The sequence below is a fragment of the Leptidea sinapis genome, chromosome 9 (genome assembly GCF_905404315.1).
Source record: "Leptidea sinapis chromosome 9, ilLepSina1.1, whole genome shotgun sequence".
Lineage (NCBI taxonomy): Eukaryota > Metazoa > Arthropoda > Insecta > Lepidoptera > Pieridae > Leptidea > Leptidea sinapis.
Window position 1 is genome coordinate 9446734 of NC_066273.1, and position 72089 is coordinate 9518822.

Consider the following 72089-nt stretch of genomic DNA (forward strand, 5'->3'; position numbering starts at 1 on the left):
TAGTCGTGGGTCAACTGTGTGTTAATGTACAATTAAGTGTGCTATAAAAAATTATTAATAATACGTTAACGACGCAATAAAAGATGGTGTGACTTATCACCGTCAAAGTTTACTTTATTTCTATAAGATTGGTATGCAAAAAGCGTAAATACATTGTAAAACGAATATTTTTTCATTAAATATGGTACAATTATTGACAAGTATTCACATCCCTTTCTCTCCCGCTTGTCAGAATGAGACAGATGAAAGGACGCGACCAGCGCACAGTCAGAAATGAAAACTATAGTCGCTGTTTTTTAAAGGCCCAGTGAACAATGATAAGAAATATTATATTTTGTGTATTGAAAGTCATTGCCGGTGAATGTCAACGGCTTACAAGAACGTGAACAATTAAAAACTAGTGCTACGAGGGTGGCACTGAAAATTTCGGGAATCAAGGACGTGACACAACATTACTATTTAAAAATGTATTTATTGCGTTTCGAAGTATTCTCCGCGACATTTGACACATTTTTCCATACGATGGAAACAATCATTGAAGCAACCATTCCATTCTGAAGTTGGGGTCACCAAAATAGCCGTTTTGTAGGCGTCCACAGCTTCTTCGGGTGATGAAAATCTCTGACAATGCAATTTATTCTTTATTTTAGGGAAAGTATAGAAATCATTAGGGCTTAGGTCGGGGCTGTACGGCGGATGGTCTAATAATTCTGTTTTCTTGTTCTAAAAACTCTTTTGTTCTGTGCGCGGTGTGAGAACTCGCATTGTCATGATGGAGGATTCTCTTTACGGAGTTCAGAAACGACCTGTGGCAAACAAATGCTAGCATACCATTCTGCATTAACCGTTCTTTGTCCCTCAAGAGGAATAGTCGCAACATGGCCGGTTTTGGAGACAAACGTGGCTACCATTTTTTTTTGCAACACTCCGTGACCGAGAAATTTTTGTTGGTTTTAAATCATTTTCGAATACCCAAACTCGTGACTGGTATTTTGTTTCGGGTTCTTACGCATATATCCAGGATTCGTCACCTGATATGATGATGTAGACAGCATTTGAGGATCCTGCATGGAATCTTTCGAGAGTTCTGACGCACCAAGTAACGTGAGCCGCTTTTTGCTCTACATAGAGCAAATGCGGTATCCATCGGGAAAACAACTTTTTTACACCTAATTGCTCATGCAAGATTATTTGTATTTGACTCATACCAATGTCTAAAGTTGCCTGAATTTCGCGGTATGTAATATGTCGATCTTCCTCAATCAACTTACGCACAGCATCAACGTTTTCTTTGGTGACTGCAGATTTTGGACGACCTTGACGGGGATCATCACTGAGCTTGACACGTCCACGTTGAAATTCAACAAACCAGCGATAAATTGTGGTTTTGGATGGGGCTTCATCACCAAATGCAGAAATCATCCGGTCAACACACTGTTTTTGTGTTAAACCACTTCGAAAGTCATGATAAATCATCGTTCTAGAATTTTCTCGAGTCAATTCCATTTTCTCAACGACTAAACAAGTTTGACAAGACCTTGTGTCAAGACCGACAATCTTTTTTTAAATAAATAAATGGTATTCGATTTTTAAAACCAAGGAGTTTTCAATTAAAAAGATTTTAATATGACAGGAACAGTGGAAATACTCCATTCCCGATACTTTTAGTGCAGCCTATGTATTTACACGGTATACAGAAGTACTTTTCCGCAAATCTATATAAGCTAATATTTTTCAACTTTCCCATACACGATATAATGAAAGAATTGGCGCCAGTTTAAAAAAATAAGTAGAGTGTCATTAGCTCGAACCATTTCCTCGTGGCTTATTTATATCTCACCACTAAAGTATTTTAGCGTTTAAAAATTCATGCTCTCATATAGTATGATAAAACTTTTTTAACATTAAAAGTATTGAAATCTTCTTCAAATGTAAATATGTTTAGTCCAATTCACGCACACGCACAAGTTCAATTTAGCCACATTTATAATTTGACAAAAGCTGTCATACAAAGATTGATGATGGTTGATGTTCGCTTACACTACATACAAAAAAGATGTCTAAGTGTAAAAGACAAATTTTATTTAATTTAGAGAACATTAATTAACATTAACATTTTAATAACCAGTTTACCGAATTATTATTATGTACCTAATATTATATTTTAGTGTTTGTTTCCCTTATTATATACATTACCTTAACATATTAGATCCAAATCCATTTAGAGCGTTAAGGAGCGTTAACACACAAACCAATAAATAAACATACCTTTATAACATGAGTGTGATTTTTGATTAAAACGTTAAAACCTCCGGCTGAACAGCTCCTTGATCAGAAATGCCAAACTGCTACTCTACTGATATCACTGACCAAATCGGGTTCTAAATTCAAAATACGCAGCTTGAACTAAAAAAAATATTATATTGCTTAATATTAGCAATAATATTTTAAACAACTGGAGTAAACGCAAAAATTATAGATATGGCAGTCGAAGTTTTCTATGACTTAATTTGTGGCATGTGCCATTTTTCGGCTTTGATTTTGTTTGACGTGAATTGTCTATCGCACGAAACGCCACAAATTAGGATATCATCCCCACCATCTGGATCCTCCACAGTGCGGTTTGCAAAGAACTTTCTTCCACGTACTTACGAAGCTGTGGAAACGCTCCTGTGATGCCTCTGGTATTGCAAGAGAAAGTAGGCGGCGATGATCACTTAACGCCAGGTGACCCGTACGTTCGCTTGTCCTCCTTTTCCATTAAAAAAATGTGGTACTAGTGTCCGGTGATGGTCTAGGACCTAAACTTCTGTTAATATTTGTGTTAATAGGGGTGAACTGGAGGACTGGACATTTATCCATTTCTAACACCTACAGAGAAAGTTTATAAAGAAACTAAATTTATGAATATATTACAGTTACCTATACAAATACACAACCTGCATACTAATTGGAAAAATAATAGACAAACAGAAATATTCAGAATAACCATTTACAAGAAAGAAAAAAATACAAAATAGACGCAATAATGACCACTTCATACTACCAAAGCCAAGGACCAATTATGGACTGAAAACAATTACATATGAAGGTGCTAATCTGTACAATGGACTATCGTCGGATATCAAAGGTGTAGGCACTCTTATTTATTCAAGCTTGCGCGACTAGCGAAATGTATTACAGATTATATATTTTACTTGTCTAGTGTACACACTTATATTTAGTTTTATACCTGTTTATCATAGGGACGATTCATAGATTATTATTTATAAATATTGATTTCATGTAAGTGATAGTTTGTAATGTTTTAATGAGAATAAATGATCTTTAAACCGAATAGGGATGTTAAGTCAAGTCACTGCCCGAACTACCTTTGTTTTGTTTTTGTATTCATAAAAAACACATGTTTTTAAGATACCTAGGCTACAGGAGATTATAATCACCTCAATAGAAATACTGACTATTTCATATTTAAATATGAAACATACATTACAATATGTATCAGTCAAAGCGCTCAGTCAGTGCGTTCTGGTCGCTCGCCAAGGCTGTCCAAGGAAACTTCTGCCACCCAGCCATTCTTCCAATGCACAGGGACGATGGCTCGCTGGCCCATGTCGCGAAAGAAAAGCTGATCTCCTGGGCTCCTTCTTCTCGTACAACTCGACTCTGGATGACCAAGGTGCATGCCGGAGGTGCAAATCCGGCATGGCGCCGTGCTTAAGGCGCTTCTCACCTTGGACATATATAAATCGAGCGGGCCCGATGGCATTCCCCCGATAGTGCTGCGGACATGTGCCTCGGAACTGGCGCCGGTCCTTACCCGTCTTTTCCGGCTCTCCTACTCATCAGGTGTAGTCCCGAAATTATGGAAGGCGGCTTTAGTGCACCCAACTCCTAAGAAAGATGTAGGCTCGGATCCGTCCACGTACCGCCCCATTGCTATTACCTCCATTTTCTCCAAAGAAATGGAGTCGATCATCCTCTAGGTATCCCAAGAGTCAGCTCTTGCTGCAGCAGCACTAACTGATCAGCGACTCCCAGTACGGTTTCCGTCAGCGTCACTCAGCTGGTGATCTTCTTACATACCTCACCCATAAATGGGCGCAAGCGGTTGAGTCGAAGGGAGAGGCGTTAGCGGTGAGTTTGGACATAGCGAAAGCCTTCAATCAGGTGTGGCATAAAGCGCGCATAGCGAAACTGCCATCCTATGGGCTTCCCGAGAGTTTGTGCAAATGGGTCACTAGATTTTTGGCCGATCGGAGCTTCAAGGTTGTTATCAACGGTGCATGCTCCGACTTAGAACCCATAAACGCGTGTGTCCCGCAAGGATGCGTGCTGTCCCCTGTACTGTTTCTTCTGCATATCAAAGATATGCTGCAAATTAGCAGTATTCATTGCAATACAGACGACAGCATAGGGTTTGCTTCCTACACCGACCAATAGGTCCCGGGAAAGCGTCGACGAGAACCGGAGCGAACTTGTGTCTGAAATCAAGTCTGCTTTGCAATGTCTAGAAAGCTAAAAAGCTTGGTGTACTCAGTAAGACAAAACAGTACTTCAATATAAGCCACCGCCTGCAACAACATAAGGCGCAAATTCGGCCTCACATGGAGTACTGTTCTCAGCTCTGGGTGGGTGCTCCCCAGTACCAGCTTCTTCCATTTGACCGCATACAACGAGGAGCGGCTCGAATCATCGACGAAAAAGTCAATTCCAATCGGCTCGATTCTTTGGCGTTGCGTAGAATGTGGTTTCTCTCTGCATCTTCTACCGCATTTATCACGGGGAGTGCTCAAAGGAGCCGTTCGGAATTATTCCAGCGGCCGAATTCCACCACCCGCATCACGTTTACATCGTGCATTCCACAACCGCGCGTTTTGTAAGAGATTTCTTGCCTCGCACAGGCACTTTGTGGAATCAATTGCCAGCTACTGTTTTCCGAGCCGATTCGACTTAGGGACCTTCAAGAAAAGAGCATTATTCCACCTTAAAGGCTGGCAACTCATCTCTTGACACCTGATATTGCGGATTTCAATGGGCGGTTGCCTCACCTCTCCTCATCCCATGAGCCTCTTGCCCGTTTGTCCCCTCTTATATAAAAAAAGTGTGCGCACCCGGCACTGCCTGCTTACAGTATAAACGAAAAAGAAGTTTTATACGAGAACCTTATCAGTTACCATGTCCGTCGTCCTCAATACCTGTCCCAAAATATCTACAGCAACGGGATCATATCATATGATAAAGTCCTCCAACAAAATGGCATGTATACTTACTTAAAAACTAGAGACTGTTTTTCCCAGATCAACTTGTTTGTATGACGAAATTATAAAATGTAAGTCTAATAAATATCTATAAAAGGTATATATTTTGGGGGATTGATCAAGACTGATATTATGATAACGATCAAATTAGATTGATCCGTTAAGAGGTGGAATTTATAAATTACCTCCATAATCGGATTATAAATATAAATAAGTAAACACTCACGAGAATGATACTACAAAATATACATAAAAAATAAAATGACTTGCAATCGGCGAATTAGACGACAAAAATAAGTATTTATCTGAAAACAAAACGATCAGATAAGCTACTTATGAGTTTCAGTTTCGTAAACAGATAAGCATTTCGATAAAGCTGAGAATGACAATTGCAAATCCCAAAGTCAAAATATTGTGACATACTTAGATTAACGATTGGTATCCGCTGTGCTTAAGCTAGATACCGCAGGCATAGCCGCAAAGTGCGGCAACTAATACTACGCCGACCTGGGCGTACTCCAGCCAGTGTTGGACAATATGTGGCGTTGACGTGCCACATGGCCTGTTAAATTTGCTAATAATTTAAACTAAAATGCCGCGTTGCATAGTAAAACAATGTAAAAATAATACTACAAGAAATAAGAAAGACACTGGGATCATCCTATCCCCATTCCCTAAGTGTGCTCCATAAAGAATAAGGAGCCTTCCCTTGAGACCCATCGCAAAGGTTAGGCTTGATTTTTTTTAACCGTCTTCAAAAAAGGAGGGGGTTCTCAATTCGTCGGTATTTTTTTTTATGTTTGTTACCTCAAAACTTTCGACTGGGTGAACCGATTTTGATAATTCTTTTTTTATTTGAAAGCTGGTACTGCCCGAGATGTCTCATTTGGTCCAGATAAGACAGTGGAATCCATGAGAAAACCATAAAAGTATTAAATTTTGCTATACATACGTATATGATGCAATTCAAAAATAACAATAATCGTAACTAGAATTAGATTAATTAATTAGATTGTATAAAAATACGCAATTATTTTTATACTTTTTAGTGCACATTATATGTATTGTTTTGGAATAGTGTTTCTGAAGGCGGTTGTTTTTTTTTACATTGAAAAACGGTTTTGCAGTGATATTAAAAGAGGTTGACCTCTGACTCCGAAACTAGTTAAAACTGTATCTTCGGGGTCAGTGATTCCTCGACAAATAATAATAAACAATTCCCGAAACAATTAATAATAAATAAAAATTGAATGTGTGTGTGTGTGTATGTAATTCTTAGTGAGTAGGTTACAGTAGACTCTAGTCCCTTTCTGAATATGATAGTTGTTTAAGATAGGCGGTGGTTTTCTTTTTTACCTCAAAATTGCTTAGTGTGTAGATAAGTCTTCTCATGAATCTTATTGTAAAGCTTAGAGGAGAGAGCATCATATTAACGTTTCGCGAAGGCCGTTTTACATGTTTCGAGAAGGCCATTATTATGGGACATATTTGGGTGCGGCGTCGTTCAAGAACAGACATGTTGAGGGGTAGGGTCGCATGTTTTCTTAATATACTTCGAAGAATATATAGTTGCCGGACCGTTAAGACTTGGCATTCTGAGTAAAGAAGGTTGGTAGAGTATCGGATAGGTTCATAAAGCATTCTTTAGAAGCAAAGCTATCTTTAGAATAGCTCTTTGCGCTCTTTCCAGACTTAACATAATAGTTACGCGGGCTCCACCCCAAACAGGGATACAATAGGTCAAAAGTGATTGGCATAAGGCAAGGTTTATAGTTTTCGCCGTACTGGGATCAGTCAAGTGTCGTAACGTCTTAAATATGTATATTAATTTCCGCAGCCTCACTTTTAACGCTTCTATTTATGTATGCCATTTTAGATTAGAATCTATGTGCATGCCGAGGTACTTTACGCTAGAGACAATATTGAGAGAGGGGCAGTTACAGGTGGGTGTTATTGAAAGACAAGTATATATGATGATATTGAGTTTTCAGGTGGAACAGATGTTAAGGAAAAAGGAAGAATTAGTGTTTTACAGATATTTATACTAGCGGCACGCTATGATTGAGGTAAAACATTCAGTAAACTTTTCTCCATTCATTTCTTCATGATAGTCTCCAGTGGTTTTTGACGCAAAAGCCATCAGAGAACCGTTGATGGTTCCGGCGTAACAAATTATAAGTCGCGATCCTGTTCCAACAGGAACTTTGGACGTAGATGCTGCAGTGTCATCGGTACAAGAACGGTTTACAGTATGGTTAGCATTAAGCCATGTTTCATGCAAAAACACAACATTTAGCAATTTTCAATTTCTTTCACTTGCCGTAAAAAACTATATCTTGCCATAACGATATCAAATCTTTCCATCAATATTTTACGTTTGTTACATTGTTTGTATCGAAATCCAACGGTCTTCAAAATCTTCGTTAAAGAACTTTCCCCACCAAAGAATAATCCAGCTTTCTTCAGTGATTGCACCTTTTTGCTTGTTGACCTCCTTGTATACTCTTGTTGTACTACTCGTTATACTCCTTCCGTAAATACTAGCCGTACACATATTATCATGTCTTCGGGTGGCATCGGCATCTAAGCTATCGATGCCTACGACTGGTTCTTCTCGTTTTCTCTTTTTTGGTGTGTGAAGTTTATTTACTTCTGCGCCAGTCTCGCCATATTTTTCTTTAGTTATTCGTCTAACAGTTCGATGTCCAATATTAAGCTTTTTTACTAAGCTACGCGTTCAACCACTGATGTTATAGGTAAAATTAGCCCTCCATTTTGAGATTCGAAATAGTTACAAAGGCGTATAACGAACTCAAGTGTCTGACTGTTTAGAATAGTTCTCTGCGTACGTTCGGCCATATTGACGAAATCCACAACAAGAGGCGTAAACAGAGTCCATTTAACGAGCAAGTGTCAACAGTAACGCAGTATCAATATCCGAAATCCAAAGCCAGGTCAAAACTATGTCACAAGCGCAGGGCACTCACAATTTGTACTTTTCGAAGCAACGTCAAGTCGAAACTGCTTTGTTTTGCATTGAGCATTGATGCGAGTTTGCCGGAGGTTGTAGTTGTGCTGGCCAGCGATCCTATGTGACGATCGAATTACATTTTTAAAAATTTTTAATTTCGAAAAACAAATGCCGTCTTTTGTGGTAAATAAGTACACCAATAATTAGAATCTTATAAAAATAAAAACTAAACGTTCGCGGGACCCTAATATAGTTTAGATATCAATGTAATAAATAAATTTTGTGTCCTAAAATTATACATTCGATAAATTTTTATGACTAAATGCACGTCACTATTGACAATAAAGAACAGTAATTTGCTCTATCTATTTTTGCGCCGAGACGAAATACTACCCCCTTATTCATAATAGTCTGCTAACTTAAAGCATTGTTAATTCGCACTCTGTCTTCTTCTATTGACCTAAGTCAGAATGAGAAAAAACACTCCTTAGCGGCTGTTTAAAGTTAGCGGACCATTATGAATAAGGGGGTAAGCCTATAAGTGCGCCGCGAACTGAGAAAGTGTGAATAGAAAGAAACGAAGATTATTGACTTGATTATTTGTTTGGAAGAAGTCCTCCTTCATGTAAAGGCGTCCTCCACGGCCACTGACAGGATTATTCTCTGGATTTAGCTATCTGGTACCAATTATGTACTCCCAGCAGTCTGAATAATTTCATCCTCCTGTCTAGAAAAGGGTCTTCCCTTTTTACGAACCGCTTATACCTAGTTCTTTCTAAGTGATCAACTTTTTTACCAGTGGGAGGCTCCTTTACATAGGATATTAAAACTCGGTGTGCACGGTGATCTGTATAGATAGCTGAAGTCTTACATTAGCAGTCGTTCTCAGGCTGTAACTTTAAAAGGAGTCGCCTCAGGGTTTAGTTACGCGACTTCTGGTATCCCACAAAGATGAAATTTGGGTCCCACACTTTTCACCTTGTGTGACATGGTTAAGGTTTTTACAAAATTCTGAACATCTTTTATACGCTGATGATACTAAAGTATTTGAAAAGATAACTGATGTCCGAGACTGTTTGACTTTGCAGTCGGATCTAGATAAATTTTATTGTTACTGCGAAGAAAATCAATTGATCCTGAACACTGACAAATGTTATAATATTTGATTACCGCCTAAACACTCTACAGTGTCGCATATTTACACTTTGGGTGGAAAATGTATAAATTGCTAAGACCATATCCGTGATCTTGGTATATTCTTAGACTACAAATTAAACTTCAACTTCAAGCACATCTCAACTGTAACCAAAGAGTGTATGTAATAGTACAAACTACGTATGTAGTTACCTCCTCCTTTTTTTGAAGTCGGTTAAAAATACCTGAAAAGAAAACATTCATAAATAATAATAAAAAAACTACTTTTGTCTTATTTTGTTTTAGGATGTATTATAACATAGTACGAATACAAATACATATTGTGTGAAGGATCACTTTTTTGCAATCTCTTTTAAAATTACGTGCCCATGGACGGTAGTTATTAGTTTTACTATTTGCATAAACACAATTCGCTTTATAAGTCTGTTTATTATATTTCATCAAATAGAATTAAAGAAGAACTATTTTTTGAGGAAATAAAATATTTTTTACTAATACTAATACTGATGGTCAGTGAAAAGCTCATCACAAAAGAAATATATTTACGGCTACAATAAATTTAAATAAAAACATTATTATACATAATCATTTCTTTATTGAAACATCTTTAGTTTTCCTCTTAATATTTTTAACTAGTAAATCTATTTCAGCATCCTGTTTTGATTTCTTAGGAACAGTTAGATTTAGTGTGTCTGCAGGTCTCCGTTTTAACTTCTCCTGAATAAGCTTTTCCATGTTTTTAGTTTTCTTGAAATTGGGATCTGTTGGATCAATATTGTACAGATGTGACTCGTACAAAGCTGAAAATCTATTATCATTCAAATTTATTTCGAAATCTTGTACAGTCTCTTTTTGTTCTTTCATTTTTTCTTTCAATTTTTTCCTTCGTTTTGATTTCTTTGACCCATTCTCCGCTTCTTGGATCTTTTTCAGACTAAAATGTTGTTTGCCATCATCTTCGTCTAGCAATAGTTCCAACTCAGCTTTATTTCTCTCGTCTTCTGAGTTACTATCATTTTGGTCCTTATGTTTTTTATTTTTTGCTTTTGTCTTAAACTCTGGTTTATTAAATTCTTCTGCAAAGTATGGATCATTAAGATCCACGTCAGAAGGTACGTCATCAGAGTTATCATTCTCCGAATTATCTTCTGAACTATCAACCTTTTCTTGAAGTTTTTGTTGTAATTTTCGCAACTTTTTCTTCTCCTTTCTCTTTTGCAACAATTTCTCAAATGGTGTAGCGGTTTCGTTCTCTGAAAATTTTATAAACCTTTTTAGTAAATTGCTGTTGTTAATGTAGTTGCGTTTTTATTTTGTTCATGAATTTAAAGGGCGTAGAAGATTATATGACTCAACCACAAACTAAATATTACGTATAATTACAATCTCATACATTATGGACTATCAATACTATCATTATTAACCTTTCGGTCATTAAAATATGAAGGAGAGAAGAGTGGATTATTAAGTATGTTTTACCTTTACTCATTTTCTTTTTTACCAACTCTTCTGCTTTATCTTTAATACCCAAACCCCATGTGATTTCCATTTCCATATCTTTGTTCTGTTTTTTTTCTTCCTTTTTCTCAATATCTTCTAAAAGCATTTTATATTTTTGAATAGGGTCATCATTTTCATCTTCAGGTTGTTCTTCAACTTCATCCTTTTCACTGCATTCATCTAAAACACCCCAAATTTGAGTCCAAATTAATAACACAAAAAATCATAGTCAGTGAGATAATTTTAAACAAACAAAAATAGAGCGAGAAAAGTGGGTGTTGCAAATTGTTACTTAACAAATAACGTGTGAAAAATTTCAATTTAATAATACTCCTGTCATTTTGATAATACACATAATAGTTCCCTGGCACATTAAAATAAATAAATAGATCATTACATGGCGTCTCATTCTCTCATCGGAGTAATCCAAAACGAATCTCAAGAGGCAATTACGAAAAGGTCTAAGGCGTAGGGCAATGCGACACATTTTTGAACATATCGCTATGCGCCTGAGACTTAAAACGGAAAATGCAGTATCCACAACCTTCAAACTAAACAAAGTTCTCAAATACAACAGAAATAGGCAGTTCAATGTTATAGGAATACAATTTAATTCGCAAAATTAGTACCTTCACTGCTAGAAGCCAGGTATTCCTTAAGGTCCAAATCATCAATCTTCCCATCAAGAGCACCCTTAATGACCTCTGTTCTGTTGGGATTGGTAGAGTCCCATGTGAGGTCAACTTTTGCTTGCTGTAACGCTGTTGTAGTAAACAAGCGTGGCTTATATTTTGTTAGGTCTGGTAATTTTGTGCAGACTTCTCGTGGTTCCTACAATAAATATGAATTTCATTAAAATAAACTTTTAAAGTGCACAGATTAATTGGTGTTTAAATTTGCCTACAACTAAAGTGATCCCTCAAACGAAAGTTGAAACGGCAAATATTTTTAAAATTTCTACTTTCACACCAACACAATATAAATATTTAAAAAATATACAACAAAATACTTGACAATGCCTATCAGCTGTTGAGTTAGAGCCTTCGAACGTAAAACTATTACTGTACAATGATAAAATACAATTCAGGAAGTATTTATAAATAATTTTCTTTTACCTGTATCGTGGAGGAGTTAACCTACTCTTAACCGGATCGTAGAAGCTTGTCCGTGGCTCCAACTTCTAAGGATAACCAAAAACGTAAATAGACACGCCGGATTCGCATGTTTGGACTAGACCCTATTCAAGTCATATATTTTTACAAGGATAATATTTAAATAAGATCAAATTAGGTACACCTCTATTCCAGCAAGAATTTCAAACTAATCAAAGGCATTGCGCAAAAAAGAACAAACCGGTTGAAAGAAACATGGAGTATCAATTTAAATTTGGAGCTACTAGATACTATTATTTGCTTTCAACATAATGTAATCTGTTGATAAGAACACAAACGTATATTTAATGTTATAATACGTTATAATAGCCTTTTAATCAGATTACCAAAAATAAACTTTAATGTAATCTAGAATCTGTTTCTTGCTATTTTCCTGTTTCCTGGATTATATTAATAGTGTGTGATTTTTAATTAATTGGTTCTTGACGACACGAACCTTAGGCCTCCCTCACCTCGTGTGACATAATTTAGGGCTAAGCGTCGACGCATTTCATGCAGGGTTGAAAAGAGTAGATCTTGTTACGAATTATTAGTGGAGATCAGAGGTATGGAGAACAATCGCATGTGAGGGAACAGTTGCAAATGTCAAGCAGTAAAGAACAGGTTCAAATCCCTCCAGAATGGCGCTAGAGTAGCAAAAGTGTTTAAAACGAATTTAGCCGTTGTAAGACTGAACGGCGTTGGCAATAAAAATTATAATATGATTGTAACAATTGAGTGTAAAAGAGAATCACAAAAAAAAGTTTTATAGTAATAAAGGCATAAAAGGCATTTATTTTCTCAAAATTGATTGCTTTAGAATTCTTTTTGAATTTTTACCGCTTCGGAAATAAATGGCGCTCTGAGAGAGAAGAAGCGGCGCAAGAAACTCTCCCAGCATTCTTTTTTTGCGCTCTTTTCAATAAAAACATATAATATTGTACAGTCATTTCTATCGCTATATCGCTATAAAATAATCATAATCTAGTCCCAGGCTGTCCGATCACTTAGATATTCAGCTGTGGAGTAATAGGATTTACGACACAGCCATTTTTTATAAAATATTTAAATTTATTTATAGATAATGCCTGAACAGTGGCTGGGACTTTATTATAAAAGTGTATACATTTACCCTTAAAGCTACTATGTATCTTATGAAGCCTACTAGAATTAGTTACAAGCAATCCTTTATTTCTAGTGTTATAATAACAGTAGTGCTATAAATACATCTATTACTTAGCTGTGCCCGCTACTTTGTCAGTGTTGACATAAATCTCTCTATGCATTTTTATATAAGATTAAATTCATGTCTGTTATTGTCAATTAGTATACAATTTAAATAATTTCGTTTTTTGGTTATCTAAAATAGGACCTCTCTGAATTTCTTTGTTATTTGCACAGTGTATGAGAGCCCGAAGAGCAACTCACAATAAATTCAAAATAAGTCCTTGTGGCTCGAAATAGTTATTTTCATTATTAGGTATTACACTAGAAATAAAAGATTGCCTATACCTAATTCGAGTAGGCTTCATAGATACATAACAGCTTTAAAGGGTAAATTTATAGCAATAACAATGACAGTACAATGTGGTATATTTTATTAAAAAGGGCGCAAAAAAGAATGCTGGGAGAGCTTCTTGCGCCGCTTCTTTTCTCTAAGAGCGCCATTTATTTGAGAAGCGGTGGTAGAGTTAGTAGTGACATCAAAAAGAATTTTATAGGAATCAATTTTGAGAAAATAAATGCCTTTTATGCCTTGTGCTTTTTTATGGATAGTGCGAACACAAAACTCGTTGAGAACAATGTACGTTTTTAATTAAATGTAAATTATAAATTTGTGCTGTGATGTATACTTTCAAAATCTCTGTTCAATCTAACCGTTATATACCTTCAAACTTTCAATTCTCCCAACTAAAAGGCCAGCATCGCATCTCTTGACCTCTGGTGTTGCCAACCGCCCATGGATACCCATGGGTGGTTGTATCACAACCATGAAATGATGAAATAGTGGAAACTACCCAACTCATTGAAAATTCAACTACTGTTAGTTCTACTTGTGTAGTTAGTTTTTTTCTTTTATATATATATAAGAGGGGGCAAACGGGCAAGAGGCTCACGGGACGCGGAGACGGGACATGGACATCTGCAACAACAGGTGTCAAGAGCCTTTAAGGTGGGGGTATGCTTTATTTGGAGGCCCCGAAGTCGTATCTGTTCGGGAAGACCGCAGCCGGTAATTGATTCCACAAAGTGGCTATGCGTGGCAAGAAATTTCTAACAAAACGTGCGGTTTTGGAATGCCAGACGTATACGTGATGCGGGTGGTACTTTGCACGTAATGTCCGGTGGTGGAATTCGGCAGCTGGAATCAACCCGAACAGCTCCTCTGAGCACTCCCCATGATAAATGCGGTAGAAGATGCAGAGAGAACCCATATCTCTACGCAATGCCAAAGAATCAAGCCGATCGGAGATCACTTGATCGTCGATGATTCGAAACGCTCTTCGTTGTATGTGGTCAAATGGAAGAAGCTGGTACTGGGGAGCACCCGCCCAGAGGTAAGACCAATACTCCATGTGGCCAAATTTGCGCATTATAAAGTTGCAGGCGGTGGTTTTTAGTGGATTACTGTCTCGCCTTACTGAGTACGCCAAGCTTTTTAGAGGCCAGTTTGGCCTTCTCTTCCAAGTGACCACGGAATTGAACGTCGTTCGATATATCGACGCCAAGTATGCCAATACAGGCAGTGGCAGTTAGAGGAGTGATCTCGAATCGAGGGGATAAACCAAAGGGAGACTTTTTAGTGGTGAACGCACAAACTTGTGTCTTCTTGGGGTTGAATTGGATTAAATTTTGTCGGCCCCATTCCGAGACTTTGCAAAGCATTGTCTCGATTTTAGACACAAGTTTGTTCCGGTTCTCGTCGACGCTGTGCTGTCGTCTGCATAGCAATAAAAGTAATAGTTTTAAACTCCTTGCAGAAATTACGCAATGTTTGATTAAATATGTGCATATAGTTATGAATCTGCATGAAATAGTACCTACCTTCAGCTCTAGCTCGGACGTGAAGGTATGTCATAGTTTATAATTTAGCTAGCCACAAACTTTAAGGCTTTTACGGTTTCTGTTCTGTACTGCATCAAATGTGTCTCAGCAAGATGTTATATCCTAAGAGTAGATCAAGCTCATGGTCGCTCAGAAGGCAATGGAGCGAGCTATGCTCGGAGTTCCAATGCGATCTCGCAGGGGAACTCCGAGAGCTCGGATCGCTCGATCGTCGGAGATCCAAAGTCACCGATAAAGTCCGGATGATTGCGAAACTAAAGTGGCAAGGCACATATCACGACGGTTAGATGCCTGTTGGAGCAGTACAGTCCTCAAATGGCGACCACGTCCTGGAAGACGGAGTGCCGGTAGAGCCCCGACAAGATGGACCGATGATCTGGTGACGATCGCCGGAATTTTATGATGATGGAAGGTCATCATCGTGGAAATCTTTGCAGGAGGCGTTTGCATTCCAGCAGTATAATTATTTCAGCTGAAGTGATATCTTTATAGTTACCTGATCAAACTGCACGTCATCGGGTATAAATCTACAATCGAGCCGCGTGGCGCTGCTTTCGTACTCGATACCGTCACACTCGTGGTACAGCTTATCGGCCGTTGACACAGAGTCACACTCAACCACAGCGTAGTAATACTTCAGCCTATTGAGCTGGTATCGACGCAACTTCTCCATGTGGTATGATGAACCTATAGCAATTTCATCGGGTTAAATTTACACGAAGAATGGTACCATGGTACGGCAATAGCGGCCCTGTCAAAATTTAACAAACTATTGCGGTTTATGGGACTACTGTAGAGTTCATACTATTTTGTGGTATAATAGGGCAATCAAGCAACCGCTTTGCTTGATGGAAAGTGATCACTGCTGTCCATACTCGGTTGCAACAGCAAAGGACTCCACAATTCAAATCGAAATCACTTTATTGATGTAGGTCAAGGAAATGACACTTATTAATGTCAAGTTTTCTTTTCTTATTAAATTAACCGCCACTTCGCAAAATGTTGGGCTTTGAGAAGAAGTGGCAAGAAACTCACTCTTTTAAATCAACATTTACAGCTTCTTCGTTTTATAAAGCATTTCAACTACAATATATGTAAAGTGACTCAACAAAAATACTTTAAAGTAATGCCCTAAGTCTTAGTCTAAAAAGGGAAATGTAAATTAATACGTAAAAACTAGAGTTATCAATAACTCTATCTATCTAGTACTTGAGTACAGTAGATGCATAAATCTACACACACCTTAAATAAATAAAGGTTATTTATCGCACATGTCATATCATAAGACTGCACAGCGTGTAGTATTTATTACCAGTGGGAGGCCCCTTTGCACAGGATGCCGGCTGGATTATGGGTACCACAACGGCGCCTATTACTGCCGTGAAGCAGTATTGTATAAACATTACTGTGTTTCGGTCTGAAGGGCGCCGTAGCTAGTGAAATTACTAGGCAAATGAGACTTAATGTTAAGACTCAAGAAAATTTGGGTTTTTCAAGAATTCTGAGGTGCATTGTATTGTAATGGGCAGGGAGTATCAATAACCATCAGCTAAACGTGCTGCTCGTCTCGTCCCTTATTTTCATAAAAGAAATTCTTTGAAACTGCACCGTGGAGACCAAATGGAGAGGATAGTGTGTGGTTAGATGGCGTAGTTCCACAGCAGGAATCAGGTCAAAAATGTCTTCAGAACACATCCTGATAAATGCAATAGACATACAATCAATTAATATTTCTTATCAAAGACAAATGAAAAACCTGTCCATAGAATTATGGATCACCTATGCTTCGAGTAATAATATTTGCTTAAAATATAATAGGAATGTAAGAGACACACCTTCTTCATTACCACCATCGTCAGACAAACCATCATCAATCTTTGTGTTCTCAGTCAGCTCAATGGGGCCACGGACTTCTTCCTCTTGCATCCTTTTTAGTCCATACTCCGACGGATATACCTTTAATATATAAAAAAGAAATAATAGTGTTTTACGATTGGAGAGTTTAAAGAAACAGAGACTTAAAAAAATTAAAACTCCTATATAAATTATAAATATACATAAACAAGGTACACTGACATTACAATTATGAAAATTTTTGTATGTCTGTCTCCATGTTCTTTTATAATTAAGAACGAATTGAATGATCTTGATGATTAAATTCAATTTGTACAAAAAAAAACAGAACTTGGACCTACAACCTCTCCCGCATCGTTCATTAATTTTGTTTACAAATTGAATTTAATTAATCCCAGAAGTGAGGGGTATCACTTTAAAAATAACAAAACAAAATTGTTTAGATCCTGATGATATTTGGCATGAAGTAATAATATATGATTGCGTAAATGATAGGCTTTAAAATATCATATTTAATTTCTTAAGTTTACCGTAAGTCCATTCCAACACTGGACATCATGTTAAAAAACAAAATCTTTCATTTTTTTATGATAATAAGGGACAAGACGATCAGGGCGTTCATCTGATGTAAATTGATACGCCCTGCCCATTACAACGCAGTGCCACTCTGAATTCTTGAAAAACCAAAAAATTCTGAGCGGCACTATAATGCGTCCAAATCTGCGTGTTTCGGCACATTTAAATCACATATTGAACGTAAATAATATATGAAAAGCATCCACCTATTCACATATTTACTTAGACCTGAGAAGAACAGGCACATAAAAATTAGCAGGCTCCTTTTTTAAATTAAATAGCCTGGGTGTTCGCTCCATTCCCAGTATGTGGTATCATTAAGAAAGTCATTTATGTTATAGTAACCTTTACCACATAAACATCTTTTAACAATGCTGTTGACTTTCTTAACACATTAGTTTTGAACATTTTCTGGGATCATTTTGTATAAGCACATGTAAAACTTTCTAACTTAACTGAGCAGTAGAGATAAAGTTAATTTCTTTAAATCTTTATCTTAATGATTCATCAGTATATAATATAATTTATTTTATTATATAAATTTCTTTCTGCAGTTTCTGCTATATTATAAAAACATTCTTACTGTAACACTGTGAATGATGCCACCAGCCGGAAGAAATGAACTTAATAGCACCATGAGGTCTGAAGCTTTTATATTATCCCAGTCCATATTACAAATTGCTAATCTGAAATTTTAAGATGAAAGATTTTTAATAGGCTAGTTAAATTAATATTATATTTGGTTAAGTTAACTCTGTTTTTATCTATATCTTTGTTTGAAATTTTTTGTTTGAATAAAATAAAATATTTGTAGTTTAAAGTTCTTTCTTTTAACTCTTAAGAAGTTGATTTATAGATCTTGAAATTTTTAGACTTTTAAATTGGGACGCGCCTCTAACAAACCACAACCATTCCGTCAATAGTGTATCAACAGAGAAGGTTTTGGCCACTAACAAAGGAGTCTTGGTATCATTGGATGATGGACGAAATATCTCTGGAGATTATTATATGTTTGGGTGTTTAAAAACGATAGTCTGGTACACATAACACTACCTACCGTCACACCGTGAGTGGTGATGGGGGACTGACAAAGTAGAGTGTGGGTTGTGCCCCGCCGCAGGCAAGCCATGCCCAAAGGTACTTTGGTGTTTCAAACTGCCATAACTTACCGTTATCTTTAAGCATTTATGCTTCGTAAAATATAAAAATATCTTTCGACATTAAACTTCTCATTTATGTGAAAGAAAAATCAATTAAAATTGTCACATACATGTATGTATTAGAAGGAATAAAACACTAATTTCCTCAAATTGATTAGTTTGTAGTTAAAAAAAAATATTTTGAAACCTTTATGCAAATTTAGGCATAACTACACTTACAACACCACACCACAGGTTGCAGAATTGAGAAATTAATTCAATAAAAATTTGGTAAATTTATAAAATCAAAAAGTTTATAAGTACCTCTTTGTCGACTCATCTGTTGTGTCAGCATCTGCATCCAGCTCTCCCCATTCATGTTCCACCTCACTATCCTCTTCTACTTCAGTACTCTCTTCATCACTTGAACTATCAGTAAGTAGCACCCCTGAAAGATATCATTCAGATAAGTAAAATGCAAACTTGATTTTTCTTAATAATACAATAAAGAATTAGACACATAATCATGCTCGAAAATTGTCTGAAGCAAAACTCTACCAATATGTCTATTAGGCAGAGTTTTCTTTCGGTTGTGTTTCGACCACTCTTATAATATATGGAATGCAAGAGACATCAGTCTCTTTTAAAGGGTGATTGGTAGCCTAGTAGATTGTTTATTGTTTGTTTGTGAATTTTTTTTTAATTTAGCATATTGAAAAACGGACTTCTAAATGATCTCATAAGATTGGTGACCTTGAGGACCATAGACTGTAGTGAACCCGACACACTCCATAGTTTAGTAGTCTTTAATTAAGGAATTAATCTATTTGGATTCATTTGAAACAAGGTTGTGATATGGTATAGGGGCCTCTGTTTCCGCCATTAAGCCACTAGGTTGGGTCCATTTTGCATGCAGTATTGAAAGTTACTCCAACCAGCCCAGGTCCTTCCAGAAGTTCGGAACATTCCTGGGGTGTTCACAGACTTCTTGAAGCAACCTCATATCAGTTAAGGTTTTTGCCAGTTTGTCGGCTACCCCCACACATTCCAGGATTACTGAGTGACGATTTTGTCCTCGGATAGACAGTCTCTGCACTTAGGACTGTCTGTTACGCCGATTGTGAAAAGAAGCTTGTCTAGTGAAGTGTGATCCGTTAGGCTGCCCACCATTATATGGATGTCTTGTCTGTTAAGGCTGATAAGTCTTTGAGTCAGTTTGGGCCATAGTGCAGGTCCATCTCTTCTTTTGACTATCTACAGCTTGAGACATTCATCCATCGGGTGTTGTGTAGGTTGTTGGTGAAGTGGAAGTGTGGCAAAAGTGGGTTGCGGACTCCCACCTTGCAAGTTCATCAGCATCATAACCCAATCAACTGCTAAGTCCCTTGATTCATTGCAGAGTTACCTGGCAACTTGCTCCAGGATTCAGTGACATTCATAAATTCGCTCTGAGTTATATGTGATACTGTGTTGGCAGCTTCCTTGATGGCTATACACTTTGGAAGATGGAGCTGTGTGTGCCCAAGTGTATAGAAGTATGGAGGTTTAGTTAGAGAACATTTGGGCCCCAGTTCCAGCAGCCATTTTGGAGCCATTTGTGTAAATTATTAATTCATTTACAGCTGACTGGTCAGCATCCTCCTCACATAGTTGTGTGTGGTAGTTCTTTTGAAAACCATGTGTTTTAGGTATCTTATCACATGGTGCCTCACAGAGTGGATAAGACTTTGTTACTCTAATCCAGAGATTAGCTGCTAGGCAGTCTTCATTCTTCCATACACCCAACAGCTATAGAAGATTGCCAATGTTGCTTCATGTTGAAAGTGTATGTCAAGTGGTGTTAGCCTTAGAATGGTTTCAAGACATAGGTGTAGTGTGCATGCATCCTGTTATGGCTGTGCAAGCCAGCTGCTTGCAAAAATGTAAACATTGAAAAAATATATAATATGCAAAATATTGACTATATCACTGACAACACTGTCAATACAATGATAATTGTGAAGATTTCCAAATGTTGAGTAGCCTTGCAAATAAACAGAAATGTTACATGTACAAAAAAACCAATCACAATCATCCCTAACACAGGTTCTGCGAACTTAAAAGGGAAGTTCTTCAAATTCTATCTACTAAAATTTTGAATATTCTTGGTTTATTCTCAGATTTTCATTATATTTTTAAATTTATGATAATACATAATGCAGTATACCTTCCCCACGAGCATAATCAATTTCAAGATCTAGCAATCTATTTTTTGTCTTTTTATCTAACTTTCCACCAACTAATTTATCATTCTTGAATGTTTCAATTGTTTTATCATTTTCTTCAACAGCAGGTCTCCTAACAAATCTTCCTTCGTTTTGTTTACCCTCAGTATCTTCTTCCGCAGACTCCGAATCACTATCCGAACTTCCTGTTTCATCTAAGTCGTAATATTTACGCAAATTCTCAGTAGACGTGTCGTTGATAGGTCTTCCCCGTTTATCCACAGTGTATTTAACTTTAAATTTATCATCACTAAACATGGACTGAAATCGCTTATCAATTTTAACTTTCCTTTCATGTTTAGGTATCTGACGGTATTTAGGGTCATTTAAATATTTTGCAAAACGATTATCTTTTAAAATATCACCCATATTAATTTTATCTCACACAAATTAACAATTAGGAACACTATTTATTTTTATGTAGAGAACGGAAGAAAACAACCTATTTCTGCACAATTCAAGTGACAATTCAACAATCAGCATTTCAGCATGGGACTGACATTGACAAAAAATTATAACCTTTAGGGCTATATTAATCAAAATTTTTTTTTTTTGAGTTTGTGGCCTGGTATCTTGTACTTTAGGCCAATATATATATATATCAATCAAAAAATATCCTATACCAATCATCAATCAAAGTATGGATCTGATGTAACTGTGAAATGTTTTCGTAACAAAAATATGGATGCCTTGCTTAGCAATATGTCAAGACTTTTAGATCTATTGTTTTTAATTTAATTTTTTTATGTTCTGAGCAATTCAACTCTGTTTATACAGTAAGAATAAAAAATAGCGAGATGCACCCTGGGAGTACCGGCATAAGTGAAAATTTTAATAACATTAACGTTGTGCATTTTTGAATATTGGAATGGTTAGGGAATAATTTCGCAAGAATTGCTTTATTTACCAGTATAAAAGTACTAGCATTTATGTGGTTTAATACAATATTCATTCATTTATTGCGCTATCGTACACAATATTGACAATTTATGTGACATAAAAAATTTAACACTTCAGAAAAAGTCTAAGCAACATGTACTTACTAATTTAAATTTTAGGATGGTTTTCCACATTATAACGTTGTATTTTTTTTAAATAATATTTTTAGAGTCCTTTGATGTGTAAATAACAGCTGTTGTCTTTATAAGTTCTTTCAAATAACAGAAATTAACAATTTTTGAATATACTGTAGAATATAGGACCGGCAGCACGGCTATCGACATGGTCGGTCGACTGGCGATCTTCTGGTTTACCTAACACATAGATGGGTGGCGGCTATTGAAAGCAATGGGGAAAGTTAACCAACTACAATTGTTACTTTAAAAATATTTACAAGTTTAGAAATTACACACCAATACTAAAGCTTACATCATGTCCAATAGTTAAGCGTTTAATTCAATTACAATTGAGAATCATACAATGTGTTCTATCTCGCTCTAAAACTAATGCTATCGCAGTAAGCCGTCCAGCGAGCGTGCAGAACTCGCGTCGATGCTCGATCGGTGGATGCCAATGAGCACTCACTCCTGTTGCTCATTGATTAAAATTGAATGAATTGTAATAAGTAATCTACGCGCTTTAGTAGAGTACGTTCGGCCTTGCTGTGAGGTTGTGTAACGCGGAGCATATGACTGGTCACGTGAGTATATCTGCGGTCTTCGAGTGTACGTGACTATGCTTGTACTTCGATGTGATGACTACTGGTGATCTGCATGATTCTATGACTTGTGTAGCATTATGAAATGGTTATTATCAGAGCTAATATAAAATAACTAGCTGACCCAGCAAACGTTGTATTGCCGATATTAAAATCGCGGTACAAAAGTAACTGTTGATCGTAGATGGGTGAAAATTTGATTTTGTATGTATTTTTAATGCGTCAGCAATTTTTTTTTTTTAATTTTTTGACATTTTTTTTTAAATTTGTTTGATTATGAGTCATTATAATAAAATTTGGCGTGGACCACCTTAACATTTCGGGGAAGAAAAAAAGATGTTGTCCGATTCTCAGACCTACCCAATATGCACTCAAAATTTCATGAGAATCGGTCAAGCCGTTTCGAAGGAGTTTAACTACAAACACCGCGACATGAGAATTTTATATATAGAATATGTTCTTTTAAGAACGAATCTTTCGGCATACGCTTATTACAGTTAATATGATACGATCTATAATGCTACGAAGGTATTATGTTGAATGTTAGATATTAGACATTTATATTAATTGATGTTATTGGTTGTACAGCTACACAAAAATTGTTACAAGTCCGTAAACCGTCAACAACTCTGCTCTTGGGTCGAATGACAGTTCTATGAATTATAGTTAGCAAGAAAATGTCAACAAAAGCGGCTTAAATCAAGTAGGCCAGTAAAAAAGAATTTACCTTCGCAGTCGATTTCCGATCCAATTTTATTTTGTTAGGCACTGAGCATGAAATAACAAAATGCTGCCTCTTCAAAAATGTTTTGGCAGATATCTCGGAAACTATGCACATTAAGGCAAAAAATATTGAGACCATTACTTTAGGAAATAAAATTTCGCATCTTTTATTTCCTGTAAACCTGTACTGTTTACGATTTTTAGCGCATTTAAAACGCCAGTTTTTCTATCTCGGCCGATAACTTTATCCTCTACAACTTTTGCTTAAAACTTTTTTCTAATGTCCATCCTTTTTGAGTTAAAGGCCTACCAGACGTGAAGTCGAAAATTTCAAGGTACAATGTTATGTTTCAAATTAAACAAATAAATATTTAAAAAAAAACCATTAAATAGGTCATTAAAAATGAATAGTTCATTTCCTTTCCTGTAATAATGCACTTTTATATTTTATTATATTTCGTATAACTAAAAAATATGTAGTAATAATTATTAATTATGCGATTACGTTTTAATTAATTGCTTAATATTTTTGTTTTCGCTACATTCATAGAGAGGCCTACATTTGCACTTTAATCTGATAATTGTTGTAGCATTGTTTCCAGGGTATTTTGGACAGTCAGAGGAGGAGAAATTTCTCTTCGTTCACGGTAATTCCGATTGTATCCCAGTCTATTCTCCTAAAGATCGTCTCCAACACAGCTGAGAATAATTTCGGCGATATAGGGTCACCTTGACGGACGCCTCTTTCAATTGGACACTCGTCGCATGTATTTTTCAGTTTTATTTGTGCTGTGCTGTCCTGGAAAAATAGGTGTGCACTGTACAACAATTAATTTGAAATTAAATTATGTTTATAAGTTAGTTTCAGTTAACTTTCTAATAGATAATTTAATAGAAATAATAAAAGATAGAATAGAATTATACTTCGTTAGTAACTGAGTGGTGTCAGGAGCAGGAGGATGAGTAACTAAAATAACAATAACAAATATATATGAGCAAGCTCTACGAGCATAGACACAAGAGAAAGTCATAAACAACAACAGGTGTCAGTTGTCAGATGTCAGAACTCAAACCGGGGCTCACGCACCACGGTAAATATTAACCAAAATAATCAAATGGTAAATGGTAATATTCAGACAAAATATCTGCTCTCACGTGTAGTGTGTACTGTGTACATAACATAAAATACATAGCACATTATTTACGACGACTAACGTGACGAGACGAGACTCACAGTGGGCCTAATATGAATAGTATCGGCGAGGAGTGTACTGACCTGAAAAAAAAGTATGATGATTGCTTCAATACGTGGTTTTCAGAGCGTTTCTTAAAAGGTGACCACGACGATTCCATGTGTGCGGGAATTTTTAAAATTTATCAAGAATGTGTGAAGGTAAATAAAGCGATAACTTTATAAAACCCAAGTTCTGTTATTATGTTGTGTACAAACTAATATGAACATTTTATTACAGAAAGCAATGAAGCAACAAAATATTGATTTTAAGGATCTAGATAAGGATGTTTTGGGCACAGAAAGCGAGTTCAAAACCCCACCAGAAGGCACCAGCTGACAAGAATTTCAAACAAGTGCTAGAGAATTTATCATTTGCATTTATTTTGTATATACATTTGATTATTGTAGTACTGTGATGATAGATAATAAGTAGTAATTGTTTTACTTTGAGTTTTTCTTATTTTGCCACTTATTTACAAATACATTCAGACTAGTAAAAATCATAGTGATATTGTATTCTTATAATATAAAAAGCTTAAGATGCAGAATCAGTGACAAGAAAAGGCCTCATACAATCATCCACATAAATGAGCTTATTATACCTTACAATTTAATAGTTCCAACAGTAACATGCTGCATTTGGAATATCTTGTTTAAAAATAATTTAAATCACACATCTAGGGTAAAAAAAAGGTTGGCCAGGTTAGATAGTCAGTCTCTTCTAATATTGTAAACTCTTGCTGTTTAAATTGTTTTTGTTATAATAATACAGTATTTTGTTAATATTATATTATTTTATATTCAATATTAACAAGCTGAAAGATGTACTGATAAAATACAATATGCTATTGGATTTTGTTCTTATAGGTGCCATGTGATCGAAGTTTGAAGTCTTAAGGCATGTTATTCCTTATCCCAAACTGATTTCAATTCAAAGACAATAATGATTATTTTATACATTATAATATTGGAAACTGGATTGTTTGAATGTTGTGTATTCAAAAAAATAGATTTTTTTTTTCAAATCACATTATTAATTCCACAAAGAATTTCATTAATACTATCTTAAAAAGCTTAAAGGACATGAGATTTGATCTTACATTACATCATCTCTATCCATCCAGGTATAACAAATGCAGCAAAATAAAGCTAAGACACAGAAGACAAAACAGTGTGGCAAGAAAAGCAAGAGTAGTCTTTGGGAGAAAAGGAGACTTGTTGCTTGCTTTTGTTCACTTTGTTAAAAAGCATTATTATTATTATTGAATGAATTTCAAAGTGTCTGAACCTGTAGACTTCATCTATATGCATTTATGTCTAGATATTTAATTCTATATATATTTCTTTTTAACAAAGATCACTGATATTGATTAAAGATTCCCTGAGTTCTTAATTTTATACTGATTTAGTTATCAATATTAAATTAAAATTAGCTGATCAGTCAGAACATTTTTATTTCAATTTTTTTCCAAATATTTTGAGCAATACTAGTTGCTTGACTAAAATTTATACATGTGGACCTGTTTTTAAATTCAAAGGAATATCCTGATTGCAAATTCACACTATGGTCAGACAAAGTAATAATCTGTCATTCACTGAAATATAATTATTTATTTTATCATCTTTACATTAATAACTTATTCAATATTGTTATCGCTGACTGGTGTCTCTAGATCTGTAAACAATTCCTCTACTTTTCATTTCTCTTATTACTCCAGCTGGAAGCCGTCCTGATACTGATATTGCATAAACCCCCTTACAGAATCTACCTGCAATATTGACATATTAGATTTAAATTCATAATAATTTTATTGAACAAGAATGTAGAAAAATGATGCAAGTGCAGAGTGTGCGTTCCATATTATAGACAATGCCTACCTTAATAAAAACCTAAATTACTATATTATTATTAGAGTTAAAGTTAATTAAATTTTCGTTAAACACCCACACAGTAAGTTTTAGCTTACCTAGCAAATACCTTTGGTAGGTACAATTGATAGCTATAAAACTGACTTTTCTAACCCAATCCAGTTTCATACAATATAGTTGTACTACCACAGAAAGAGGTAGGCTAGATAAATGTGTAATATTTGAAAAAATGTCTCTGCAATAAACAGTGATAATAATCTTGCCTAATCTAGCATATTTTTCGCAAGGTAAACCAACATCCCTTGACCCCATAATCTATCTTACTTGCTCTCATATGATTATGACCAGATTCAACTTTTAGTTCCGATGTAGTTCACCCGCCCAAGCACAGAGCAAGTCCTAGGTATACACTGATTGTTTCGTTTTTTGTGAAAAAATTTAAATTAGATGGTGGTGTGTGATGTGTTAAAAAGAGATACTAAGAAATTGAAATATTATAGAAAAATTAGGTTGTGCTAATTGTGGTGCACAGTTTTCATTTGTATGCAAAATAAAAGTTGTTTCTTTGAATAGACGAACATTGAATATTTACGAGTCATGTATAATATTCCAGCATTATTGAGATATATACAAGATACAGCCCAAAGAAAAATAAAAAAGGGGGAAAGCAAATATATTAATATGTCCTTATTACCTATTATTTATTAGGTAGGTATGTAGAAAAAGTAAATAATAATTTTAAAATTATAAGTGGAAGATTGTCATTGCTGTGCTATTATGAGGCCAAAGTTTTAAACATCATAAAATAAGAAAGTATTTATATAACTCTTTCTTCTATTGTTTGGATTAATTAACATAATTTAAAAAAAATATCACAGAACAAAGAATTAAGCCAACCTAAATGAACAAATCTAGTCTTAGCAGGCTTATAAATAAAATTAAAATTTTGTTAAAATTCTTAATAATAAATATACCCTTTCACACACAAGTGAGTTATAATTAACAAGTATATGTAATAATTGCAATAGTTACTTACTTATTCTTTGCCATTTACACACCCAACTATCTTCAGGGCTCATTACAGCAATCATACTAAAACAAAAACGGGATCAACACTAAAAATAAAAAATTTGAAGTTGATCCAATAAGTACTATTTTCTTTGATAGGCCATTAATCAACTTACCCATCAAAATTATTACTTGTACAGTCGTACACATTGTCTTTATTACTTTTCATACGGAGAAATTCATCGCAATTGTCGCAACCATAATATTCAAATTGGTCAAATGTCTGAAAATGTATCAAATGTGAATGAGTTAGAAATAACTTCTACGTAATGGAAATTGGAAAACCATAAGATGAATAGTATATTTTAATGCAGAGTGCAGACCTTAATTAATGAGCAAACTAAGCATGCACGGAGACCTCTTAAGTCTTTAGGAACTGTTTCTAAAGACATTGCCGATTCAAGTATTGTTTTTGCACAGCCAATGTAATGGTCTCAATCGTTGTCAACTATCTTTATCAAACAAATTTAAAACATTCTATCCAATTAAAAATCATAGAAATCGCATTGAATTCATAACAGATTCGACTGAGAAATAATTTTTTTTTTTTTTCTTCTTTTGGCAATAGCGTTTACTTTTTGCCAATAACGTAAATTAAAAGATTGGGAAACTAATTTAAAAAAGGATACGGAACACGGGAAAGGATCAGATAAGTAGAAAGAGGATTGAAACGGATATTAAAAATTTCATAAATATACATATATACTTGCTACTTACACAACATTACAAATATTTAAACTTTAATATGATTCTGAAGAATGAAAGATAACAATATTTTATAAAATTTACATGGATACATAATTAGACAGGATATACAGGTAGGAAAAGGAACATTAAGAGATATTAGATCATTCAGGAATGAGGAGCGGTCGTATAGAGAACATGAAAAGAAAATGTGATCTAGATCACATTTATCGGATTCACATTCACACATGTCAGTAGATACAATGCCTAATCTATTAAGACGAACAGGAGTGCAAACATGACCCAAACGCATTCTTATGATAGAAGAACATACTAACTTATTGCATTTGGCACGGAAAAACCATGGTTTAAATGAAATAAGTGGCTGAAGGTTAAAATATTTCCTGCCTTTTGATTGACCAGTTTCAGTCCAAAGCCTATTCCAACAATCCTGAAGGTGAACTATAGGAAGAGCACCTAGATCCTGGCAAAAAACTTTATAAGGGAAAATGTCGCCATCGACCACGGCTTCATTAGCTAGTTGGTCTGCTTTTATATTACCAGGAATGTCGCTATGGCTGGGGATCCATACAAACAACACAGAAAGACCAAAGTGATTGCATTTATTTAATAGATTTCTTAATTCTATGATAACAGAAGAAATGTTTTTTGATTTAAATGGGAACCTATTGAGAGACTGTAAGGCACTTTTTGAATCAGAGAAAATTATTGTGTTTGGAAGTTTAAATAGAATAATATATTCAATAGCCTTAAAAATACCATAACATTCCCCAGTAAACACCGATGTTTCCGGAGGTAGTTTAATTTTCTGTGATATTTTAAATTGAGCGTGATAGACACCTACACCAACGGGATCTGATAACCCTCATAAAATATAGAAATAGGAGGAGGAGTTCTTGATCTCGTGAATAAAACTATTGTACTTTTTTCAGGTGATAGATCAAGGCCATTTAAGTCCAACCAAGTTTTTAAATTTATCAGCGGTTGTGTTATAGAAGAACTAGCTTTTTCAATAGAAATATCACGACAGTAAATTAATAGATCATCAGCATACTGAAGAACATTTACACTATTAAGTGATGATTTTAAATCGTGTGTATAAATATTATACAATATTGGGCTAAGTACTGATCCCTGGGGGAGGCCCTTTGAAACAAGTCGAGTAATTGACTTCCTGTCATCTAGTTTCAGGATTATGTATCTTTCGGAAAGCATGTTTATGATAAAATTTGTTAATAGCAGAGGTATATTAAGTTGTAAAAGCTTACTCTTTAAAATACTTATTACGACATTATAATAGGCACAATTTATATCTAAGAACGCAGCTATTACTGATTTATTATTTGAAAATGATAATTGAATATCAGAAATGAATATACTTAAGCTATCAATAGTACTTTTCCCACGCCTGAAACCGAATTGGGATTCACATAATAGACCGTTATGCTCAACAAACCATTCTAAACGATTTTTTATAAAATGTTCTGTAATTTTCATCAAAACAGAAGAAAGTGCGATTGGGCGATAGGCAGAATGGTCTGAAGAACACCTATTAGGTTTCAGTACGGGAATTATTTCTTGACGTTTCCACGTGGAGGGGATGTTACCAGATGTCACTATGGAATTTATAAGAGATAAATAATAAAATAAAGCATTATCATCTAAATGAGAGATAAAGGAATACGGAATACCATCCAGTCCAGGAGCAGAATCCTTAACATGAGACAATACACCTTTTAGTTCAGTGAGAGAAAATATACTGTTTAAACCAAAACAGTTATCATTATTTATATTTATTACAGGGTAACCAATTATTAAGTCTTCAGGAACGAAAGGTGGAGCCAATTTATCTAAAAAGCTATTAACTAAATGAAAAGGGATTGATTTTGGAGATGAATCTTTGTATGCAGATCTAAACCTTCTTATATTTTGCCATACAAGAGATGGTTTGACATCAGGTGATATTGAATAGCAGAAATTTTTCCAGCCATCAAATTTCTTTTTCTTTAGAAATTTTGAAGTTTCTGACATACTCTTTGTAAGAATTTCAAAATTCTCATCAGTGGAACATTGACAGTATGTGATATGACATATTTAATTTCAGCATATTTTCTTCTCTTTACTGCCTCAGTACATTCGTTATCCCACCAAGGAGGAGAAGGAATAAAACCCAAAGAGCTATTTTTACTTGGAAATATCTCATTGGCAACCTCAATAAAGATTCTTGCTAAAGAATCTGCACACTGAGATTCTGTACCTGGATTAATTTTTGGAAGTGTAATAATTTTGTTTTTTATTAGATCTTTATATAAATCCCAATCAACATCATTAAGCTTATATTTTAAACGAGGAGAATGAGTATTATGTAATACTTTATTGTTATTATTGCAGGTTGGAAATGATAATAATAGTGGGAAGTGATCACTACCAAAAGTAGATCGTAATGGATCCCAGGACAAAGAGGAAGCAAGATTAGGTGTAGTGACTGTTAAATCTGGAGCACTTGGGCCCTCGTCAGGATGAGAACGTCGTGTAGGACGACCATCATTTAATATACACAAATTCACTGAATCAAATATATCTATTAATGTGTTACCATAACTATTAGAAGATAAGTAACCCCAGGATTCATGGCGACAGTTAAAATCACCAAGGATCATAAAAGGCTTCGGAAGAATGGAAATAATATCTTTAATTTCATTTAAGATTGCAGAAGAAGGATGAGGTATATAAATAGATACATAACAGATATTTTCAACTAAAGCAGCAATAATAGAAAAATCATTACTGTGAGAAGGAATAGAGAAGAGAGAAAAGGAAAGAGGGTGTTTCACAAGCATGGCTACTCCGCCATGCCCATCCACACGATCTTCTCTGAGACATGAATAACCACGAATCTTAAATAAAGATCCTGGTTTCAACCATGTCTCTTGAAGAGCACAGATATAAGGTTTATATTTATTTAATAAATAAATAAGATCACTTTTTTTAGGAGTGATGCTTTGACAATTCCATTGAAGAACTTTGTCCATTATTTGGTTTATAAATTTGAGTAATTGCAGAAACTAATAAGGCAGCGTTGGACGGTAAAAATTCATTCGATTGACTAAGAGATTTTATAAGAGAAATAATTAAATCAATTACTGAGGATTCCAAAGGATTTTCATTTTCTTTGTTAATTAATGCACATCCATTAGAGGGTTGGGGAATATTAAAATCCCTTAAAATTTCTTGGTGAGCAGATTTGTCATATCCTTTGCTAAGTGTAGGTGGAGGCTTTGGTTTAACAAAAACAGTTTTTTTATATGAAGTATTGTTTATAGCTTTAGGTGTTGAATGTTGATGCTGGGTTGGAAAAGTATTAGGAGTGATGTTAGGTGATGAGAGTAATGTATCTGCATATGAAATTCGAGCGACAGATGGATGTATCTTTGAAGCTTCTGAATAGGAAATACAGTTTTTAGCCATTGATTCCTTTATAGCTCTTTGTCTTTCATATTCTAAACATTTTTTATCAGTTGCAATATGGGAACCTTTACATAAACAACAAGATATAAAATCATCTTGAACAGAGCAGTTATCACCACTATGTCCTTGACCACATCTAAAACATCTTGGTTTAGATCTGCATTGAGATTTCACATGACCAAACCGACAACAATTGTAGCATTGAATAGTAGGATATATATACAAGTCTACAGTAAGAGAAGTGTAGCACATATATACTCGTTTAGGCAAAAACTGTCCATCAAAAGTAAATACCACAGACTCAGTACATTTAAGATGGTTTTGTCCATCAATCATCATCTTTCGTTTTATTCTCCTAATTTTTATGATTGGACCACAGCCAATAGGAACAGAAACATTATCTTTTATTTCCTCTTCAGACCACTCAGCTGGTACTCCTCTGACTATTCCTATTCTACTCACAGAAAATGATGGAATAAAAGCCTTATATTTTTCATTTTCTAAATTTTTGTTTTCAACAAAGTCATTTGCATCTTGGTACTTAGAAAAAGAAATAGATAACCTATTCCGGCCTATCCTTTTTAAACTTCCAATCACAATATTTTTAATAGAATTTCTTTTGAGAAAACGACCAAATGTAACTGGATGTAAAGTAACATTATCATCGGAAGATGAATACTGTTTCTGAATGTGTACAACAAAAGGAGCAGCATCTAATGAGTTATATAACAGCCTTGCAACAGGGGGCTGTGGCTGTTGTGGAGTGTCTGTGTTATTTTTTTGTATTGTCTCTACTACTATAGAAGAATTATTGCAGGAATCGACTTTGGAAAGAATTTGTTTGTCAGTAATGTCTACACATTTGCAATCACTTTCCTTAATATCTTTCTTATCACCACGGTGTTTTCGTCGTCTTTTATTACAGTGTCTGCATATTCTGGGTCGAGCTGACACTCTTTTACGGCCACTAGATGTCTGAGACACAGAACCATCTGTATCCATAGTGCTACCTTCGTCATTATTAGAAATTGTCACTACATGACCTATATCAGGGGCTGTCCCCCCAGGATCATCCGGGGGGTCCATCATATTATAGAAAAGTGAAGAAAAGAAGACTTACCAATAGGATGAAATTTACACAAATTAACACTTTAATAAAAACTAACTACTAAAATATATACAAACTACAACTTATCTGATCAAAATATCTAAATATTTACATGAAATTTAAAAATAAAATGAAAAATTATTAAAATTACGTGCGACCGATCTTAAGTTTCCCGCCCTTTTTCAGAAATAATAATAAAATTGATAAATATTTTATGTAGGTAATACTTTTGAAATGTCAAAACCGAGTCGTTAGCTCCCTAGAGTAAATAATAAATATGTTCCTTGGTCGTTAGAGTAAAAGTTAGTATATTAGTTAGTAGAAGTAGCTCTAAATAATTCTAATCCAGTAATCTCTCTGAATTCTATTATTTAAATATGGGATTAGAAGATCTAGCGCAGATTATTTTATACCATAGTGACATAGCTTCCTGACCAGCTGTGAATGTTGAAAACAATTGAAAGGCTTAGATAAATCACACAAGATACCAAATGCATTCTGTGATTCCTCCCACCCCTCAAAAATATTCTTGATGAGTTCAACACGTGCATCCGTAGTCGGGCATCCTCTCGTAAAGCCAAATTGGTTTATATGAAGTAACTTATAAGTAATAAAGTGAGTAAGCATTTGGATTAAAAATTATTTATTCAAAAATTTTACTAAGGGTTGGCTACACCGAAACAGGACGGTAGTTATTCGGCTCAGAAGTGTGTCCCGAATTAAATATTGGTGAAATTTTACCATATTTCAGAAGGTCAGGAAACACACCATGTTCAATACAACTAATAGTAGTATAGGGTAGTTTGAGTATGTTCTAGTAATAGTAATTATCTAGTATAAGTAGGTATAGATTGTTCGTAGTATCACTAAGATTTATGTTGATATTAATTTAAATCTCTATCGCAATAGGTCACTCTGTAAGGATAATAATATTGGTTAAATAATGACATAAATAATTAACTATTGCTAGGTTATGTAACATGTATGACGTCAATTACCGAACTTATTATTTTTACAGATATATGAGCAGTTTCTTTTTCATGTTAAAAGATTTGATTTGAAATTTTGTTTACACTTTTAAACATTTTCCAAAAAGAAGTGTCTCAGGAAAGTAAGGGAGGAGACAAGAGAGCTTGTGCTGTAGTTGGAATGTTAGAAAAAAAATTCTCAAATGCAGGAGCTACTACACGATATACTACAAGAAAGGTAATTTAACAGACTATAAAAGAAACTTTTTTAAATTTTAAAACTATCTGTGTAAAATACGACAAACTGTCAAAATGCGGTCAGCCGTCAAAATTATCTGTAGCAGTCGATTTAAAAATTCTTTTTTCTCATCTATCATGTTTTAGTAACTATTCTATTACTAATTCGTAACTTTGAAGAATTAATTAGTTATAAAAAATTACTACATTCATTAGTAATAATCGAAATGTAATCTAAAAAAATCATAAAGAAAGCATGATAGAGAAAGTAGGGCACTTTATCCGAAATTTGTTCGCGGTTTGGCAGCCGCAGCGCAGCTTCTTCTTCTTCTTCGTGGTTTATTGGCTCTGCGCGTTAAGCGATTGAGCCATTGTCAAGTTTTTCTTTATTTCTTTTTAAAACGGAGGAAACTTATTTACTTATAAAAAAATAGAAAATAACAAACGAAATTTTTGATAGGATCAGGAAAGGATAGAAAATAATATATAATGGAATACTTATTACTTATACTACTTATTTACAGTTTAATATCATTTAATAGGATAAATGAGGAAAGAAGTTTATATACACAAGGTTTATCAGAGGATAAGAGGATGTCAACAGAAGTAGGAAGTGGGATATGACACTGAATAAGACCCGGGTATAACGATTCCCGGTTATATTTTGGTCATGATAAAAATATATGGTTCAGGTCACCCAACTCACCACATTCACACAGATCACTATTCACAATTCCAAATTTCGCCAGTTGAACAGGAGAGCAAACATGGCCCAAACGCATACGCGTCAAGATACACGTCACTCTCCTGCTCAACACCAATCCTGAGAACCATGGCTTTGACGGAATACAGTTTTGAATTCTAGCAAATGTTCTAACCTTTAACTTGCTAGAGATCAACCATGCCACTCTCCAAGATTCCTGAAGGGAATGTTTTGGCAATGTACACATATCATGGGCATTGTTATAATAATCTGCCATATCTCCTCATGAAATAGATTCGTTGGCAAGCTGGTCAGATCGTTCGTTTCCAAAAATGCCAGAATGCCACACTTTATAGCCTTTTTCATTACATGTCACTAGCAGGTTTCGAATTTTTAAAATAACATGGTTAATTGGGGCAGACTTGAATGGAAACCTAGATAGAGCTTGTAAGGCAATCATACAGTCTGTAAATATAGTGGATTTCTTAAGCTTAGCAAGAAGTATATATTCAATAGATTTAAACAGACCAAGACATTCTCCAGTAAATACAGATGATTCAGGTGGAAGTTTTGTTTTCTGGACAATATTATACTGAAAATGGAAAACTCCAACCCCAACTATGCCATCTGGTGAGTGCTTAGAAGCATCACTATATATATAATGAAAGTCCGTAAACTCATTTTCTTTTAATATGTTTACATATTGAGGAGCTTCCAATTGATTTCTTGGAATATCTGGATTGATCCTAACATCCGGAGAGATTATTAGTACCTTATATTTAGTATCAAAAGTAGGGTAACAGTATGTGCAAAACATCGGCGCTTGTATGGAGCAAAATGTTTGATAGCTTTTGACAAGGCCCGGGGGAGATTTATGGGACCAGTATGAACAAGTATCTATAAATTCTAAAAGGAGCTGAAGTTTATCACGCAGCGCAGCTTAGCCACTGACGGTCCTACCAAGTCATAAAACTCCAAAAAATTTAAAAAAGTATACGCGTAATGTTTATTATTTTGGTGTAATATTTTATGTTTTTCAAAAACAATTTTTATAGAAAATAAAACGATCCTATAAATGAACTATCATGTATTTACTTAGAAAATGTCGTATAATAATTTCACAAAGATTTTTGTCAACGCAAATTTATCCTGATATCGATACAAATTACTATTGTAATTCAAAAAACGTTATTGAAATAAAACAGAATATATCTCGAAGAAAAGGCGTGGGCAATATTGATAGAGTTCTCGACTTATTTCAATCATTACAAAAACCTCACAATGACAAATCGTATAAATTACTGAATGAGAACCTTTGCAAGGAGTTGATGCTATTACCAAATAAAACACATCCTGTTGTACAGAATTATCAGGAAGACCCTCATATTTTACATTACATTAACCAGAAAAAAGATTTCGGATCACATAAGCCTTTAGAATTCAGTGAAATTTGCCAAGTTTTAAACTTAATTAGAACTGATAAACTTGGTTACACTTGCGGCAATAAAAGCTATTATTATTTAGGAGATTTAGCAGAATATGAAGAGGCTCTTATTAAGTATACTGTTGCTTATTTATTAAGAAAAGGCTTTCAATTAATATCTGTACCAGATATTATATCTGGTGATGTTATTCGCAACTGTGGTATGGTACTAGATAATCAACACACACAGGTATGACCTATGTACTATAGTAGTAGTAGTAAAAATACTTTGGGTTTGATATTATATAGATTCTGAATATTGAATTATTAAATGTATGTTACTTTACACTCATAGTAGCAAGTGATATTATAAATATACATGGACATTTCACATTGAATGAAATATTTAAATAATGTGGTAACAAAAATTATTATTAGTCATAGCAGCATCACAATCTCACAACAAAGGGTTTTATTTTAATTTAAAACTTTAATAGGTTAGGTAATAAATACAACAATAAAATCGCTAATACTGAAGACTACAATTCCTGTACAGATATATTTCAGAATTTTTTCATTATCACATTAACACTTTATTTTCCTTTTGTAGATTTACTCACTTGATCCTGTTCTTCATTCACCAGATTTATACCTATGTGGCACTGCAGAACTTCCCCTCGCAGGCTTGTTAGCTGATACTACACACTGCATTACAGAGTTACCTCTGAAATTAGCAGCTGTAAGTAGATGCTACAGGGCTGAAACTTCTAACGTAGTCGAAGAAAGAGGAACTTACAGGTTTGCAATTTTTTTTAATGATATTTAGTTTACCGGGTAGAAATTCTTCTATTAACATCAGATATAATATAAAGTCTAAGATCTCAGAAATCTCTAAGTTTGGAATAATATTCTACAAAATATATATAAAAATCAGAACGCTCTGTAATTTGTAAAAAGAAGAAAATGTAAATGTTGAATTAAAAGAGTGGCAATGAGTTTCTTGCCACTTCTTCTCATTAGCTCAACCCTTTGCGAAGTGGCGGTAAATTCAATAATGAAAAATATTATTTTTTGACATTCATAATAAAGTGATTTGATTTGATTTACGTAATTAATAGACGCCAAATCCTTAACAAAAAATATTCTGCGACTTGGCGTCTGTTGTGTTTTACGAAACTGTAGTCGAGTAGAGTATTATAAATTGCCACGCCGGCCCATTGCAACATACCTTTGAATGCCAAAAAAAGAAGAAGAAGATGAAAAAGGCATAAACGGCATTTATTTTCTCAAAATTGATTCCTTTAGAATTCTTTTTGATGTCATTTCTAATATTCTAGACACTACTACCGCTTCGGAAACAAATGGCGCTCTGAGGCGCCTATTTCTGCCGTGAAGCAGTAATGTGTGAGCATTACTATTTCTGCCGTGAAGCAGTAATGTGTAAGCATTACTGTGTTTCGGTCTGAAGGGTGCTGTAGCTAGTGTAACTACTGGGCAAATGAGACTTAACATCTTATGTCTCAAGGTGACGAGCGCAATTGTAGTGCCGCTCAGTTTTTGGGATTTTCAAGAATCCTGAAAGGCACTGCATTGTAATGGGCAGGGCGTATCAATTACCATCAGTTGAGCGTCCTGCTCGTCTCGTTCGTATTGGCATAAAAAAAAAAAAAAAATAAGAGAAAAAACGGCGCAAGAAACTCTCCCAGCATTTTTTTTGCGCTCTTTTTAATCAAATATACAATATTGTATTGTCATTGCTATTGCTATAAGAAAATTAGGAGAATTCACGAGCGTAAGGGTCAGCTGATGGGAAGTGATCACCGTCGCACATACTTTCTTGCAACAGCAGAGGAATCACAGGAGCGTTTCGGTACTTTTAAGAAAGTGCACCTCTTTTTTTTGAGGGTACTAATATCGTATCAAATTCGGTAAAGTAATTGTCGTAGTAAAATCGCGGCAAAGTTGGTTAGAGGCTGCAATAAACAGAACTGAATGGAATTCTTTCAAGAAGGCTTTCAATCAAATGGGTAAACCAAATCATATTCATATGACAACCATAATTTAAACACTAGAAATAATATTTTTAGAAAATTTATTGAAGTAGGCGTTACTTTGCAGAAATCCATAATTATACAAATGATTTGAGTTTTTTGTAGTGTTAATTCCGCCAATATTTGTCTTTAAACAATTCGACACGTGTTTCGCCTCTACACGAGGTATCCTCAGGACGTGTTGTCTCGCCAAAATCTGGCACGAGACTGAATCAAATGAGTTTTTTTTTTGCGCCCAAACAAGGGCTACCCTCCGGGATAACGACGGGAGGGAGGTGGTGAATGCTCATGCATACCAAAGCAGCCTAAGTCTGCGTTGGTTATGTGGGACGCACGTGAAAACCTAGGTGCCTACCCACTAAACACCACCTGCAGTTGGCTTTGGGCATGTGCCCTCTAAGCCTTCATCGAAGGCGAATCAAATGAGCCGGAAGCCGCTCTTTTATACCCTCGTCCCATGAAATGCCGCGCTGTGGTTGGTCGGCTGTTGTGATCTAATACTATATACTAGAAATAATTACAAGCTTATAGTGACCCCTACTAGGCTCTGTAAAATAAACAATTCTTTTGCATGCAATAGTATTAAATTTTACAATAAATGGCCAAAAAATTTAAATCTTTTATTAAGCGCAAACTTATGTCGAAGTTTACAGTTTACAGTATTGAAGATTACGTAAACGATAGTACAATTTGGAATTGAATCGTATTGTAGTAGTTTTTTTTAATGGATTTTATGGTTCATGCTTGTATTGTTTAAGTGGATAGCATTATTTTAAAAATATGTATATGTTTAAACTATTGTGTACAACTAGATTGCATTTTTTGTGATTGACGTTGACGAGCAATCTTTTGATTTTATGTCAATAAAATATTTTTGACTTAGATAATAATATAGAAGTAAGATAAATTTATTGTAAAGTATTTTGTATGGAATTAAATGAAGCTTTATTATAATTATAATATCATATCGTCCTGGCAACACCGAATGCAAACATGCTGGTGGTAAAGGTGGTCATTTGTGTGAAGGTTTACTGGCGATTTTTTCTTCACCGTCAAAGTAATATAATGGGTATTGTAGAATATACTATGTTTTTTTGTGACGATAAGGGACGAGACGAATAGGACGTTAAGCTGATGGATATTGATACGCCCTGCCCATTATTATTATTATTCTTGAGAAACCCAAAAATTCTGAGCGGCACTACAACTGCGCTCGTCACCTTGAGACTTAAGATGTTAAGTCTCATTTGCCCAGTAATTTCACTAGCTACGGCGCCCTTCAGAATGAAACACAATAATGCTTACACTCTACTGCTTCACGTATTATATATACATACACATATGTAACTAGTATTTAAGCTTTCAAAGCACAATAAACTTTAATCGCAGTCAGACTAACAATATAATCCCAATATGAATTCTGTAAACGCATTGGTTTATGGTTTTGATCAAGCCGGCGCTACACGAATGACAGTCTAAGCTTTTGCATCACAGACTTTACCAGTGCGAGGCTCCATTGCACCGGATGCCGGCTAGATAATGGGTACTACAACGGCGCCTATTTCTGCCGTGAAGCAGTAATGTGTAAGCATTACTGTGTTTCGGTCTGAAGGGCGTCGTAGCTAGTGAAATTACTTGGCAAATGAGACTTGACAACTTATGTCTCACGGTGACGAGCGCAGTTGTAGTGTCGCTCATATTTTTTTTGTATTTCAATAATCCTGAGCTGCATTGCATTGTAATTGGCAGGGCGAATCAATTGCCATCAGTTAAACGCACTGCTCGTCTCGTCGCTTACTGTCATAAAAAAAAACCTCGGACCTGTTTCTTACTTAATGTATTTGTTTTGCAGAGTGCATCAATTTACAAAGGTTGAAATGTTTGCTGTTTCCGAGGCAGACAAGTCGGATGAAATGCTAGAATATATAAGGGAAACCCAAGAAGAATTGTATAGACCACTCGGTTTGCACATGAAAGTATTAGACATGCCTCCACATGAGCTCGGAGCACCAGCATATAGGTATTATTAATCTAATATATAAAATTGCGCGTGTTTGTAGTTAAACTACTTCGAAACGGCTTGATCGATTCTCATGAAATTTTGAGTGCATATTGGGTAGGTCTGAGAATCGGACAACATCTATTTTTCACCCCCTTAAATGTTAAGGGTGGTCCACGCGATTTTTTTTTTATTTTTTTTTAAATATGTTTGATTATGAGTCAGCATTAAAAAATACATACAACTTCAAATTTTCACCTACCCACAATCAACAGTTACTTTTGTATCGCGATTTTAATATCGGCAATACAACGTTTGCTGGGTCAGCTAGTATTTTATATTATAATTAAATTATTATTTAACATGGCTTAGCATAAAAAAATTTGAACACTAAATTTTATGAACGATGCGGGACTCGAAACCACGACCTCTCGCGTTCCGTGCGAGTGCTCTCCCAACTGAGCTAACCGTTCGAGTGGCGTACCGTCACAAAATCTTGTATGCTTTGTTCAACTCTCAGGTTGTGGCTTCATCTACAGGATCTACTTTACAGTTGATAACCTGCTCAACCCCAATATTTGCATATTAGGAAATTGACTTGAGAAGTCGCTCTTGCAATTAATCTTAACAATTTGTTATGTTTTTAAAAGTGATAACCCTCACTTTTGGGATTTTGTTTTCAAATTTTATTTGTGTATTAATCCCAGAAGTGAGGGTTGTCACTTCAAAAAACATAACAAAATGATTTAGCATCTTGCATCCACAAGATGATAATTAATTAAGAACCCAATCAGACTGTGTTATTAAATTAAGTATCAAGGTATAATAAAAACTATTATTAAGGTACAGCGGCGTTACTGCCATATAATAAAACTAGCTGACCCGGCAAACGTTGTTTTGCCATATAAAGTATAATTCACGCGATAGTTTTATAAGTAATAAAATATTAATATAATATAGCCTGTACATCATTTTGTTCTATTGTCAATAGTTTTTGCAGCGCACGCAAAAATAGGTTTCCGATTTTACACCTTGTGTTACAAAATAGCAATTTTATTACGGATCCCTAATTTTGAAAAAAAAAACATAGCCTATAGCCTTCCTCGATAAATGGACTACCCAACACTGAAAGAATCATTCAAATCAGACCAGTAGTACCAGAGATTAGCGCGTTCAAACAAACAAACAAACACTGCAGCTTTATAATATTAGTATTAGTATAGATAAGCACGGCTTGCATTATTTTCAATCTAGAATATAACCAAACTATACAACTACCTATTTAAAACTTCGCGTGTAAGTCATTTGTATAGTTCATTGGCCACTTCACTAAAATGGCCGCGTCAAACCACCAAATCTTACTAGCAATATATCAAGCTGACCGATGGATGGGTATCTCGCTCACACACGTTGTATTGGCGCTATGATACCACTCATTACATTTCTTTTTTATCTATTGAAACTTAATATATATAAATTACGTGACACGTTGTTTGTCCGCGATGGACTTCTAAACTAATGAACGGATTTAAATGGGGATTACTTCATGGAGTGCAGATAAGTCCAACTTGAGAGATAGGATAGTTTTTATTTAGATTTGGGACTCATAATTATTTTTATTTCCAATATTTCTTTTGTATGAGCATATTTTCTGTGAGAGATTTTATTGACGCACGGTTTGACAGTTGTACTGTGCAACAGCGTTAGCAACTTGAAGTGGACTGACTATCGTACCAGGGGCGTAAAATTATCGTACATGGATCGAAATTATCGTATTTTTTTTTTAGGATAATGTCTATTATAGATAAATAAATCATATAAATTGTAATATTGATATGCATGCAAGTACTTCTTTCTTCACTTAATTTGAATAATTCCGTTTGTCAGAGCAAATACAGACATATAATCATAATAATATAACGAAATAACTGCCAACTTTTCTACACAAAATATACGATACATATGAAGTGTGAACATAATCGAAATATCGAACTTATATTCTCTTGTTCGCATTGGTAGATGCTATACTAACCAATAAGAAAGCGTGTACAGCAGGCGCTGGATAAAGTTACAGTATCGGCAGTGGTGAAACTTAGTAGAGCGGATCGTAAGGACCAATAGGAATAGAGAACTTGTATTTCCCGGTATTTTCCCAAGATTTTATTGGACAAAATAAAATCATGCTACTGCGATTTAGACTATCAACGCATGAGTGAAATTTTGCATCATGATAGAAATTATCGTACAATCTGCGTACGATAATAATATGCTATCGTACATCGTACGTAGGCACAAAATTATCGTATGTGTACGATAATTATCGTACGGTTCCGAACGCTGCTGTGAAACAATTTCATTAAATCAACAACGAGCATACGTTATGAAATAATACTTGACGTTATGAAAAATTATTGACAAATACATAAGAAACTGTATTTTATTTATTATGTACAGTACAACGTCTGTCAGGTCAGCTAGTATATTTAAAAATAACATGCCTATAGTTTGGTTTATCGGGTTAGTATAAAGAATTACATCATGATGATAAATTAACGTTTCTGCCTCATATTGATAATGTTATTAATAAATCTTCAAAAATGCTAGGCTTCATCATCCGTAACTGTAAAAAATTCCGCAATCCAACAACTAAAATAACCCTGTATAATGCTTATGTGCGCAGTAATCTACAATACTGTAGCATCGTTTGGTCACCTCAATACAACATTCACCAATTAAGAGTTGAACGCATTCAAAAACGGTTCTTATGGCACCTTGCTTTTTCTTGTGGGGTACATAAGCAATTGCCATCGTACTGCGATAAGTTGAGACACTTTAACTTGAAAAGTCTTTCTGTTCGACGACAAATGCTAGATCTAATATTTTTATACAAAATAATTAGAAATCAGTTCGACAGTCCATCACTCGTGCACTCCATCAGCTTACGAGTTCCCCGCCGAGTACCAAGGCGTGCGCAGGTCGGAGCTGGCCTGTTCCATCAGCCATTTGCCAAAACTAACCTTAAGCAATTTTCTCCCATACCACGTCTATCAAGAACTTATAACTGCATCTGTGGTGAAGTAGATATTTTTAAAGATTCTTTACCTGCTTTTAAAAAAAATATTACGAGATTGTTAGGCGCCAAAATATGATTAATATTCATCTTCTTCTTTTTTTTCCTTCTTTTCAAATTCGTATCTTGATTTTATAATTTTTGCTTTATTTTATATAATTGTTTTCTCGGTGTCACGGAAGCAAAGACTGTGCATGTTGTGACACCTTAATTTGTTGTACATTCAACTCATTATTTGTTAATATTTGATATATTTTAAGCATATTAGAATGTAACAACTACTGGTTGTCCTATAAATAAATAAATAAATAAATGATTGCTCTGCCTTGAGGTTAGCCCATTGCGATCTCATTTATTCATCAGTTAGTAAAAGAGCGACCTTGAAGCATATCGTTATTTATTATTGTTTTGCCTACATTACATAAGTAAGATTTTTTATTGAAAGTAATTAATAAATTATATTACATTTATTGAAAATGGTGATGATTTAAAGTGTGCAAAAGCTTTGATTAGTGACGACAAGGAAAATTTTAAACTTTGCCCAGAAAATCGGCTCATTTTTTCTGAAAAACCCACGCTTGAATTATGTATTATAAAATTAAAAGCGACAAGATGAATTTGCGCTCATTAAATTAATTGTAGGTATGTATTTAATAATTATCAATTATACAATTTTGTTTATGCGCGACACTTAAATATTTATAATATGGTTTCTTCACTTGTTATTTAAATTACAGGCGGACCCACAATTAATGTTTAAAATTAAATCACATCTTAAATTGCTCCATCAGTTTAGGAGTTACAATGACTTTATCCTTCTCTTGGCCTCTTTTGCGTCTGGTACTAAAACTACATAACTTTCGGTTTGCCCTATTCTGACACCGTAGGAACGCCACTGCATGGTTACTCAAATAAGGGTACAGAAATCCCGCAACAATTTTTTTCCCATAACTCTTGTATTTTCTGTTTCTTGTGTTACAATATTATCTTTTACCATGCCATACCAGTCAAAAGTTTTCTTTTTCTTTTAACACAAACCACCATCTTGGACGTATTCATAGTCTTATAAAAAAAGCCTGCTGAGTTTGTTGCGCCCGTTCTTCTCAGGTCTGAGGCAGTCTATTTTGAATGGGTGGTAGTTTTTGACGTTCAATAAGTGATTTTGAATCCTATTTTGAATAAAATATATAAATTTGAATATTTCTTTATTACCATGCACAGTCACCGCGCTCAACGCTCTTCTGAACGCAAACCCTGAGTGTGACTCGTTCGCGGATGTACGGGATTAATGTTAGAACGCCTGAAGTACTGTGAGCGAGATGAATGTCTAAAAAAATAAAGAATTGTCTGTAATTAATGTAATTGGTGGTAAGTTTTAATTAATTTATAATTAATATTACAGAAAATATGACATCGAAGCTTGGATGCCTGGTAGGAGTTTATATGGAGAAATATCGAGTTGCAGTAATTGTACCGACTACCAATCGAGGCGCCTTAAAATACGGTATAGAGATGGGTGCGAAGTAAAATATGCCCACACCCTGAATGGAACGGCGTGTGCTGTACCCAGAATGCTGATCGCGCTGCTTGAAACACATCAGCATCCGAAAGGGAAAATATTGATACCAGAAGTATTGCAGCCTTTTATGAACGGCAAGCAATTCATAGAGAAGAATGCGAAGATACCTAAATTGAAGCTGTTGAAAATAAAGAATAAGATTTGATTACTCTTTGCGATTCGTGAGAATTTGTTCCACTTACTTTTAGCAGGCCTGTCTCACTTACCGTGTAGGTATTGAAATCGTAAGTATGCGCGGCGGCCTCTACAGAGTAGGCCAGCCAGTAGGGACTCACGAGCAGTCACGCACACGTGCTATGTTGTCACCTACTTCACAGTTCCGAGCGATATTTTAAAAATGATGAAACAAATAAAGCAATGCATATTAATGGTCATTGCGATGGAAATTTAATTTTTTTAACCTTCCTAAATATGTTGCAACAATCTAGTTTAAAGTGATTAATATTGTACTGCAATTACCATTTATGATATTTACCTAATTATTTTCGTATGTACTAAGTAGGTTTGACTAGTTTGACAACGAAAGAATATTGATTTTAAATAACAACTACAAACCTTTTTATATTATAGAAAAAACTTAGCTATTTTTATAAGATGACCTTATACTAAGTTGGTATAGTATTAGGTACCTAAAGAAAACAACCCTAATGTCGTCAGTTAATTGTCTAATATTTTTAACCGCGTATGCTGCAGAACTAAGTCTGTTCGCCAATCCTTCAATATGGGGGCCCCATTGTAATTTAGAATCTAGAGTTATGCCAAGAAATATAGCAGATTCCACCGGTTCTATTACCTCTCCGTTTAACAAAAGACTTGCATCTACTTATTTGACAATTACGGTAACTTTAATGTATTTAGTTTTCTTGCTATTTAACAATAGGTTAAACCAGTACACGATGTCAGAATATTGTTCACTTCGTAATACATAGCTTGGTTTCTTTTCACTTTGAAAATCAGTGAAGTGTCGTCCGCAAACAATGCTACCTTATGTTTTTTCTCTATAAGATTAGGAAGATCATTTATGTAGGTAAGGAAGAGGAACGGTTCAAGAATAGACCCTGGTGGTACCCCCATACTGAGGGGAGTCCCAGGAGATCTCCTGCCATTCACGTCGACCTTCTGAATTCTATTGTTTAGACATGAAGTCAGAAGATCGAGCACAGTTCCTTTTATGCCATAGTGGTATACCTTCCTGACCAGCGTTGAATGTTGAACGCAATCAAAAGCCTTAAATAAATCACAGAAGATGCTAAAAATATTCTTGATTAGCTCAACACCTGCATCCGTTGTTGAACGTCCCCTAATAAACCCAAATTGTTTCAAATGAAGTAACTTATGAGAGTTCAAAGTAACTAAGCACTTGGATTAAAATTAATTTTTCAAAATTTTTAATAGGGGTCGGCAAAACAGACACAGGACGATAGTTATTCGGGCTAGAAGAGCATCCCGACTTAAATATTGGTGTAATTTTACTATGTTTCAGAAGGTCAGGAAATACGCCACGATAAATACAATTATTAAAGATTATTGCAAGATAAGGTGCTATGATGTCAATTATTGAACTTATTATTTTAACTGAAATACCCCATATATCAGCAGTATTTTTCATGTCGAGAGACTTAAAAGTTTTAATTATTTCTCCAGGGCTAACAAAACTAAAATTGAAACTTTGTTGACATTCTCTAACATTTTCCAGAAGAAGTGACTGAGCAACACTGGTGACAAGAGTGCTTGTAATAGAAACTGGAATGTCAGAAAAAAAAATTCTCAAAAGCAGAAGCAACTTCCTGCTGAGATTGAATTATATGTTATGTATGTATGTGTTTCTCTATTTTGAAAAGATCGGTCGTTTCGGTGAAGTAGGTGACGATTAAAGCTCGTGGGTGCGTCACTGCACGCTCGTGAGCACTTGTGTGTCCCTACTGGATAGCCACGCTGGCGTGGCCGTCGCGCGTGTAACAGCTCTAGCGGCACTGCATTGAAATTTGTATGCAGGTACCAATAGGTACAATAGTAGTGGGCAGGTCGACTCACTTAACATCAGATGAACGACTTGCTAGTCTCTTTAACCTTCCTCATAAAAAATATTCACATGTATGTAATAGGGATTAGTAATAGGTTAATTGAAAATAGTAACAAAAAGGTCAAAAATAGGAATTCGATTACAATCGGATCGGATCGTCAATTTTGAGTTTACGATTGAATAGTAACTTAGGTACCTCCTATAAATTAGATAGTAGGTAAGTAAACTCGGTATACGGAATGAGAAGTAATGCGTCATTTGTTCAGCAGGTTTAAGAGCTTGGACATTAAACTTGACCGTTTGCTACATATCACGTCATACAAGGCAAATATGCTGCACGTTTCTAATTATTAAGCGGCAATGGATAGATTTATTAAGTTTTCTGCTTGACTGAAATAGTAATGTGAAAATGAGTTATGTTATCAATAGTACAATAAAATCAAAATCACTTTATTCATCTCGGTCAAGGAAATGATACTTATGTGTAAATTTTTTTTTACCATATACCAGCACTTTGGAAAAGGTTGGGCTTTAACGAGAAGAAGTAGCAAGAAACTCGATGCCACCTTTTAAATCAACATTTATATTTCATCGTTTTACATGTTATTTTAATTACAATAGGAATAAAGTGATGCAACAAAAATACTCAAACGTCAATTATTTCAATGCCTTCAAGGCAATCACTTAACATCAAAGTAAACACTTAACCCGTACGCTCGTGATTATAAAAATATGTAAGTATAAAACTAAAAATATTTTAAGAAATGAAGGATCATCCAGCTACTACAAGTAGTGCCCGTTCGCGAGCATGACGCATGGACCAGATATCGCCTTCCTCATACATATTTTATGGAAGGTAAGACACGACGCCGACGTGTTGGAGATTTTATGATCCGGCTGCAAGATTGAAACGTTTACAGAATACATAGCTAATCATGATTCAATTTCACTAGTTAATAAGTCTTGTTGGGCGATGTATATATACCTATGCTTTTGCAACAAAATCCAAGAAATGTACAAAACAAATGTGTTAGGAAATTCAAAAGAATTGTTTAAAAAACCTTTGTGTAGTAAAGGTTACAATAACATAAATGACTTTTGTCAATGATACCACAGATTGGGAATGGAGCGACCACCCCCAGGCTATATATTATACCTTAATAATTCATAAATGGTAATGAGTTTCTTCCGCCCGTTCTTCTCAGGTTTGCGGCGTACCTACTTTTTCAATGGGTGATAGTTTTTGATGTTGAATAACTGATTTTTATCCTATTTGAATAAAAATATTGAATTTATGAATAATCATAAATGGGGTAACGTGAGCATTTTAAGCTTTGGTTGTATATTTAATTAAAAGTATCAAGTCTAGCGAAACTCTAAGAAAAAAGCGGTCAGGTGCGAGTCGGACGTGCTCATGAAGGGTTCCGTAACAGCAAATCACATAATATAAAAGTTCTTTAATAATAATAATAATAATAATAATATTTGAGTTGATTGAATGATTGGTAAATTGCAGTTTACGACTTATGACGTATTAAAAAAGAACTACTTTCTAGATGATGTTCAAACCAATTTTCGGTGGAAGTTTGCATGGTTATAATGTAAATCATATATTTTTTTTAGTTTTATCATTCACTTATTTTAGAAGTTACAGGGCGGGGGGATACACATTTTACCACTTTGGAAGTGTCTCTCACGTAAACTATTTAGATTGGAAAAAAATGATATTAAAAACCTCAATATCATTTTTGAAGACCTATCCGCGTATGGGTTGAAAGAATTTTTTTGGGTTTCAGTTCTAAGTATGGAGAACCCCTAAAATTAAGTTTTTTTTTCTTTTTTTATGTAAAAATCTTTATGCGTTACACAGAATACCTACATCTACTTACAAGTTAAAATTCAACACTATATAGTTCTTATAGTTTCGGAAATAAATGGATGTGACATACGGACGGACAGACAGACAGACATGACGAATCCATAAGGGTTCGGTTTTTTGCCATTTGGCTACGAAACCCTAAAAAGCGATTCACTCGATTGTATGAAACGTGCAGTCATTGATAGATTGACAGATGACGGCTATAATCTTGTAAAAAAAGGGAGATCCACTACGTATTAAGCAACAGCATTCAAACTTAGCCGGATCATACTTCGTCGCCCAATTGTAATTACTATTTCAAACTTATGGCAAATCACTGCACGTTCCAATTTTACTTAACGCAGTCCTGCCTTATAACGTAGTATTTACATCCTCTTTGAAAAGTATATTGACTTTCGATAAGGTTTTTAAAATTTTACAAATTTTTCTATACCATAGCTCCAAAGCTATCTTGTTTCTTAGATATTTAATTAAAATTTGTAACCAATGTATCATAAATAATATATATGAACGTAGATTGTATGAGAACGTTCGAGAAACAAAGTCATAAAGACTAGTATAAAACTGTCTTTATAATGATATTTTCGTGCTCATAAATTATAACAATTGACATGACGATAACAGCTCCGAATGGACAAACAAAACAATTCGAGATATTTCATATATCATCTGTGTACCTACCTACATACTTAATTTTGTTCTTACCCGTGGGAGGCTCCATTGCACATGATGACGGTTAGATTATGGGTAGGTACCACAACAGCACCTTTTTCTGCCGTGAAGCAGTAATGAACATTATTGTGTTTCGGTCTAGTAGTAAAGAGCTATTTAATGAAATTACTGGGCAAGTGAGACTTAACATCATATGTCTCAAGGTGACGAGCGCAATTCTAGTGCCGTTCAAAATTTTTCGGGTTTTCAAGAATCCTGAGAGGCACTGCATTGTAATGGGCAGGGCGTATCAAATACCATAAAAAAAAATTTGAAGGAGCAGTATTTAGTAAATATTACACATACAACAAAGAAAAATTATTTTTCTTTGTAAATAGGCATCTTATTTGTGTAAGTACATATCTCCGGTATCAATTTTAGAGTCGACAGTCTATTATTATTTTTCGACTTTTCTTGTCTTTCTCTTCTTTTTTTCCATACTATGGACCGGCTACAAAGAGTAATAGAAGTATACTTACAGCACACGGGCAGGTTTGAATGCCTTCAAAACCTGCGCGTCATCACGCCTGAGGCTAAGCCGAAAGTCAAACTTTCTGTAGTGTACCTAATATTACACTGCACCTTCCAGGAAAGTAACCTTTGCAATTATTTGTCTATTAAAAAAATCCAGTATTTTTGTTTATTTCTCTGCCCTTACCGCAACGCCTCTTCTCGCTTGCGTCATATTTTTTTTATGAAAATAAGAGACGAGACTAGCAGGACGTTCAGCTGATGATAATTGATACGCTCTGCTCGTTAAAATGCAGTGCCGCTCAAGATTATTGAAAAACAAAATAATCAGCAGCACTACAACTGCGCTCGTCACCTTGAGGCATAAGATGTCAAATCTTATTTGCCCAGTAATTTCACTACCTACGGCGCCCTTCAGACCGAAAAACAGTAATGCTTACACATTACCTCCTGCTTCACGGCAGAAATAGGCGCCGTTGTGGTACCCATAATCTAGCTGGCATCAGGTGCAAAGGAGCCTCCCACTGGTGCCTATTAATCGCATAGGTGTTCTACTTGTAGGTTTTTACATTGCCTCGGTGGACATTGTACTATCGACAAAATTGAATGATGACCCACCGTTATGTCGGTTCCCACAAAATAGTATAGTATAATAAACCATAAGGTCGAAATTACCTTGAAAATGCATTTCCTAAATTCAAATTCAAATATTTTTATTCAAAATAGAATGTGATATCACTTATTGAAAGGCAAAAACTACCACGCATTCCAAAATGAATGCCTCAGACCTGAGAAGAATGGGCGCAACAAACTCAGCGGGCTTTTTTTTTAAATAACTGTTATCATTTTATTAGACACTGACAGTCCACCAATTGCCATACAATCATTTTCGTGCAAATATGAACCTGAGTGTTTTTATGATTTTATCAACAAAGCTGTGGAATGAGCTTCCTTGTGCGGTGTTTCCGGGATGATACGATATGGGTACCTTGAAAAGAACGCGTACAGCTTCTTTAAAGACCGGCAACGGTCCTGTGAACCTGTTGTGTTGCAAGAGAATGTGGACGGCAGTGATCACAGTCGATTGTCCTCCTTTTCTATAGAAAATAGAATTATCAGCAAAGCGGGTCATGAACTAATTAACGGCAGTTTCCAATATTCAGTCTATGTCCAGTTGTGGCCTACTTGAGATAAAAATCGTAACTATCGCTGACTTTTCTGTCCCAATAAACTTATCAACGGTAACTCACCTTATCCGTACACGCTGTCTGTCAACGGGACGACGTATAGCTTACCAGTGATAGAAGTTTGTATGGAAATTACAATTCACGCGTCCCAATATAAGGAGATCAGAATGACTTTTTTTTTTATTTTTTTTTATAACTGGCTCCGTCGACTGAATGTCAACGATTCGGCCAACGTCAAGGTGGAGAGATTTTTTATTTTAATTTAGCTGATTGAAGTATAAAAAGAGCTGATTTAAAAGGAAATGATCGGTTGATATAGCTGTGGTTTTTTTGTGAACTGAAGAATAGGCAACAAGAGTTAGTACGGTTAGTAATAAACACCCATAACACAACAATATTAACTACCTTGTTAGTATCTAATCTAAGTTTAAGGGAGAAATGTGTGAATGTAAGTGGGAATATGTGCCTAATAGAAGCGTAGAAAGTATGGAGGATAGAAATTACAATTTAATATTATTGCGGGAGATAAATTTGTAAAGAATCTTTATGAAAGGCATAGAGTAAGAAGAAAAGGGATGTTGATGGGGCGAGGGATATCCTTCGGTAGAAGGTCATATAAAGGAATTGACAATTTAGGGCAATAGAAAAAAATATGTTCAAGAGTACCTTCCTCAAGGCCACATTCACATATAGAATGGTCCCTTACCCGGATCTTGGCCAAAAATACTGGGGAACAGACAAATCCCAAGCGAAGTCGTATGATGACAGAAGTGAAAACTTTATTTTGTTTTTTTTGAGGAAAGAACCAGGGCTTCGAGGGGATAAAGGGTTGGATAGAACCATAGAATTTACCTTTAGTTTGTTTTGTGATTTGCCATAAAGCATTCCATGAATCAGCCAGAAAGTGTTTAGACATAGCGCGTAGATCTCGAGGAACACAGTAATTAAATTTTAATGTTCCAGACTGAATCGCGTCTTTAGCGCACGAGTTTGCAATTTCATTGCCAGTTATCCCTAGATGACTAGGTATCCAAGCTAATGCAACTTCCCATTATGTGACATCTGTACAGGGATGCCTTTGTTCTTAAATTAATTGTGAAGTTGTTTGAAGATTTGAAAGGATTTTTTGTTAGGTCCAACAAGCAGCTTAATGAGTCAGACAAGATTAGCTTTAAATTTAGTATAAGAATTAATTAACGGAGGCGGATCTTTATGAGACCAATATAAAGAAGTTTGAATAGTTAGAGACAAAGAGTGCAGAATATCAAGAAGGGGGTGTGCGCTAAATTGGATTACGTTAGTTAGGAATCTATCGGCTAGGTACTGACGGCGAAGGTGAAGAGGTGGGTCTACACACTCCACTCGGAGAGCGTTGACGGGAGAACATTTCATAGCACCAGTTATGATTCGTAAACATTTGGACTGAATTTTCTCTAATTTGGACAGGGCTATTTTGCTACACGGCTCAAGTAGAAAGCTGCCGTAATCAAAATGACTACGAACGATAGCATTGTATAAAAGTTTTTGACAAAATGGGTGGGCACCCCAGCGTACCCCCGAAAGGGCCCTCATAACGTTTACACCCCTCTCACATTTCTTAACAATGTACTTCAAGTGGTGAATACCGGAAAGCTTAGAGTCAAGAAAAAGACCTAGGAATTTAACATTATCCTTAAACGGGACTGATTCATCACCTACTGAGAGATTTATGACCGGTATAGTGCGTTTTCGGGAAAAAATAACCGCAGTACATTTGGGAACAGAAAGAGTGAGGTTGTGGTCTAAGAGCCATTGATTCAGATAAATAAAGCATAATTTAAGCAAGATGATGAATAGTTAAAAGAAGATGAGATGGAGTATAGTGCTATATCATCAGCATATTGAAGAATTTTGCAGAATGGGCTAACAGTAAGGGCTAGGTCAGAAGTATATATATTATATAGGAGAGGACTTAACACGGAACCCTGTGGGAGGCCCTTCCAGACAGTTCGAGGTGGGAGGAGGGTTCCTTGATGGCGGACGGAAATAGAGCGACCCATTAACATATTACAAATGATATTGATCAACCTAACAGGAATACTCAGCTGGTGCATTTTCTGCCTGAGTAGAGGAAGGTGAACGTTGTCATATGCCGCTGAGATATCTAGAAAGACCTCAACAACATGCTCGCTTCTAGAAAATGCTAAACGAATTTCAGAAGTAAGGATGCTTAGGTTGTCCAGCGTACCCTTACCTTTCCTAAAGCCATATTGGCTATTAGAAAGGAGATTTTTATTTTCTATTATCCATTCTACTCTGTTTTTTACCAAATTTTCCATAATTTTGGCCAGAACTGTCCTTGCCAGGTTTAAGGATGGGTATAATAATTTGTGTTCTCCAAGAATTCGGGATTACACAGGAGGAGTAGAACGAATTGAGAATATTAAGAAGGACTTTTTTGCTAGTGGTAGAGGATTTACAAATGAAGGAATAAGGTATACCATCCGCGCCAGGAGAGGAATCACGAAGGTGATCAAGAACAGATGTTAGTTTGGAGAAGGAAAAAGGATCGTTCATTTTATCTGAGTCGGAAAGGGTAGAAATCGGATCAGGGGTAAAAAGGCAATCAGATTCAGGGACGTAGGGAGGAGCTAGATGGTAAAAGAAGTCATTAATAAAAGAGTTTGGGTCATTGTTTGAAATGTCCGGCATGTCAAAACCTCTACGATACGTTTTTATATTTTTCCAAACGAGGAGATAAGGATTCACAGAATTGACGCCATCCAAGGGATTTCTTTTTGGAAAGAAGTCTTAATGTGCGAGCAGAAATCTGTTTAAAGGAAATAAAATCTACCATGCTACAAGATGTGGAGATTATTTTCTCAGCTTCTTTTCGCGAGCGGACCATGGCGGAGAATTCAGCATCCCACCAAGGAGGGGCAGAAGTTAATTTTCGGTCAGGATTTTTTATGGGAATTGAAGCATTAGCAGCTTGTAAAATTGACGATATGAACTTCTCATACAATTAGATATTGTTATCTCTGTAAAAGAGTCACTTTCTGAGTCCATAAGCAATGAAAATTGATGCCAATTGGCATCGCAATCGGTATTTGAGGAGAGGTTGGGAGGGTGAAAAGGGGGGAGATGGATGGGAATAAGAAATAATAATCGGAAAATGGTCACTACCCAATGAACTTGGTAGCACTAGCCAAGATAAGACTAGAGAAGGAGATGCAAGAGAAAGGTCTGGCACACTGATATTTTGTGCTGGGGAAACTCTACGAGTGGCAGATCCATCATTGAGGATACATAAATTTATGTCATCAAGAAGATCTAAGAGGAACGAGGAAGATGGGTCAATAAAATGAGAACCCCAGATGGTGTGTCATTAAAATCACCTAATACCACCATGGTATTGAGGAGAGAATAGTATTTAGTTCGAGAATGATGTTAGAATTGGGGTGAGGAATATAAACAGAAACAAAAGATATATTAGCAACCCTGGCAGCTACTACATGTAAACCTGGATTATGTATAGGCACAATAATTTGGGAGAATGTCATACATGTATTAATCAGCAGTGCACAACCTGCCCAACCATCATCCCTGTCATCCCGGAGGCAAGAAAAGCCTGAAATCCTAAAATGGGACCCAGGCATGAGCCACGTCTCCGAAATGGCAAGGATAGACAATTTTTGTCGATTAATCAAATATGACAAATCATGTTTATGACGGCGAATGCTTCTACAATTCCATTGGAGAATTTGAAGACCTATAGGAGCCATTAGTGCGGGAAAGGACTTCAAGTAACTGTTTAACCAGGGCAGAGACATTGTTCGGTAAGGCGTCCGAGAATTTGGACAGCACATTACATAAGAGAGCAAAGAAGTAGTTCAGCAAGATTATCATTTGGAGTGGGGAGAGGGGTTGATTCTATGGATGGCTATAGCTGCAAGGCACAGCCGTTTGGCTGGGAAGAGAAGGGAGAGGAGATAATATTTTGGTGAGCCTGACGGTCATAGGATTTCCCTAAAACTGGTTTAGGTTTAGCTGGGAGTAAGAATGTCTTCTTGTAAGATGTTGAAGAAGTGCGGGGAGTGGAGGTCGCCGGTTGGAATTGAGAAGTTTGAGGAGTATCAGGGGGGGATGAGGTCTGGAAACCTCAGAATAAAGTCGTCTTGGTTTATTAAACCTGGTTGAGGCTTCCGAATAACTTATATTTTCCTGTGACATAACAAGTTTAATCGATTTTTGGCGAGCATGTTCGGGGCATTTACTATCGATGGCCATATGACTTCCACCACGACAAAGGAAGCAGGAAGCTTCCAAGTCATTAGTTGTGCATGAATCTCCGGAATGAGGTTGAGCGCATTTATAACATCGTGGCTGAGATCTGCATTGTTTGGCTATATGTCCAAATCTGCAGCAGTTACGGCATTGAATCGTGGGAAGCTGGTAAAGGGAAACTGGGAGAGAAGCATGCTAGCAATAAACTTTATCGGGTAGGGATTGGCCCAAAAAAGTTAGTACCACTGAGTTGGAAGGTACCCATGTGGTAATGCCATCATTCCTAACCTTAACATTTAGCCTTCTTGCTCGAATTACCTCTCCACAATTTACTGGTAACACTATGCCTTGATAAGTTCTTCGAGGGACCAATCTGTAGGTATATCGCGGACCACCCCCATACGAAATATTTGAAATTTCGGAATATACGCAGAATATTTGTTACATTCTAGAATATCCAAGTCTAAGAATTTGTTAGCTCTTTCAGCTGAAATAAAATCAACTGAGATCTTATTGCGGCCAAGTTTCTTAATGCCTCCCTCTTTAATACCGGTTATATTATTTTTGTGGAGGAATTGTGCAAATTTAAGGATTTTCAATGCGTATCCCGACGCGGGATGTAGTTACCCGACGCGCGTTGTAGGATTTTTGAGTGTACATGGCCCACAGGTTGCACGTGTAGAAAGTTGTACAAAAGGCTCTGAACAGCGTAATCTTGACGCTGTGTGAGCAACGCACGAATCTGCGAGCCAGCATATTCGCTCTCACCGACAACGCCCTCCGTTCTCTCTCGATTTCCGTGTCGTCCCTGAGGTCGGAAGTCAACATATGACCAAGATATTTAAACGTAGATACTCTCTCCAACGCTGTACCATTGAGCATTACAGGTGGTACTTTATTTGGTGTTTTACCACCGGCCTCAAAGACCATCACTTTACTTTTTCTAGCGTTATAGGCAAGACCATGTCCTCCCACATAAGCCTCACATATGGCCATCAGTTGTCTGAGACCACAAATAGACGCACTGAGCAGCACCATGTCGTCTGCGTAGCTTATATTGTTGACACAAGTTCCGTCTATGAAGCAGCCGACCCTGGTGCCACTGAGCTCGTCAATCAAATCATTTACATATAGGTTGAAGAGCGTTGGTGAGCTCAATCCTCCCTGCCTCACCCCGCACTCCAACCCACATGGACGTGACAAGACTCCCGCCCATCTGACATGGCTGACCTGGTTTTCATACCAAAATTTGAAAATATTGATAATCTCAGAAGGTATTCCAACCTTTCCCATTTTTTGCCATAAGATATCGTATGAAACCAGATCAAACGCCATCGACAAGTCAAGAAAACAGGCATAAACTGGAGTCTTGCGCTTAGTATAGTATGTGACAGCACTTTTAACACACAGTATAGCACTCTCGGTAGACAATCCAGGTCGAAATCCAAACTGGTTGTCATGAGGCTTTATAAACTTATTTAACTGCATATTAAGCATGCTGTCAAACACCTTTGAGATGACCGTAGCCAATGAAATTGGTCTATAGTTGTTTTTATCAGCCAGGTCGCTGGTTTTGTTTTTTACAATAGGCACAACTATTGTACGTATCATCTCGTCCGGCATAAAACTATGACTCACACAAAAGCTGTACAGCATTGACAAAACCCTGGGAAGATGTGGCCCAGCGTATTGAAGATGCTCAATGCTCAGTCCGTCATGGCCTGGAGATTTACCTCTGGAAATACTTAGGTTACGTACTTTTTTTTATGACGAGCAGGACTTTCAGCTGATGGTAATTGATACGAAACATACACACACACTTTATTTGTTATGAAGTTTTATATTATATTATATTACTAGCTGACCCGACAGACGTTGTTCTGTATATAATAAATAAAATAATATTATTTTATGAATTTGTCAATAATATATCATAACATCAAGAATTATTTCGTAAAATATGCTCCCTGTTGTTGTAATGAAATTGTTTCACAGCAGAACTGTCAAACCGTGCGTCAATAAATTCTCTCATAGAAATTATGTATGGATACATCAAAGGAAAAACCAATTTGTTGTTTTTATTGAATTTAGCAGCATTTTCCTATTTATTCACCTTTTAAACCTTCCCTGGACTTCCACAAATAATTCAATACCAAAATTAGGCAAATCGGTCCAGCCGTTCTCGAGTTTTAGCGAGACTAACGAACAGCAATTGATTTATATATATATATGTATATATAGATTAAGTGAAGTGATCAACTAACATGAAATGGTAATTACTTTGTATGTATCTTAATTTTGGTAATAAATTTATTTATTATAATTATTATTAATTGACTCGTTTAATTTTGGAAACACGGCATATGGAAGTCATTCCATGGTTTGGTTATACGTGGATGAAAATTACTTGAAAACTGCTCTGTAATTCAACACCACACATGCAGCTGTAAGGATGATTTAAGTCTGACGTGTGGTGCGATGGTGGGATTCAGCGAAAATTCCCTGTCATAAATGCAGGATACAAATGAAGTGGCGTCTCTACGCAACGCCAAGTCGATCACGACGATTCCAGCAGCAGCAAATGTGTGTGTGTGCAAGTCACATACGGTAGAAGTGAAACTTCTAAAAAGTTCCTGATTACAAATACTCATTGAAAAGTATTGAAATAATAAACAGTCGCTTCATCTAAACAGTATATTTATAAGTACATTAAAAATGTTAAGGATTATTGAAAACAATTCAAATTTCATCATTTTCAATACGTTTCAATTAGTATTTTTAATCAGGGGTAGGCTACATGAGATGGAATTGAATATAGAGTATCAGGATAAATTCAAGGTTTACTTTTCTTCACCAAACTATTATTTAATATTTTAATGTAATCAATTATATAAGATACATATATTACAAATTATGAAGCTTTACAACCCTCATATACGTCGCTTGAGGCATATATTATTCCACCTCCATCTCGTGAGCTTACTAATTTGTGGTACTCAAACTTACTGTTCACAGTTAACAAGTCGATGCAACCCATGCCCTGCCATGCCACCCATTTAAAGTGACATAGACATCTCACCACAAAACCAGCTATGTATCAACTATTTGCGATATATATTCACAAGCTTGGTTATGATCTAGTAAACGAGACATTATGCCTCCATTTTCTTCTAAGTTATTTATAATATAACCGCTCATATTCATGCTCATTTACATCATCAGTCCATAAAGATGGAGCAGTTGTATTAATATTATGCAGTGAAGAAGAAAACATCAAAATACTGACGTTTTCTAGTGTTTCGTGTTATTTAGCAAACAGTTTCCTGACTTCAACGATTTTAGTTCCATGTGGCACAACAATTTCCGAAAGATGCCTAAAAGTTGTTTGGCATTAGGGTTATCATATTATCCACCACGCATATGTATGGCCCCAAAAACAGCGGCGCAGAGCCATCTTGTGTTTAAAATATGATCCCAAATTCGTTCTCTGCACCCTCGAGAACCTCGGATATGATATCTATATTGTTGAAATCATATATTTGCGCGGTGGCCATCTTCAATTTTAAAAATGATCCCATTCTTTAGATATCTGCACCCTCGAGAACCTGGGATAGGATATTGTTGAAATCATAATTTGACGCGGCGGCCAAAATAATAGTTTTATAACTAATAGCTGGCAACGGCGCCTCTATCGTCTCGCTTTTTAGTTTCATCGAGTTTCAAATCACAACGATTCTTAAGAAGTTTAACTTCAACAAATATTTCGTCGTTTGACCAATATTTCAAGACCAAGAAATTCGTCTTCGATGTGAAGCCAATTATCCCAATCCAATCTCATAACTTTCATACAGTTTCAGGTAGCAACAGGACAAGTTTATCACGCACACTAATCGAAATTAAAATAATCAGTAATAAGATTAACTTATCGATAATTTTGTATTCCCGAGCATTCTTATAGTAGGGTGATTGATAAAACGTTACGTCATGTCCTTGTTCTATTGAATATTGACTTTGAATATCGATCGAAGCGTATTGATCGTGGAGAAAATAGGTCATACAGAAACAGGGTTTTTGTTTTAACTTCCCAAGCCGATATGATGGCCGCTTCTGACACAGCTGCCAATAGTTAGGTGTTGCATTGTTGATCAAATTTATATTTGTATATATACATTGCTAACCGCACTGTGGATGAACACACATCCAGACAGTGAAGGTCGAAACTGAGTTAGGACACTTGAATTCCGGCTCAGGAATCATGTGACCTAGTTCTTCCGGCTCTGTCCCCTTGCATAGGATCATGAATTTGATGAAATAAATTAATGAAAAACCATTTTCATATCAAAGTTTAATAGTTCGAATAAGTAATCAGAACGAATACTAATTATTTAACTCTACAATGAGAAAAATAATGTACAAAAATAATAATTATAAAACTTATTACTTAGGATTACATTGAAAATAGGAACAATATACTAACCGTGAAATATGCCATTCTTACATACATAATTTGCCTGCCAGAAAACGAAAAAACAAATTTTATCAAGTATTTGAGTAAACTCTTAGTTGAACGCTTGGATTTATTGATTTAGAACAGAAAAAATAAATCGAATTAAGTACCTAGGTACTTCGTAGTTAAGTTACAAGTAATATTATATAAAAACTCATTGTAGAACATTATTTGCTGAAATGAAGTTTTTTTTGAATTGCCTAAGTACATGCTTAGTTATTTTATTGCGAAAAAGCTAATTCTAACTATTTCCGTGGGCCATGATCGTCTAAAATGAAATTAAACCTATTACTTTTTATATGAGTTAGGTTAATTGCGTCAGAGTTATAAAATTATATATATTGTAAAAATATTTTTATACGCTTTCAATATCAAGCGATTACCGTTTAAATTTTAAAGCCAAATATAAAAAAGAACACATCATCACAATATTATTGTTTCTAAAATTAAAGATATGGCCATTATTTTAGAATATATTTTTTTCAATGTAAGGCAATTTCGTTTGGCATGTTTCACAGTACGTGCTTTGTATAAAATATGAATACCTTAAAATGATTATGTCGATTGAAATATACTCAATCTAATAAGTACCATTATATTACTTAGAATTACGTAAGGACTTTCAGACACAAAACCTCTGTGATCTATGATAATATTATGTACTCTAGGTATATCAACTGAATTTAAAATTCGCTAATGTTGGTACACCCGCGAACAGATGACAAAACTTCATAGTAGTATTATTCATAACAATTAAATGTATTACTAAGCACATGAATGATGTATTTTTGTATTTTGTCAAATATTTCAATTTGAAATAGATCGTCATTCAATCATAAGTAATTATAGTTTGATAACCAGTCAATGGGTCCCAAAGTCCTCATTAACCAATGCAATATGCAATTGTATCCTTTAAATCCATAACCGATGATAGTCAGCATTTTTTACACAATATACTTAAATAAAATGCTGAAAACCATGTATAAAAATAGAATGATTAATGATAATATCGAGAAATGTTTCGAGTTCAAACTAGTTCTGTAATTGATTTCAATGATGCTTTTAAAAATGTTCATTTTGGCACAGAATTCGTAGTTTGAACTCGAAAAATCTCTCAATAGACCCTTATTAAATTATTTCGTTGGAAAACTTTTTATGTAAGACAACGGTTCACGTAATATGTTCCGTCCCAGTATAATTCTGCTTGCTTACAATTCATTCCGCTGCCGCATACACAACTGTAAAAGAAAAAAAACGTTATGTTTATGTTGCTAGCTAGTTGAAACTATTCTTGACTTGATTGATTTTATTCACTGACTTGTATAAATACCACTGGACAGGCTGTTCCATATTATATTTGACAGCAAATTTTTTGTGCCTATTTGAAGCGCAACTCGCGAGCGTCCAGAGAATAATTTTGACGTTTATTACAAATGGCTGCGAAGAAACGTACAATACTCTGAAGTATTTTTGCATTTTGAATTAATTTTGTTCGTTTTCCCTGTTATTTATACTTCAAAAATCAACGTAATATTTTTTTTTTGTAAATAGTTTCCCACAGTCTATCGATGTTTGCTAAGGTTGTCATCACTAGTTTTAGTACCGCAGACTCTCGCTATATGGCCAACAGCGCCAAAATGGCGAATATCAAACAGGTACTTTCACTTGGACAGCCGCCAGTCCAGTGGTAGGTATATATATGATAAATAAGTCACCAGATTGTGCATGATAATCGGCGCCTATACTCTAATGCAGCAGAGGAATCACAGGAGTGTTGATGGCCTTCTAGGTACCAATCCAGAAGCTCCCCGCAAGGAGTTCAATCCAAATTTGGTTCTACGAGGAAGAAATTTGCTTGATTGTAAACACATGTCCCAAAACTGTTTTTTTTTTTATGACACTTAATGTCATGGACGAGAAGAGCAGGACGTTCAATTGATGGTAATTGATAAGCCCTGCCCATTTATTATATTAAGTACTAACATAGTTTCTAAAATACACTAACAATTATGGGCCAACAGTCTGAAATAAACAGATTTTATTTTTCATTTATTACAGTGCAGTGCCGCTCAGGATTCTTGAAAACCCCAAAATTCTGAGCGGCACTACAATTGCGCTCGTCACCTTGAGACATAAGATGTTAAGCCTCATTTGCCCAGTAATTTCACTAGCTATGGCACCCTTTAGACCGAATCATAGTAATGCTTACACGTTACTACTTCACGGCAGAAATAGACGCTGTTGCATCTACACTATAAAATAAAAATATAAAGATTTTACATGAAACTTACTAATTGTTGGGAATTTCGGTTACAGGTTCACTGCGTTTCGGAATTAGGGACCAACCACAGGGTGTGCTAGGTTTGCATTCTATTTCAGCAGGTTTTCTGCCGACAAAACTGGCCTCTGACTCTACAGCCCTCTGAAAAAAACAAATCATTTTTAACCGACTTCAAAAAAGGAGGAGGTTCTCAAATCGTCGGTATGTTTTTTTTAAGTTTGTAACCTCTAAACTTTCTATTGGGTGAACCGATTTTGATAATACTTTATTTGAAAGCTGGTGCTTCCCGTGTGGTCCCATTGTAATTTGGTCCAGATCTGACAATGGCATCCATGAGAAAACCATAAAAGTCTTAAATTTGCTAAACATACGTATAGCAAAGTGGATGATAAATTTACGAATAACTCAATATCGCGCCAACCGATTTCGATGATTCTTTTTTTTAATTAGAAAGTATATTTTAAAGATAGTTTGGTGAGAGTTTGATTAGGTTATGATTACGGAATCCATAACAAAGTAACAGAACTAGAACTTAGTAGTTAGTGTAACTAACAATTTAGTTAGTGTACTTCAAATTCACTAAAAAATTTTTTATTAGCTTCACCTGTATGTATGTTTGTTTGTAACCGACTCATTTGGACGGGATTTTGGCCCATTTGAAACAGACAGATTTCGTTCAAACTGCGTAGATTTATCAAGGACCGATGACAACACCTGCATTAATTTGATGAAATTATTCCATTTTTCAATTCGGAAAATAAGATTTTATAATTCAGGAATTGATGTTAATTTTAAATTTCTTCTGTATGTTTTAGTTCGGTTTTAAAAAGCATGTTTATAGTTTTTTTTTAACTACTATTGATAGTAATAAATAAAATATTGGGTTAGTTCCGGTGGCGCAGTTGTTTGCTGAAGTCTTGGGTTCGATCCCCGGGCTATGCAAAATTTGTTGGGTTTTAGTGTAAAAAATTAAAAATATATCCTTTGAAAATGCTTAGACTTATTATCAGTTATAGTAAAAATACTTTTTATAATTTATTTCTAATTTCGATTTTCCCAAAAAAAAGGTAAGTAATTGTACTCTATTTTTTTCGATGTTTTGACAGCTGTCATAGTCCATATAGACGTATAAATGATTTAAGGTGGGAATGATAAAAGTCACACATCTTATCTTAATATATATAAATTACGTGACACGTTGTTTGTCCGCGATGGACTCCTAAAATAATGAACGGATTTAAATGGGGATTACTTCATGGAGTGCAGTTTGGTCCAACTTGAGAGATAGGGTAGTTTTTATGTCGATTTGGGACCCATAATTATTTTTATTTTCAATATTTGTTTTGTATGGACTTATTTTCTATGAGAGAATTTATTGACTCGCGGTTTGACAGTTCTGCTGTGATAATTATAACAACAGGGCGCAACCTTAATTCATTAGCTCAAACCCTTTCATTAGTCAATAAGAAAATATATTTTATTTTTTTTGACATTCATAAGTGTCATTTCCGTGACCTACGTGAATAAACTGATTTTGATTTCATTTGATTAGCTTATTTTACGAAATAATTCTTGATGTTATGAAATATTATTGACAAATTAATAAAAAAAAATATGTACAGAACAACGTCTGTCGGGCCAGCTAGTAAAATAAACATTTACTTTCACACCACTGTTTAGAATTATTGAAATATGTTTGACGTCAACGTATAAATTATAAGTTATTTGCTTGATAACGGAGGCCCTGCGGTGTCAACAATAACTGTCAGTAAACAAGTTCTTATTCACCATAGAGTCTACATCACGAAAGAAGTCCCGCGGCATTAAATGAAACTAACTAAGTATCTTTATCTTAATATATATAAATCTCGTGTCACAATGTTTGTCCTCAATGGACTCCTAAACTAATGAACGGATTTCAATGGGGATTACTTCATGGAGTGCAGTTTAGTCCAACTTAAGAGATAGGATAGTTTTTATTTCGATTTGGGACCCATAATTATTTTTATTTCCAATATTTGTTTTGTTTGGACATATTTTCTGTGAGAGTATTTTTGACAGTTCTGCTGTGAAACAATTTCATTATAACAACAAGGAGCATATTATTATGTTACAATGAAAAATTATTGACAAATTCATCGAAAACGGTATTTTATTTATTATGTATAGAACAACGTCTGTCTGGTCAGCTAGTAATATATATATATTTCTTGTGTGCGTTTGTATGTCACTGAACTCCTCCTAGACGGCTGGACCGATTCTAATGAAACTTTCTGTGTGTATTCAGGTGGATTCGAGAATGGTTTAGATTCACTATTGAACTACATACCTCCTAAACGGCCGGACCAATTTTGATGATTTTTTTGTGTGTTGCAGTGAATTTTGAGATTGGTATGTGTCTTCAGGTGGATTTGAGAATGGTTTTGATTCACAATTGAACTACCTCCTAAACGGCTGGACCGATTTTGATGATTTGTTTGTGTGTTCCAGTGAATTTGAGATTGGTTTAGATTCTCAATTCCGTCCATATACTGTATTTTTGTGGACTCCTCCTAACGGCTGGACCGATTTTTCATATTTAAGACGTGTGTCCGAAATTTCCGACAGGACAACGTCTGTTGGGTCCACTAGTAATGTTATAATATGTATATCAAAAAAATTGGGATATGAAAATTTGTAGTGACCAAAGTGTACACATCCACGAGTCTAGCAATATTTCTTCACATGACCGCAGCGAAGTGTCTACGAGACTTCTTTCGTGAAACGGACCGTGCTGTATTTAAACTTAACAGTTCTCTCTGTTCTATTTTATTGTGGTTTTTCCGGAAGGTTAACAGCAATACCAATGTCGAAATGAGAAATTGAATGGTTGCAACGGGTTAAAGTCAGTCTGTACCTATTATTTCGTTCGATGTGTAAATCCTTACTAACATGAGCAATTATTAGATAAATATTACTGAAATTTAAGCTGGCAAACAAATGACTCAGAAATGGAAAAACTGAAGCGGTTTATTCAACAAAACCTATATAATATAATCTTTATAACGGCGATATCCACATTAAAAGCCACGCAGATTAAAAAAAACGACCCGACAGAAGTAATAACATAAACTTAGATTAAGTTGAACTATTCAATACTGAAATTTTTTAACTTGAGAAGAGCTACGGTTATCACTTAAATGTTATGTATGTATATAAATATGTAAGTAAAGGTTATTTATAAATAAAATCCTTCATTGATATTTGTTTATTTGTGTAAACGGTAACTACGCAATACTCGTGATAGAAATCGTCAGCAACGATTGCGTCACTTTTTGTGACGGAAAAATAGAAGACATACGCGACACATGTTTGGCGTAGAGCCACCATGGTATGTTCTGGATATTACTTTAGACTTCGGAAACATCTTGTTATACTACTTACAAATAATTAAGTATATATAAGTATAGCCTGTATAGCCGAGTGGTTAGCGATCCTACCTACTAAGCTAGAGGTCCCGGGTTCAAATCCCGGTAGGTGCAAGCATTTATATAATGAATAAAGATGTTTGTTTCCGAGTCATGGATGTTTAAATGTATTTATGTATGTTTATATGACTTTATGTATGTTTAAGTAAGTATATTGTATTAAATATATCATTGTCTTGTAACCCATAACACAGGCTATATATGCTTAACTTGGGGCAAGATAATTTGTGTAAAAAGTGTGTCAATATTATTATTATTATAAGTAAGTAATTTTATATACATTTTTGTGAGCAAACAATAGGTTTGAACAATCCTCATAATAATTTTTATAGATATATGGTTTAACCGCTATAGCGTTGCGCAAAAGCGTATCTCTTAATAAAATATATTAGGTTTAATAAAATTAATAAAAACAGTTTTAGAATAATGTTACTTAATTGTAAATATTTAAATAATATCTGAAGCAGTTCCAGTCTTGATAGTTTCCTTTATTTGTTATAGTGCTATAAATACGTGATAGCTGACCTATGGTAAGAATTAATCAATTCCTATGTGAGTCATACCGAGGCATGCAATATGCACAATTGTGTGGCAACATCCAATTGTACTTGTAGTCTACATACAGAGTTAGGGACTAAGCGCACTTATTCAGATCTTTTCAGCTATTGTCCATAGAAAACAATTATTTTGTATGGAGACGGACGTGTACGCGTCTATTAAGCTTTCCGCGTCCATTCTGCTTTCGCGGCAAACCAGCATAAAATGAGGATAAATGTGTTTTTATTATGCGAATGCTATAGAAAGCGTTCGGCGCTGTTCCGCCGCGTACAACGCTGTTCGCCGTCGAATGCGGCGGAACAGCTCTTTACAGGGATGGTTCGCGACTCCTTGTCGACAAGTTGCGACCTGTATTGTTCCTGCATTGATTTGACGTAATCATTATGCACGCAAAGATTAAAGAGTGCAGACGTGATTTAAAGTTTCGTACGCGGCTGATAGAAGCAGAGCTGTATAAGTGTGACCAAAATCGTTCAGCGAAACGCGAATGGAGCTGAATAAGTGTGCGTAGTCCCTTATAGATACAGTATGTGGACGTGACCGAAGTCACGCCCCCAGATGCTGACGTTAGCGGTACGTGCGTCGCCATCCGTCATCCGATATTTAACAATTCCCGGAAGGTCAGCCGGGAACGGGGACATTAATCAGAATGCATATTCCTACATCATCCAACGTTTATAATGTCATTTTAAATAGTGAATACTTTCTTTTCTGTATTTGAAGTTATATTTCTTTACGCGCGTTATGATGAGAGCGAAATTTTAACACTCAATTTTCACAAAAGTAACAGGGTGAAGTTGGTTACTAAAATTTTCTGACGTTTGCGACATTCGTTATTTTTTGAAGTTATACTTCTGTAGGCGCGTTATGAAAAAATGATGAGAGTGTAATTTTAAGATGCGCGCGCATTACTGTAACATACAAGTAACAGGTTGAAGTTGGTTCATAAAATATTTAGAAGTTTGCGTTATTCGCAATTTTTTTTTTTTTGGTTTTCTTCATCCATTATTTTTGTTGTCTTTCATACTCCATAGGAATTCTTTGCTGTTCATGGAAGGTAGTTATATTTTTTTATTAGTTTATCGGCCTGGATACTAGTTCTTTTAGCTAGGCATTGGGAGTCGTACCTAGAGCTAATGATTCTAAGCTAACGTTTGTCCGGAACTGCGTCTGATCTGTTTTAAACTTTTTGTTAATTTTATAGGTATTATATATTTGTGGCAGGTTCATACCAAAATCAAATACTAAATAAACCCAAAGGCATTTCAACAGAGGAAATGTAACGGAAATGTTGAGATGATGTCATATACAGAGGATATAGAATATCGAACACACGATCGATATCGTTGTGATTGTGTTGAATTTCGAACAGATAGGGGATTTTTATACTGAAAATTATCAGATTCAAAGTACTAAGAATATGTGAGTTTACGTTAGAGAGTTGATGCGATTAGAAGATGCTAGGGAAGGAGGTATTTGAGCTACTAATGCTATTTTTGTGGAGCCCTGGCCCTAATATTACTCAGAATAGATAAGTAGATTGATAATGATATGGCAACAACGTCACGCACAATTTTGCGACTGAATTGAGCCGTCGCAGCTCAATTATACGACCCCCGACGTGCGTTACCAAAAAATAATAAACTTTTGCTGCATGCCAAAAAAAGGAGAGTGTATATTTTATTTGTTTGTAAAAAAAATCTTTACCCTTCATAAGGCCCACAAGCAAATTTTTATACGGGGCCCCGCCAAAGCACGTTACGCCACTGGGACCTACCTACCATTCAGGGAAAAAGGCGTAGTTATATATTATGTATATTTAAATATTGAATAGTCATTTAAATATATATGGAATCACTTTTTTATGTCTGGAACACAAAAACAAGCAATGGTTAGCTTATTAAATCTAAATCAGGCACATTTCTAAGTGTGAATAAGTAATAAATAAATATTGAGACACACAAATTATCTTGCCCCAAACTAGGCATAGCCTGTACTATGGGCACAAGACAACGATATATTTAATACAATATACTTACTTAAACATACATAAATTCATAAATAAATACTTATCCATAACTCGGAAACAAACATTCATATTCATCATATAAATGTTTGTACCTACCGGGATTCCAACCCGGGATCTCCTCCGGGGCTATAGGGGTCGCCAAAGCCTTAATAGTTTATCGACGAACGGAAATTCAGTGCATAATTACGTTTTCATATTACCTATACCTTCATCACACTAAAACGTTCTGATTTCAAGATTGCATTTAAGATTTTTTAATAAAGCTCGGAACTGGGCTTTGTGAGTTCCAGACGAAATTAATTAGAGACACGATATATTCAGACAATTTGTAATGCCTGTTGTATAAATAACAATTTAGTCACCAGAAAGCCCAATAGAGATTTGCGTGGCAGAGGCCCTGTTAGGGTTGAGCCTAAAATAAATATGTTTTTAAGAAGCGCGTACTTCTACCTAAAAGGCTAGCAACGCTCCTGTGATTCCTCTGGTATTGCAAGAGAGTGATGACGACGGTGATCTCTACCCTTAGGAGATCCCTATGTTATTCCTATACCATAAAAAGTGTATATTATATAGTAACATGATATTTTTACCTTATAATTTTTAAGTAACCTGATTTAATTATTGTATAAATACCTATACTTAATTCTAATGATTTGTAAAAAAATCTTAATAATTAATGCATAATTTCATCCGCTATGTATGTATGTATATGTATACATATTATATGCCATGTATTCTAGAAGAAACAAAAGCGTCGTTATTGTATGACACCATTAAACAAACTAAGAGACATTTTATTAGTATAACATCGCCACAGATTAACAAAATAATTTATGAATCTATGAACATCGTTTAAAAGATCTATAAATGTTATGTTTTCTTATATGTTAGTTAATTACGTAGACACAAATAAATCAAATTACTGTACAACCCTATAGTGTTAACTTACATTTTGTGATTCTGTTGTAGCCGATGGATGCTTCGAGAAATCGAGACTTGAGAGTGCAGAGTGCAGTGCTCGCTTAAGCGAGATGGCATTTTTTGTACACTTATAAATAAAATTCTTTATTGGTTTTAACTGGCACAAGCATTCTTTATATGCTTAAAAGGAGGTTCTTGCCACTATTTATTATTATTTATTTATTTACACTTTACAATTACTTCGTTTGGTATTAGGTTTACTAACCCTACTATATAATATGGTATCCTACTTTTCCTATTCTATCCTATTTTTTAACAGAATGAAGAGCGCATATTTTCTATGATGAACAAAGTGGAAAGATGGGCACAATATAGTCAATATCGGTCTGGTCAACATCAGAGTTAATGGTGTTTTGTAACTTAAAATTAGATTGTTATGATAGTAAACGAAAGGTTCCTAAAAATAAAAACATATCAATCAAAGATCAAAGCATTAAAAATATTCATAGAAATGATATAAAAAATATGAATTTTCTTCTACTATATTTTTTGGTTACTGAATACAAAAAAAAAAACTACTGTTAAATAATAAAAAATTGGCAGCCCTAATTCGTATCTATGTAGTGTTTGAACACAACAAAACACGTGTCACAATCTTTTACAATTATTTTTCGGTTGTTAATAAAAAAATATTTAAAGAAAGTATTTTCTATAAGAAATTATTCCTTTAAATGAAAAAAAAGTAATTTATAATCAAAATAATTTTGTTGTTTTACAAAATTACAAATACGTTTTTATAAATTTTATTATTTGGAATTTCAATATTACTTTCATCAAGTAGAAGCGTTCACTTTCACCACGATACCAATGTGTTTTCGGTTTTCAAAATATTTTAGTTCGTTTCTTCGACGTAATACTCTTGTAATTCCTCTGGTGTTACTAGATAGTATGGGCTGCGGTGATTACTTACGAAAAGTGACACGTATGTGTGTTTAAAAAATCTAAAAAAATACTGCTTGAAAAGATAATGATTGAAATTTAAAATTAACATCAATTCCTGCCTTATCGACGAAATGAACAAAATTATATAAATTAACAAAAATCTTATTTTGCTAATTGAAAAATGGAATAATTTTATCAAATTAATGTAAAGTCATCGTTACTTGATAAATCTACAAAATTTGAACAAAGTCTGGCCATTTAAAGTGGGACAAAAACGTGCCCAAATGAGTCGGTTACAAACAAATATACATACAAGTGAAGCTAATAAAAAGCGCGTAATAACGTTGCTCAAGAAGTTTTCATTTCTACAAATCGACGCACGCTTTTTTTGTCATAACAGGAGGAAATTTTAAATAAAGGAAATTATTAAATCAAGCTTTGATTTTTAATGTACTCCCTGGTTACATTGCGTCTAAAAATCTACAGCCTTCTAATTTCGGATATTGGACATAGTAGAACTCTTAAAAAAATGAATGCTATTCGATTTTGATACTATGAAATATAATATATACTAGAATCCTAATAATAACATCAATGTTGCAAACTATTGGCGATATATATTGATTTATTTTAATGTATCGATATTTTGATTTACCTATCGATATTTTGCAATGAAAAAAGTTTTAAATAAAAGAAAGTTCTAGATAACATTTACTGAACAGTTTTGTACGCGGTTATTAAATTATGATCCTTTAAAAGAGTTTGATATGATGTATGTGCTTGTGATAGCTCGGCTAATGGACTGATTGTAAAACTCCTATGAGCCCAGTTAATATGGGTACGAACCGGTGGCGTTCTGCGACCCACATGAGCTCATTTGGTGATATCATTGTAAATTATAACAATGCCATCATTTTGAATAAAATGAAAACAATATGGCCAGAACTTAATTCAAATTAAATCACTAAACTATCATTTTAAACAGAACGCATGTTTTATTTATTTCATTTTTCAGCAAATGAATATTACCTAAAATATTAATTTATAGTTTTGACTTTATTCGTTGCTTCACATATTTGAAGTTATACTTTTTTAGGCGCGTTATGAAAAAATAATGTGAGTGAAATTTTAAGAATTAAGATCCGCGCGCATCAACACTAACACAAAAGTAACAGGTTGAAGTTGGTTTTTGAAATTTTCTGACGTTTACGTCATTCGTTATTTTTTCGTCCATTATTAGGACAGGCAAAGGGTTCGAGCCCATACAGCCGTATTCATTATTTAATAATTAAGTGTCAAAGCCATCTTTTCCAGATTTTTACAAACTTGTTCTTTCTAAAAACGTAATAGCACGAGGAATAAATCATTTTAATGATTTTTGCTTCGTTAGGCCAAAGAAGCTACTACTATTCTTGCGTGCATACATAAGTACACACACTTTTTTTTAATATTGCAAATTACCTAAATACTTAAATTTTACAAAAATAAAAACAAAGATTACATAAACAGAAATAAAATGTGATCTTCTTCTCGAAAAATTTATACTTATATTTTGACAAATAAATTAATAGAAAATATATTAGTTTACAGACCTAGTTTAAATGAAACCTGACCCGTAGAACATATTATACGGTTTTTAGCCAATCGTGAGCCTAATGCTGTCGAACAAGACGTAGCCACATGTGGAGAATATTAGGAGAGCCACTAGTATTATAAAAGTCAGAAATAAACAATATACCTACTAAGTTGGAGCACGTATTACAATGGTTTGAAAAATAACTTTATCCCATTAAGTATTTTATTTTATTATTGTTAAAATTTCGAAGTACCTTTTTACGGTTTTATTTTATATTTATATTTTATAACAACAACGAGAGATTGCCTAAGCGAGGCAAGCCTGTACCTACAAAATATATATTTAATTTCAAATATAATGTAAATACCATTAATTTTATATAATACGAAATCGACTAACACACTAAAAAAAGGGTATTATGATATGTATGAGTTATAGTTTTACGTACTTACTAATTACAATTTCAATTTGT

At 35.0% G+C, this 72089-nt stretch overlaps 4 protein-coding genes and 2 long non-coding RNA genes across 7 annotated transcripts in view; 3 read left to right on the forward strand and 3 right to left on the reverse strand.

The window, feature by feature from the left end:
* Window positions 1-9959: 9959 nt before the first annotated feature.
* Window positions 9960-21373, reverse strand: LOC126966225 (ESF1 homolog). The gene is made up of 8 exons (XM_050810175.1): window positions 20880-21373; window positions 18998-19121; window positions 18118-18220; window positions 16940-17060; window positions 15601-15791; window positions 11517-11718; window positions 10867-11067; window positions 9960-10640 (listed from the first exon to the last, which is right to left on the reverse strand). Exons 1-8 carry the CDS (start codon window positions 21304-21306, stop codon window positions 9973-9975), a joined length of 2037 nt encoding a protein of 678 aa, XP_050666132.1. The 5' UTR covers window positions 21307-21373; the 3' UTR covers window positions 9960-9972.
* A 2991-nt stretch (window positions 21374-24364) lies between these two features.
* Window positions 24365-24995, forward strand: LOC126966284 (TP53-regulated inhibitor of apoptosis 1-like). The gene is made up of 2 exons (XM_050810275.1): window positions 24365-24710; window positions 24790-24995. Exons 1-2 carry the CDS (start codon window positions 24564-24566, stop codon window positions 24886-24888), a joined length of 246 nt encoding a protein of 81 aa, XP_050666232.1. The 5' UTR covers window positions 24365-24563; the 3' UTR covers window positions 24889-24995.
* A 1147-nt stretch (window positions 24996-26142) lies between these two features.
* LOC126966281 (transcription elongation factor SPT4) lies at window positions 26143-28042 on the reverse strand. Its single transcript, XM_050810271.1, has 4 exons — window positions 27812-28042; window positions 27605-27711; window positions 27457-27512; window positions 26143-26320 (listed from the first exon to the last, which is right to left on the reverse strand). Exons 1-4 carry the CDS (start codon window positions 27878-27880, stop codon window positions 26202-26204), a joined length of 351 nt encoding a protein of 116 aa, XP_050666228.1. The 5' UTR covers window positions 27881-28042; the 3' UTR covers window positions 26143-26201.
* A 1638-nt stretch (window positions 28043-29680) lies between these two features.
* LOC126966287 (uncharacterized) lies at window positions 29681-32874 on the forward strand. 2 transcript variants are annotated; one of them, XR_007729706.1, is made up of 4 exons: window positions 29685-30151; window positions 30298-30470; window positions 30585-31427; window positions 32587-32874. It is a non-coding gene; the product is annotated as an uncharacterized LOC126966287 (long non-coding RNA). The 2 variants fall into 2 exon arrangements; XR_007729705.1 differs by lacking the exon at window positions 32587-32874 and having other exon boundaries at window positions 29681-30151; window positions 30585-31215.
* Window positions 32875-35674: 2800 nt separating this feature from the next.
* On the forward strand, window positions 35675-47472 carry LOC126966241 (serine--tRNA ligase, mitochondrial). Its single transcript, XM_050810202.1, has 4 exons — window positions 35675-36350; window positions 36711-36898; window positions 40004-40171; window positions 44623-47472. The coding sequence occupies exons 1-4, from the start codon at window positions 35763-35765 to the stop codon at window positions 44942-44944; spliced, it is 1266 nt and encodes a 421-aa protein (XP_050666159.1). The 5' UTR covers window positions 35675-35762; the 3' UTR covers window positions 44945-47472.
* A 12194-nt stretch (window positions 47473-59666) lies between these two features.
* The window catches only part of LOC126966285 (uncharacterized), a 13514-nt gene continuing 1091 nt past the window's right edge, over window positions 59667-72089 (reverse strand). Inside the window, exons 2-3 of the long non-coding RNA XR_007729703.1 lie at window positions 62135-62265; window positions 59667-61081 (exon numbers count right to left, since the gene is read on the reverse strand). This is a non-coding gene — a long non-coding RNA (uncharacterized LOC126966285). The remainder of the gene's footprint in view (window positions 61082-62134; window positions 62266-72089) is intronic.

Bases quoted from the DNA above. Each gene is read 5' to 3' on its own strand.
- LOC126966241 (XM_050810202.1), top strand. From the start codon at position 35,763: ATGTATTTACTTAGAAAATGTCGTATAATAATTTCACAAAGATTTTTG. The intron at 36,351-36,710 runs GTATGACCTATG...TTCCTTTTGTAG, and splicing joins TAGATAATCAACACACACAG to ATTTACTCACTTGATCCTGT. The intron at 40,172-44,622 runs GTATTATTAATC...TTAATATTACAG, and splicing joins CTCGGAGCACCAGCATATAG to AAAATATGACATCGAAGCTT.
- LOC126966225 (XM_050810175.1), bottom strand. From the start codon at position 21,306: ATGGGTGATATTTTAAAAGATAATCGTTTTGCAAAATATTTAAATGAC. The intron at 19,122-20,879 runs GTATACTGCATT...GATATCTTTCAG, and splicing joins TGATTATGCTCGTGGGGAAG to GGGTGCTACTTACTGATAGT. The intron at 11,068-11,516 runs GTACTAATTTTG...GGGGTGTTTTAG, and splicing joins CCTGGCTTCTAGCAGTGAAG to ATGAATGCAGTGAAAAGGAT.
- LOC126966284 (XM_050810275.1), top strand. From the start codon at position 24,564: ATGAATAGTATCGGCGAGGAGTGTACTGACCTGAAAAAAAAGTATGAT. The intron at 24,711-24,789 runs GTAAATAAAGCG...ATTTTATTACAG, and splicing joins TTTATCAAGAATGTGTGAAG to AAAGCAATGAAGCAACAAAA.
- LOC126966281 (XM_050810271.1), bottom strand. From the start codon at position 27,880: ATGTCTTTAGAAACAGTTCCTAAAGACTTAAGAGGTCTCCGTGCATGC. The intron at 27,712-27,811 runs GTCTGCACTCTG...ATACATTTTCAG, and splicing joins TAGTTTGCTCATTAATTAAG to ACATTTGACCAATTTGAATA. The intron at 26,321-27,456 runs GTAAGTAACTAT...TCAATATTGCAG, and splicing joins GTGTAAATGGCAAAGAATAA to GTAGATTCTGTAAGGGGGTT.